Below are 71,056 nucleotides of genomic sequence, written 5' to 3'. Positions count from 1 at the left end.
CCTGGGAACCACCTGACTCAGACAGAGCTGAGAAATTTCCCGCTGGCAAAACAGATTCCTGGGTCCCAGCCAGATTTACCGAGTCAGACGCTGGGGTAGGTCCCAAGAATCTGAACTTAATCTTAACAGGCCCTCCACGTGACTCTTATGCACAGGCAAATTTGATAACCACTGCCCAAGTTTGACACACCATGTCTGCTGTGTCGAACACCCTATAGGATGTCTGTCCTCTAATGAGTCATGTCATATAACCCCCACCTTTGAGTGTGGGCAAAACTTGTGACCTGCAGCTAACCAATAGAAAATGGCAAAGGTGATGGGATAAACAGTCCCGTGATTGCGTTACATTATTTAAGACTGTCTTGAAGGACTGGAGAGGGGAATTCTCCTGCTGGTTTGAAGAAGTACGCTGCCATGTTGTGAGAGCTTGTAAGAGGGCCACAGGCCAGCAAACATGGATGAACTCTAGATGCCATGATAGCAGGCCCCAGATGACAGCCAGCAAGGAGACAGGAACCTCAGTCCTGCAATCATAGAACCTGAATTGTGCCACTGCTGCGTGGTGGGAAAGAGGAGTCAGAACTCCATTTACAAACACAGTCCTGGCGGAAACCTGGATAAGAGCCTTGTGAGTCGCGAGAAGACCAGCAAGCCTCACCCGGACTCCTGACGCACAGTAACGGTGAGATAATAAATGCACATTGCTTTAAGCTGTTAAGTTTCTGATAATTTGTTACATAGGTATAGAAAACAAATACGCCTAGCTTCTCAAAATTTCAACACCCAACTTTCTTATTATCCCATTATTTACAGAGTTAGGGAGGTAAAGGCTATAATTATCGATTTATCTTTTATCTTAAATGTATCTTTTAAAGTAAGCAATACAGCAGTACACATTCATTATAGTATTTAAAAGACCAGCAACACCAAGTATTGACAAGGATGTAGAGCAATTGGAGTTCTCCTACACTGCTGGTGGAGATGGACAATGGTCCAATTGCTTTGGAAAACTGGCATATTTTAAGTTAATATACATTTACCATATAATTTAGCTTTTCCACTCCTAAGTATATATTTACTCAAAAGAAATGGAAACATGTTTCCATTGAAAGACGCAAAGGTTAACAAGTGCATTCTACTCATAGCCCAAATTATAAACAACCCAACATTTCATCAGCAGTTGTCTGGATAAACAAAATGAGATCTAATCATCCAATATAATACTATTCAGGAAGGAGCTATTGATACCCATAACAATGTGAATGAATCTAAAAATCGTTATGAAGTGTACGGAAGCTAGGTATCAAAGAGCACATGCTGTATGGTTCCATTTCTAGAAAATGCAAACTAACCTCTAATGACAGAAGGTAGTGCAGAGGTAGTGGGGGCCAAGGTGGAGAGATGGACAGCAAAGGGAACGAGGAATTGGGGAGAGAGGATGTCAATGTTCTTTCTCAATTGTGGTGGTCTTTCCCAAGTGTATACAATTTTCAAAACTCATTGCGTTATGTATTTTAAATAAATGTGGTTTAACTTTACAGAAATTATTCCTCAACAAAGTTGATAAAAAAATAAATAGAGCCTGACCAGGCAGTGACACAGTGGATAGAGTGTCGGACTGGGATGCTGAGGACCCAGGTTGGAAACCCCCGAGGTCTCTGGCTTGAGTGTGGGCTCAGATGGCTTGAGTGTGGGCGCACTGGTATGAGCGCGGGGTTGCTGGCTTGAGCATGGGATCATAGACATGACCCCAAGGTCGCTGGCTTGAGCAAGGTGTCACTGGCTTGGCTGGAGCGCCCTGGTCAAGGCACATATGAGAAAGCAATCAATGAACAACTAAGGTGAGGCAAGTATGAGTTGATGCTTCTCATCTCTCTCCCTTCCTGTCTGTCTGTCCCTGTCTGTCTGCCCCCTCTAAAAAACAAAATAAAGAAAACAAATAGATTCATATGGTACAAAATTCAAAAGGTACAAAAGTCTCCAAGTAAGTGTGACCCACACAGAGGCAACCCCTGTTACCAGTTTCCTGTGTACCTTCTCTAGAGATATTTTTACTTAATATAAATCGAAGATCTTTACATATCAGTACATTTTTTAAAAAGCCTTCTTTTATTTTTAATAGCTGCGTAAGTGTCCCTTCAATGGCTCTATCATAATTTAATGAACCCATTTCTCATTGATGAACATTAGATTCATTCTAACTTTTCCCCAAAGAAAAGAACAATGAGCTTAAATTGCTGGACTAAAGAGTATGTGCATTTCTTTTTAATTTTTAAAGATATTGCTAAATGGCCCTCCATAGCAGTTATAATAATACATATTCCCACCAGCAATGACATTGCCTGTTTTTTACACCCTTGCTGACACCGTCTATTATCAGACTATTCAATTTGATGGGTGGAAAAGTATATATCTTTGTAATTTCATCTTGTATTTCTCTTATTATGAGTGAGAGAGAGTAAAGAGTTATTGATAGTTGCTCGCAGAGCTACTTTTTCATAAACGATTCATTCATAACTGCCTACTTTTTGAGACAGTTGTTGGCCTTTTTTTTATATGGTCTTCTAATCATTCTTCAAAAGTGGTCTTGGCTCAGATTCCCTGGGACACAGAGGCTGAGACAAAACGTCCGAGTTCAGGCTTTGCTGAGGGAGTGCAATCTCAGGACAGCAGGAGTGACAAGGGAAATGGAAGGGAGGCCACAAAGAAGGGACAGCAAATACAAACTGTGTCACACACAGCTTCAGGAGGAAACAGACATTTGCTCAGTTTTGTCAGTTTCAGGGATGGCAGACGGTGGGAATGGAGAGGAGAGGGTTTTATCTATCCATTCCTCCCACCCGCTGTCTCTCACGGGTCAATCTTTGCCCCACAGGGCATTAACTGCCTGCCCTCCTCCTGGGCTGCACCGCTCAGCATCGCTGGTGGGGAAACCAGATCCCATGTCCTGTGGTAAGGTGCTTCATCTGAGCCCAGGAGAGGGGAGAGCCATGCCTTCCAGACCTGGCACCAAAGCAACTGTGGCCCTCGCCCCGCCTTCATCCTGGTGGAGGACAAGCTAGGAAGGGTTTTTGGGGACAAAGCAACTTGGGCAGTGGCCAGGGAACTCCACTGAGCAAGGAACTGTGGTCCTGGAGGGCAGGTTGATCTGAGCAATTTTAGAGGAAAATTTTATATATAAAGTTTGGAAAGTCAGCTCTCTATAATAAGCTGTTCTGTTGCTATTATTATTACTACTGTATTTCCCTGTGTATAAGACACACCTTTTTTCAAAAAATTTGGGATCTAAAAACTGAGTGCATCTTATACAGTGGTTGTGGCATTTCAAATGCCATAGATGGAACTGAGAACGAGGCAATATATGAAGACAGTGATTCATTATCAGACACAGATGAGGACAAGCTAATGGATGGGAGCTTTGACAGTGATGAGGAGTTGTATACATTTAATGATGAATAAAATTTGAGTTCAATAACTTTATGTAATACTTTTTTTTTTTTCAAATTTCGGGCCCCAAAATTAGGGAGCGACTTATACATGAGAGTGTCTTATACGTGGGGAAATACTGTATTTACTATTATTGTTATTAGATGGTGTAGGGAAATACAGAGGAAGCTGCTAGATTTAGAGTTTAGGTAGCTTTGGGAGAGATAGTTAGGGCACATAATAGGGTGTTGTGTGTGTATGTGGCCAGGGGGACCTCCAGTAATTGCTATGGCGGTGACAACCATCAGATAGTTAACACTGATTCTGTCAGGAATTCCACACACATCATTTCATGAAATACTTACGACAAACCTTAGCATCAGTGGTATCACCCCAGCTGTCAAAAGGAGGAAACTGAACCTCGGGGCACTTGTCTGTCTCAGGGTTGGAGAATTAGTCAGTGGCTGAGCTGGGTTCAACCCAAATCCATCTGATTTCAAAGCCTGGGCTCCAGGCTTACCCCTTAACCTATCTGAATAACCCAAGATCTGGGGATAAAGCCTCGTTTCAAAACCTGTCAAGAACCTAGACAGTGAGTTAAACTGGACTAAGGTCTTGAGTAAAGTATCTCAAGGCTACATGTGCCGATTTTTCTATTGACTAGTGCTTATTGCTCTGACTCTCATTAAGAATGTCTTAGCATCTTAAACAACTGAACTCTTGCTGGACCGGATGGACAACACTGAGTGTGGGGAGCTGGTGCTTGCGGTGAAAGTGTTCCCCTCTCCCCATCCCATCAAGAACAGCATGTTACCAGTGGTTTTTGGAAAGTTGCCTGGCTTATGACATGAATGGAGAATTTCCTTGGTTTGCATTTCCCTAGCACACACCAGATGTTTGCTTTAGCATACCATACATTCTCAAAGCGTGCAAGACATGGAGACTCACCCCGGGCACCACTGTCGCAAAACTTCATCTGGCTGCAGCCTCTTTGAACCCCTTTTCCAGTGCACGCGCTCATCCTGAGCAAGGACTTCTCTTTGGCATCTCAGAACTTAGAACCAGATTCTGAGTCCCTGTGCACTGTTAGCCATTGTTGCACCAGCCTTCCCTTCACCAGCCAGATGGTCTGACATGTGCTGGGACCTCCACAGTCCCCAGTAAGTTGCAGAGCACTTGGCACTAACTCAGTAAATAGCTCCTGAGAGGTTCACTGAACAAGAGGAGTTGAGCAATAGGACGTCTGGGCGTCGTTACTATGTGGCATCGGTATTCAGGAGGGGTTGAGGGGTTTGCGGAGCTCCTTTGACGCTCCACTTGTATATATTCGTCCCCCACCGAGAGTCCTGTCAGATATAAACATAACCAGCCCCATATAGCACAGGACGGGCACGCGGCAGGGTAAGAACGGGTTTCTCTGCGGGAGCATTTCCCAAGGACATCAGTTTACTCAGCAAATATTTACTGAGCAAAGGGGGAAAGGAAGGGCATTCCAAGGGGAAAGAACAGTTTAAACAAAGCTAAAGAGGAAGGAAAATCAGAGGTATGTACCGTGGGGAAGGGGGAGTTCAGTGAGTAGTGGAATTCAGTAGATAAAATCTAGAAGGTAACAGGAAACTGATCATGAAGTCATTGAATTCTTGGCAAAGGAGTTGGGGCTTATCTCTACAGGAAAGAGGGAGTTAAAGAAAGATTTTGAGCAAGAGATTGGACAGAATCAAAATTGCTCATTAAGAAAATTAGTTTGACAGTAGTGCCTGGATGGACTGAGAGGAAGAATAGTCATGTAAAGCAGCCAGCAATGACCAGTACGTACCAAGCACCCAGCACCACGCTGAGCCCTTGAAATACAGTCTCATGTAATACAAGTAATAGTGCATTTAAGACTCAGTGTGGCTCAGCGGTAGAGCGTCGGCCTGGCGTGCGGGGGACCCGGGTTCGATTCCCGGCCAGGGCACATAGGAGAGGCACCCATTTGCTTCTCTACCCCCCTCCCTCCTTCCTCTCTGTCTCTCTCTTCCCCTCCCACAGCCAAGGCTCCATTGGAGCAAAGATGGCCCGGGCGCTGGGGATGGCTCCTTGGCCTCTGCCCCAGGCGCTAGAGTGGCTCTGGTCTTGGCAGAGCGACACCCCGGAGGGGCAGAGCATCGCCCCCTGGTGGGCAGAGCATCGCCCCTGGTGGGCGTGCCGGGTGGATCCCGGTCGGGCGCATGCGGGAGTCTGTCTGACTGTCTCTCCCCGTTTCCAGCTTCAGGAAAAAAAAAAAAAAAGACTCAGTGCCTGGCATGTGGTGTTTACCCATCCCCATAATCACCCTGTGAGTTGAGCATTATTACTACCTCAATTGTTCAATCCCTGGTCAGGGCACACCTGAGAAGTGACCACCTACTTCTCTTCCCCTTCGTCTCCCCCTTCTCTCTCTTCCACTCTCGCAGCCAGTGGTTAGACTGGTTTGAGCGTTGGCCCCAGGCGCTGAGGATGAGTCTGTTGATTTGAGCATCTGCTCCAGAGGGGGGGTTGCCGGGTGGATCCTGGTCAGGGTGCTTGCGGGAGTCTATCTCCCTATCTCCTCTCCTCTCACTTAAAAAAAAAAAAAATTAAATGCACAGGGTCACATGGTGACAAATGGCAGAGCCAGGATTTAAATTCAAGTTGGTCCGACTCCAAAGTTGACTCTTCAGGGAGGGAAATGTTGGGAAGCAATTGCAAAAGTCCTGACAATTGGTGATGAATGGAGGAGGAAGAGGAAGGAAGGAAAAGATAAAATAGATGTACAACTAATTTATGGACACCTAATAGACATGACAAGACAACAGATAGACAGACTGGGAGAGAGTGCGGTCCAAGATGGTATAAAGTTGAGAGCAGGGGTGACTAACAGAACGGTAGCATTATAATGAAAAGCAAAAATGAGATTGGGGCCCTGGCCGGTTGGCTCAGCGGTAGAGCGTCGGCCTAGCGTGCGGAGGACCCGGGTTCGATTCCCGGCCAGGGCACACAGGAGAAGCGCCCATTTGCTTCTCCACCCCTCCGCCGCGCTTTCCTCTCTGTCTCTCTCTTCCCCTCCCGCAGCCAAGGCTCCATTGGAGCAAAGATGGCCCGGACGCTGGGGATGGCTCTGTGGCCTCTGCCTCAGGCGCTAGAGTGGCTCTGGTCGCAACATGGCTACACCCAGGATGGGCAGAGCATCGCCCCCTGGTGGGCAGAGCGTCGCCCCTGGTGGGTGTGCCGGGTGGATCCCGGTCGGGCGCATGTGGGAGTCTGTCTGTCTTGTCTCTCCCTGTTTCCAGCTTCAGAAAAATGAAAAAAAAAAAAAAATGAGATTGGGGAGGATAACAATATAGGAGGCTAAGTAAGTTAAAGGGTCCAAAATGTGTTGAGTTGGATGTTTTGACGGCATTATCAAGTAGAGGTACCTTGCAAGCATTTGAAAGAATCGTCCTATCCCTTATACCCCATTCCCCATTTATAATTTTTCATTCTTTTGTTTTTAAAATTACTTTAAAATTTTTTATTGTAGTAAACTATGGATAGCATAAAATTTACCTTTTAACCATTAAAAATTTTTTAAATTTTATTTATTGATTTTAGAGAGGGGAAAGGAGAGAGAGAGAGAGAGAGAGAGAGAGAGAAAGAAACATTGATCTGTTCCTGTATGTAACCTGACCGGGGAATGAACCAGCAACCTCTGCATATTGGGACAACGTTCTAATCAACTGAGCTATCCAGCCAAGGTTTAACTATTTTTAAGGGTCTTATTTTTTAATTAGCATAAAGCTGACTTCTGGTTTCCAGTCCATCGTATGTAAGGAGCTTGGAAATCATCACTCTGTTGTTCTAACAAGTAAAAAACTGAACCAACTGAAAAAAAAAACCACCCAACAACTCTTCTTCGATTCAGCAGAGAAGTGAGGTCACAGGGCAAACCGCTGCCCTCAAAATTGGAGAATAAGAGAGGCCTATACAGAGAGTCCTGCTCATTGGAACAGAAACTCGTGAACAGAAACCACTGTGGGAACCAGCACCAGAGCAGGAAAACCTGAACTCGAATGGACAGATTGCTGGGAGCTCTGAGTCTGAGTTTCAAACTCCAGAGGGGTCAGTTCTGGGGGGAATCCCCAGGCTTCTGTGAGTTTTAACTCCAGAAGCTCTACCAGGTTCTCACAGAGAAAATGCCCTCATGCTTCCAGCAGGGGGAGGGGAAAAGCAACCATGGGAAAATCTGCCTGCGCCTTCCGTTCTTAATGAGGCCCACTTTCAGAAGGAGCGGTTTTACCAGAGCCTACCATGTGGAGGTCTGAGCAGAGCTTAATCAACTTGGGAAGTAAAACACCCGACTCCAGCCCACTCTAGCCACCTTGTCCCACCTACGAGAAGAGAAACTTGAGAAGCACTTGTGCAGTTCACAGCTCAGGAACACAGACTCATCATAGGACTTAATTATAGGACTATAGAGCTCGCCCCCTCCCCCCCCCCCACACCAGTAAAGGCCTATTCACCAGAGTTCCTTTTATCCAATATACCGTGTCTGGCTTTCAACAACAGCAGCAAACAGTTACAAGGCATACCAAAGGCAAACACTGCAGTTTGAAGAGACGGAGCAAGCCTGAGAACCAGACTCATGGATGTCAGGGAATGTTGGATTATCAGACCAGGAATTTAAAACAACTGTGATTAATATGCTAAGGGTGCTAATGGAAAAAATAGACAACATGCAAAAACAGATGGGTAATATAAACAAAGAGATGGAAAGTCTAAGAAAGAATTTTTCCTTAATGCTACATACAGGTCAAATACAAAATAACAGAATTAGGGAATGCACTTAATGGGCTCATTAGTGGACCGGACCTTGCTGAGGAAATACCTCTGCACTTGAGACTATGTGGATAGAAACATCCCAAACTTAAAATCACAGAGAAAAAAGACTGAAAAAAAAAATGAACAGAATATCCAAGGACTGTGGGACAACTATGAAAGGGTTACATTTGTATAATGTATGGAATGCCAGAAGAAGAAAAAGAAGACCAGACCAGAAGGAATATTTGAAGCAGTCATGACTGAGAACTTCCTCCAAATCAATGTCTGATGCCAAACCACAGATCTAGAAAGCTCAGAGTACACCAAGGAGGGTAAATGCCCCCATATCCACACCTGAGCATATATTCAAACTGCATAAAAATAAAAAATGCAAATAATCTTGTAAGAAGCCAGAGAAAAAAAAACCTTACCTATAGAAGATTGAATATAGGAATTAATTTGACATCTTAGAAACCATGCAAGCAAGAAGACAGAGAGTAAAATACTTGAGGGGGTGAAAGAAATAAAACCCCACCTAGAATCCTGTACCTTGTGAAATTGTTCTTCAAAAGTAAAGGAGAGAGCCTGATCAGATGGTGGCGCAGTGGATAGAACATTGGCCTGCAACGCTGAGGACCCAGGTTCAAAACCCCGATGTCACTGGCTTGAGCATGGACTCATCTGGCTTGAGCATGGGCTCACCAGCTTGGGCGCAGGGTCACCGACTTGAGTGTGGGATCATAGACATGAGCCCATGGTTGCTGGCTGAAGCCCAAAGTCGCTGGCTGGAGCAAGGGATCATTGGCTCAGCTGTACCCTCTCACCAAGGCATGTATGAGAAAGCAATCACTCTCTTCCTGTCTGTTCCTTTCTCTCTCATTCACTAAAAGAAAAAAAAAGTAAAGGAGAAATAAAGACTTTCTCAGACAAACAAAAATTGAGGGTATTTGTTGCCAGTAGATCTGACTTGCAAGAAATATTAAAAGAAGTTCTTCAGAGAGAAGGAAAATGATACAAATTAAAAGTTGAGTCTACATTTTAAAAAAGGGAAGGCATTGGAGAAGAAATAAGTAAAGGTATAATTAAAACTTTCCTTTTTCTAATTGATCGAACAGATAACAGTTTGTTCAAAAAATAATAGCGACAATGTATTTGCTTATGTGTATATATATGGAATACATAAGCCTATAACATATACATACGCATAATATATGCTTATGTGTAAGTGAAATGAATGGCAGTAAAGACACAGTTAGCAGGAGGGCGAGACTAGGAATATTTTGTTATTATAAGATACTTCCACTAGTTCTGCAGTGTATAGTGTTATTAGAAAGTGAACTTGGATTAGTTGTAAATGTATATCGCAAACTCTAGGGCAACCACTATAAAAGTTTTTAAAAAGTATAATTGAAAGGAGAAAAGTGGACTCATATAAAACACTCAGTTAAAACCACAATAGACAAAAGCCAAAATTTGGCACAAAGAATAAGGATAATGAATAGAAAACAGTAACAAATATGGTAGATATTAAATTATCTATGTCAATGATCTAACATGCCAATTAAAAGACAGATTGTCAGAGGGGCCCATGCCTGACCTGTGGTGGCACAGTGGAAAAAATGTCGACCTGGAATGCTGTGGTTGCTGGTTCAAAACTCTGGGCTTGCCTGGTCAAGGCACATATGGGAGTTGATGCTTCCTGCTCCTTCTCCCCTTCTCTCTCTCTCTCTCTCTCTCTCTCTCTCTCTGCCTCTCTCCTCACTAAAATAAATAAATAAAAATATTAAAAAAATTAAAAAAAAAACACAATGCCCTACTGTATGTATCTACAAGAAACCCACTTTAAATATAGTATGGATTATATGTAAATATAAATAGATTAAAAGTAAAGGAATGAGCAAAGATGTACCATGGTAACACCAATCAAAAGAGAGTGGGAATAACTTCATTCACCCAACATAATACCTTTGAGATTCATCAAAGTTATTTCATGTATCAATAGTTTGTTTCATTTTAATCTGTTATATGGATAAACCATAGTTTTCAAAAGTAATTTACTTACTGAAGGACATTTGAATTATTTTAATTTTTGGCAATTATAAACAGAGCTACTATGAACATGCCTGAACTGTTTTTTTGTGTGAATATAAATTTTCAGTTTTCTAAGGTAACTATTTATAAGTACAACTGCTGAGTCATATGGTCATTTCTACAGTGGTACCTTGAGATATGAACAGACCAACATACGAATTTTTTTTAAGATACGAGCTGCAACTCGGTCCGTATTTTTCTTTGAGATCCGAGCAAAATTCCGAGATACGAGTCGTGATTCGGGAAGCTGCCGCTAGTTGGTGCGTTGGTGCACGGGTCCAGTATTGGCAGTTTGATATACAAGTTGACTGACTTACGAGCTCGGTTACAGAACGAATTAAATTCATATCTGAAGGTACCACTGTATTTCATTTTATAAGGATGTGTCCAATCACTTTCCAATGTGGCTGTACCATTTGCCTTCCCACCAGAAATATATTGGAACAATGATCAAATGTATAAGAATATGACCATCAGCACTTAGTAATGTCTGTATTTTTATTTTAACCATTCTGACATATGTTGTGTTATCTCATGGAAGTTTTAACATATTTTACTAAAGGCTAATAAATGTGAAAATACTTGCATGTGCTTATTTGCTTTGTTTATCATAAGTAAAATTTTAAGTCTTTTACTCATTATTGGATTATTTGATTTCTTACTATCACATTTTGAGAGTTCTTTATATAAATCCTTTTTTGAATATATCATTTGCAAATATTTTCTCCCAGTCTGTAGCTCCTATTTTCATTCTTCTTGTTTCTTTTATAGAAAAAGCTTTTAACTTTGAGAAGTACAATGTATCCATATTTTTATTCTATGGATCATGCTTTTCTTGCCAATTCTTAAAGCTCTTTGCCTAACCCAGATCGTGAAGATTTTCTCCTCTGTTTTTCTCTAAAACTTCTGTAGTTTATGATTTAAATTCATGGTCTATTCTGAGTTAATTTTTGTATAAGGTGTGAGGTTTGTTTTTCTGCCTATGGATGTCCAACTGTTTCAACACAAATTTGTTGGGAAAAAAAACTATCCTTTCTGCAATAAATTGCCTTTGCACCTTTGAAAAATATCAGTTGGCCCTATTTGTGTGTCTATTTCTGTTTCACTGATCTATATGTCTCTCCTGTTGCCAGTACCATATTATTTTGATTACTGTAGCTTTGTAGTAAGTCTTAAAATCTGGTTAGTGTGATTTCTCCAAATTTGTTCTTCTCTTCAGTTTGTGTATATCTATAAAAAATCTGCTAAAGTTTTTATTTGAGTTGAGTTCAATTTATCAATTTGGAGAGAATCAAATCCATACTCTATTGAATCATGTAATCCATGAATATGGTATGTCTCTCATTTTATTTAGAATATTTCTTTCATCAGTGTCTTGTACTTTTCAGCATATAGATCCTGTAAATGTTTTAGGAGACATATCTAAATATTTCATCTTTAAGCTACTGTAAATGATATGTTCTTTAAATTTTGGTTCCCAATTTTTATTGCTAGTATGTAGAAATATGATTTTTTTTTGTGTTGACCTCACATTCTACCATCTTGCTAAACTCACTTATTGGTTTTAGGTAATTTTTTATGTGTAAGTGAATTATTTTGGCTCTTCTGTGAATAGGGACAGTTTTATTTCTTCCTTAACAACTCATATGCCTTTTATTTTTTTTTAATTGATAAATTTTAGAGAGACAGAAAGAGGAAGGGAGAGTGAGAGAGAGAGAAGCATTCATTTGTTTTTCCACTTAAGTGTGCATTCATTGATCACTTCCCATATGTGTCCTGATTGGGGCTCGAACCTGCAACCTTGGTGTTTCAGGAAGATGCTCTAACTGATTGAACTAACAGGCCGAGGCCTTTCATTGTTTTTTAAAATCATAAACAGATGTTGAATTTTGTAAAATGCTTTTTATGTATCAATTGCTATAATGATGTTGGTTTTTTCTTTAAATGTTATATATGGGAATGCCACTGATTGACTTTTTTTTTTTTTTTTTTTTTTTTTTTTTTTCTGATTGACTTTTAAATATTGAAGAAGTCCTATCCCTGGATAAACCCACTGGCATAGTATATTAATTTTTTAAAAAAATTTATTGATTGAGTTTTAGAGAGAGAAGGAGGGAGAGAGAGCGAAAAATCAACTTGTTATTCCACTTATTTATGCATTCATTATTTCATTCTTGTATGTGCCCTGTCTGGGGATTGAACTCAACCTTGGTAACCAACTTAGCTACCTGGCCAGGGCTGGTGTGTATATATATATATTTATATATATATTTAGTTGTTAGAGTTGATTTTCTAATATTCTGCTGACAATTTTTGTGTCTATGCTCATGAGAGACATTAGCTTATAATTTTCTTGTGATATCTTTTTCTAATTTGAGTATAATGATATCCTATTAATGAACCAATCTTTTCTTTTATAAATGGAACCAATCTTTTCTTTATAAATGATAGACCTAAGATTGGATAGAATTACATTTACGTTTTCCTTCTGAATCCAAAATACAGATGGTAGTAATGTGATAACCAACTTGTAATCTATCTTATTGCCAATTATTAAAACTGCTCTTCCCTGCTTACACATTTTCAGCAACAAATATTTACGTTTTCTTACAGCTGCATAGTCAGCTTGATCTCTTTTCTTTCCACCTAGAATGAGACGGAATCTACCAACTGGGTGAGTGAAGGCTTCTGCACAGCTCAGAACTAGGTGGATTTCCAGGGGATTGAGGGCATTTCTGCTTCCTTCTCTTCCAGAAAATGTAAAGACAGGAGTCCCCTCCCGGTCCATGGTTTCAGTTTCCTTGGTTTCAGTTACCAGCAGTCAACTGTGGTCCAAAAACGTTACATGGAAAATTCCAGAAATAAACAATTTATAAGTTCTAAATTGCATACCATTCTAAATTAGCGTGATAAAATTTCCCGCCCTCCGGCTCCCCCATCCTGCCTGACACGTGACTCATCCCTTTGCCCGGCGTTTCTGTGCTGTGTGGGCTACGGGCCATTAGTCACTTAGTAGCCAGCCGTCTCAGTTATCAGATCAACTGTTACACAGCATGGCTGTGCTTGTTTTCAAGTCACCCTTCTTTTCCTTAAAAATGGCCCCAACGCGTAAGAGTAGTGACGCTGTCTCAAAATATGCCAAATTAAAATTAGAATTGAAATATGCCAGAGAGGCCAAGAAGTGCTCCCTTTAAGTGAAAAGGAATGTGTGTAGGAAAATATATATACATAGTGCATATCGGGTTTGGTACTATCCACGTTTCAGGCATCCCGGGGGTGGGGTGGGGTGGGGGTGGGGGGGAGGGGCCTCGGAACATACTCCCTGCGGATAAGGGGAGACGGCTGTAGTTCAGAGACTAGCAGAGCGGGCTGCCCTTCTGAGGCCCAAGGTGAAGGCCAGCCCAGGGCATGAGTGTCAAAGCAGGCCAAGGGGGAAGTGTCCGCCAGGCTGCCCCCCTCCAACTGATGGGAGAAATAGATGAGAAGAAGTTAGTGACTCATTTGTTTTTCTTTGCAAAAATGAAAAGGACTTTAAAATTTCTAAGTATTCACTGATGTAGCCCTAATGTAAAATAATGTCTGTGTAGTAGAATGGGAACTTATAAATAATGGGTACATTTAAAGAGTTAAAATTCATGTATGTTTTTCATATGCCAGGAACTGCTCTAAGCGCTTTACATGCAGTATCTTAACTCACTCAATGGTGACAAACCCCCCCCCCCCCCCAAAAAAAGGCAAGTATCATCCTTATCTGGATCTTACTGGGAAACTGTCACAGGAGGGGTTGTAGACTCGAGAAAGAGGGCTTTCACTTTTGTAGCACACAGATCTGCTTGCTTAGATTCCTTTTTTATGAGGACGGATTACTTTTATCATGGACATGTCTTTTTGTCTTCAAATTCTCACCAAGAAAAGGTTCACACTCACTGGAGAATGTTTAGAATATGAAAACAAGCTCAAGTGGGTAAAGAATGACCTGTAACCTCGCCACACAGAGGACATGCACATGTGGTGTTTCCCTTTTTTTTCTTTGTCTAAATCTATAATTGGATGTTTATGAAAACACCGGTTCACGCTGTAATGCTGTTTGAAAGGCTGCTTTCTCGACTAGCAATTTTGTCACGGCCACTTTACCATGTCGTTATATTATACCATCTTCCGCCTGGGCATGGCATTTACCCTGTTTTGATTGCCTCCCGCTGAACTTTCCTCTTGCGCTTGGAAGTGGAACAGGGTGAAAATTGAACATCGAATGTAAATGTGGCAGAATTAACCTGATTGATAAATCAGCCAGCTCTGGTTTTCCTGGCTGTGAATTCTCCAGGAAAGAATGTGAAGTATTCTTCCCACATCCTCCTAGGAGGGCGGCCAGGGCTTCCAGGCCTGGAGGTCAGAGAGGATGGAGTTGGTTTTCCAGCCGGGGAGTGGGAGGATTCTCACCTGTGGGGCAGTGGCTTCCAGGACCGCAGAAGACGCAGAGGACGGCAGGACAGTGTGAGTGTCCACATGTGGCAGAAATTGAGCTCCAACTGGAATGCCTACATCCGTCCACCTCGCAGGATGCCAAAACCTGGTGAGGGGATAGCTGTGAGGAGGAGGATGGAAACAAAAACCACGAGGAGGCCAGCTGCTGGGAGAGGCCAGTGTGAGTGGGCAGCTCGGCAGCCTGCCTGGAGGAGCAGTGCCCACAGACAGGAAGGACCGGCATTCAGCACGTAGTACAAGGAGCAGCCATAACTGGGGCCATCTTCACTGATTAAGGACAAGTTGCCCCCGTCCCACCAGACCCAGCCCTTTGTTTGCTTATATGGGGATATCTGTTTTGTTCTGTCTTCTTGTTAAATTCAATGAGCCAAGGGAGGAAGCCCTAATAATGATAGGAAACTGCTCACCAGCTTACAGAAATAAAGGAAATTGGTGTTTCTTCCCCATCAAGTGTCAGGGAGCTATTCGTTCCTTCCTTATGTGCAACACCACGAGGCTAAATCTCTTGTGTTCATCCTTGATCGCTGGTTACTCACTTCAAACGTCCTCTGTGCCTTTCACGGGTGGCAAGCTCTGCTGGATCAGTCAGCCCCGTGGATTAAGGGACCTGACCTGAGCCAAGACAGATAGGGGTGGGGACCCTGGTTCTGGGCCTTAGTCACTAATTACTGAATCACTCATTTAAATCACAAATGTGTTTTATAGTTCCTAGCAGGTTTCTTCACCTCTCGGTGAAATAGGTCTTCGCCCCTTGGCAGCCCTCGGCCAATAGGAAGGACAATCTCACTGGCACATTAAATGATATATCCACAGACAATATTTTCCTGTGTGCTCCAATCAAACCAGAGTGCACGCAATGCTCCAGCAGATGCTTGGACCTCCACAGTGTCGCTCTCGCTGTGCCCCCAGAAGGCGTGCCCCTCGTTTCTGCCTGTCGACATCCTGATCATCCTGTAAGAGTCCACAGAAACCACTCTCCTCACAAGGCTGCTCCATTCCTCCTCCAGGAAGCCATCTTTGTTCTCCCACAGGCCTCAGATGCCTTTGATGGCGGCAGTGACCAGGGCACACTTTGCAAGCTCCCCAAAGGGAAGGCAGAGGCGGGGCCTCATTCATCTCTGCATCCTCCACGGGACCCAGTCCAGGATTCTGCAACCTAAGGTGCAGCCAAATGTTTGTGGAGCTAAAAGTGAGCCCTGGGCTTCAGCTGGGACGGAGTCTCAGGCTATTTCAGGCCCTGGCACGGGAGGGGTGCTGGCGGGCATGCCAGGGCCAGGAGAAGCAAGGACAAGCGGGAAGGAGGCTCCCGAGACTGGACGGCCTCTCGGCACCCCCCTCGCCGGCCCCCTCCTCCCCGCTCAGCCCCTCCAGGAGCAGGAAACACTGTGTCCTGAGGACTCTCTTCCATCAGGCTTGGGCCCCTGAGGGTCCTCGCTCCACCCACTCTGTCCCTGGGTCACTTCAAAGAGGGCAGAGGCCCAAGTGGGTCTGCAGGGTATGGTGAGTGGGGCTGTGGGGAGAGGCCAGGGTCCCGCCTCCCGGCCCCTGGCTTGGGCCCCACACTCGCTCTTGGTCTAAAGCGTGCGCTGCCCTTTGGGCGCTGTTTGGAGTGTGGAAGGGGCATGAGCTCATGCTGCAAGCTGAGGAGTCTTCCCTCCCTGCTGCAGCATGGGCCACATGATGAGGGTGGGGACGAGGGAGGTTAACTCTTGTTCTGAGGAAGAGGCCAGGCTGGCACGGGGTCAGGCAGAGCCCTCCGCCCTCACCGGGCTGCCCAGGCAGAAGGCCCGTCCCTCCTGGAGCCGAAGGGAGGTTTCCATGGTTGGGACAGATGCGTGTAGGGGACAGCCTTGGGAACCCAGGTTGGCCAAAGGGAGGACGAGGAGGCTGAAATGGTTAATGGTTTGTTGAAAAACAGGGAGAGTCCCTCCTCCAGGGGCCCAGCTGGCTGCAAAGCCAGGAACAGAGGCTCCAAGGCTGATGCAATGGGACCCGCCCTGCACAACAGAGAGGGTGCGGAAGGCGGGCTCCCACCCAGCAGCAGCCTGAGCACAACCTACGGCCTCTCCTCGGGCTCCAACAAACCCGCCGCAGGGCAGGGCCTCTGGGGCCAAGTGGGCAAGACCCGGCCTCCCGAGCTTCGGGCAGTGGCCGCTCCTTCGGCCCCACTCCACCCTGCCCCTGTGCCTTCCCGGCCGAGGGAAGCCCTTCCGCTAGCCGGCAACAGGGTGTCTAATCGGCATGGCCCACCTCTGGTCTCCACCAATCCCAGGACCATTTCCAGTCCTACAGGGCAGGGGCCAGGGGGCAGGCAGGGGCCGGAGAGGCCGTGCTGGTGAGGAGCCCAGACAGGCAATGTAGTCTCTGCTCCCGGCAAACTGGTGTCTCCACCTGACCAGCTCACACTCTGTTGTCTTGTGACAGGGCATCGGCCACAGTCACAGTATTCCAGAGACTTCTAAATGACTCAGGGCAGTTACAAGGGTGGGTGTGTTGATCCAAACTCCAGATGGACTGGTGTCTCCACCTTGGGGTCTGGCATAGTCTCAGGGGCAGGGAGAGTGTGTTATTTGTTTCTGAGAAGGACTCTGGAAGGTGGGGCCCAGGAGAGAGGAAGGAGAGCTCTTCTCTGAGAAGTTCTCGGGGAGGAGCCCGGGTTTCGTGACCAAGTCCTGCCATTGACTCTAAGCCCCATGAGGACAGGAGCTGCGTCTCTCTTGTGGACTGCAGGCTCGCTGGTGCCGAGCACAGCTCCCAGCACAAGCCTGTGCTCAGTCAATAACGGAATTGGCAGAGACCTGGCAGCGGCTGAAGTCCGAGGTCAGTTTCACAATTTCTGCAGTCTGCTTTTGTGATAAAGTCTTCAACACACACACACACACACACACACACACACACACACCAGAGAGTAGCACAAAGAATCACCAGAAGAAGATTTCCTTGACTGTTGTTCACTATTTGTGGATGCTGTCTAAGCCTTAAATTTCACTGGCTGCAGCTTTGGGATGTGAAGAAAGAGACATCAGGATTCCTGGTGCAAGCCGGAATAATGCATTTGAGGACAATTTGAGGGGCTGCTGGACACAGAGTCACCAGACCTGGGGCCAGGTTGGGCCCAGGTGGTGGCAGTTGGTCACAGCTCGATCCATCCAACCCTCCTCTTCAAGGAAGTACGGTCCCAGCGCAAACAGGCTCAACCCTGTGCGGACTTCTTCCCCTGCAGCGGGCAGAGTTCTGCTGCTTCGTGTCCTCTGGGAAGCAGGCGCAGAGAGAATTTCAAATTTGCAACAGTCACCTCCTTCCCCTCAAGGTTTTTAGCCTGGATTCACATTTTAGAAACTTACATTTGCACAATACTTGTAACTTGTTCAAAGCTCGTTTACATTGATGTTTTGTTGGAAGGAGTCATCGCAAGCCCCAGAGGGAGATCCTGTCTTGCAGGAGGAAACAGGCGCAGGAAGGTCCAGGCTTCCAGCGGCCAAGTTGGTAGCAGACTCAAGACTTGAGGCCGCACCTCCGCCTGCCCAGATGCCCGGCCCTCCTCCACAGCACGCAGTCTTCCCCTGACTCAGCTGTCACGAGTTCTGGGCACCGCACCTCCTGCCCCTTACTGTCAGTCACAAAGGGCCTTCTCCAGGCCGGGTGCACAACCAGGACAATTGGCCCCATTATTTACATTTTTGCTGCTTCTCTCTGGCAGGACCTGTGCTGTGTGTGACTCAACCCTGTCTCTTTTGCCTAGAAGCCATTCCATTCCCCTCTGAGTCCTACCCCGATGCACACACACTATTTATTTCGCACCAGGCTGCAAACAACTCCAATGTCCCACAATATAGGAAAACGGGTTCGGCAAACTCCTATGGCAATAGAGGGAACACTTGGGTCATTTCCGAAAAGTATGGAAACAATCTCAGTATGGGGCCCTGTGTTTCAAAATGCTGTGATTTGATCAAAGCAGAACACAAAATGGCACACTGATCACAGGTATAGCAAAGTGAGCACCTGAAAATGGGTAAGAACCAGAAGTAGACTCAGAGGGGTGGAAAGAGATCTTCCTCTTTATGGTGCTTTACTCCCCCCCCTAAAGAATATGCTCAGAACCATATAAACAGCAGAATAAATAATAAATATGATCGTGATAAGCAGAGGAGGAGGCAGAGAAGGAGGAGTCTCTCCTGGTTCCCAGCAGGCTGTCTACCTTGTGGAAAGGGCTGGAATTGTGGCAGGGGGGGAGGGGTGGAGGAGGGGAGGCCGGAGGTGGGGAGTCAGGCAGCTGTGGAAGGGGAGGCAGGCATGCCTCTGGGAAGTAGAGCAGGGAAAGAAGGGGGAGCCAGCACCCACAGCCTTGCCCCTGGGAGCCCCTTGGGGACAGTGGAGCAAATTAGCATCGTCAATGGTGCCTCCCAGGGTTGTACACCATGACAGTTCTGAAGATGGGATGTCATCTAAGATCTCCTGCAATCTTTCTGCACCTTTCAGTTCAGAGACCAAAGTGGGACCCAGCCTACAGGAAGTGAAGGCCTACAGAGAGAGCGCAGCCTTGCTGGGGCTGTGGGGGGCGGGGGCAGTGCCAGCCTGCAGGGAGCAGGCGGTGTGAAAGGCGCCAGCCTAGGGGCCTGGGCACCTGGGGGCCTGGGGGCGGTGCACTCCACAGGCAGATCAAACTCTCCATGGCTTACACCAGGGGTCGGGAACCTATGGCTCGTGAGCCAGATGTGGCTCTTTCGATGGCTATATCTGGCTCGCAGACAAATCTTTAATAAAAAAAATAATAATGTTAAAAATATAAAACAGGCCCTGGCCGGTTGGCTCAGTGGTAGAGCGTCGGCCTGGCGTGCAGGAGTCCCGGGTTCAATTTCCAGCCAGGGCACACAGGAGAGGCACCCATCTGCTTCTCTACCTGTCCCCCTCTCCTTCCTCTCTGTCTCTCTCTTCCCCTCCTGCAGCCAAGGCTCCATTGGAGCAAAAGTTGGCCTGGGCGCTGTGGATGGCTCCATGGCCTCTGCTTCAGACGCTAGAATGGCTCTGGTTGCAACAGAGCCACACCCCAGATGGGCAGAGCATCGCCCCCTGGAGGGCATGCTGGGTGGATCCCGGTAGGGCACATGCGGGAGTCTGACTGCCTCCCCGTTTCCAACTTCAGAAAAATCCAAAATATATATATAAAACATTCTCATGTATTACAATTAATTCATTTCCTACCACTCATGTTCATGGTTGCGGGTAGCTGGAGCCAATCACAGCTGTCCTCCGGGACAACACCAAATTTTTATTGGATAATGCGTAACGTACACGGGTCATTGTATGGCTCTCACAGAATTACATTTTAAAATATGTGGTGTTCATGGCTCTCTCAGCCAAAAAAGCTTCCCGACCCCTGGTCTACACTGACCCTTGATCTCAGCAGACCCCTGGTTTACACTGACCCTCGATCTCAGCAGACCCCTGGTCTACACTGACCCTTGATCTCAGCAGACCCCTGGTTTACACTGACCCTCGATCTCCGCTGCCCGGAGCGGCTCCAGCTCCCTCCCGCGTCCCCCACCCTGGTGGTTGACACCACCATCCTCCGGGGCCTGCCAGCTCTGCAGGACCTTGCCCTGGCTTCAGCTCTCACTCCGCCCTACTTCTCACCCTCTGCCCCACCCCTACGGAGACACAGTTCCCGTAACATGCCTAGCTGCTCTGCTGCCCTGCCTTCTCTCAGGCTGTTCCTTCATCCCAGAATCCCTTCCCGACCTCGTCCAGCCGCCTAGCTGTCAAGAGTCAGCTTAAGCAGCCCCACCCTCTATGAAGCCTTTCTGCTCACCCCTCCGTCCCCGCCCCGCCCGACCCTCTGTCCCCAGGTCCCCAGGTAGATAGCACTGCTCCATGGGTCTCTGCAGGCCAGTACCTAGCACTGCCCCTGGCACAGCTTCAGTATTTGAAACACAGTTCATGAATTAAAAAAAAAAAAAAAAAAAAGAATGAACGTGAAGGGTAACTCTGGGCTAGACTAGACCAGGCCCGCATGTGGTAACTCCAGTACCACCTTCTTTCTGGTGACATTTTCCAAGTCACGTCTACCCTCAGGCTACTACTCCTTTCCAAAGCAGGGTCCCCTCCAGTCTCAAGGTCCTTTGGAGGCCTCCGCCCACCCCACGACCCCTCACAGCAGGGGCACCAGTCCTTGGGTTCCTGCTCTTTTCAGACACTGGCCCCTGGTCTTTGATCCGAGTGAGGGTTGTGCTACTCAGGGGATTGAGCCCCCTGAGTCAGGTAGGTGGTGGGCTGGGCCAGAGACAGGTCAGTCTCACTATCCATGAGAGGTAACCCTCTTTGCTGGGCCCTGGGGGGTCATCTAGGAGGGGTGGGGACAGTGTGAATTGGTTCACACTGATGTCGGGTCATCATGCTCTCTGGCTGGCTGGATGAGTTCTTTGATCTCCGGATCACACATGGTAAGAGTGGCAGTCACCCGTGTCCTCCGTGGCAAGCTGGTTTCTGGTTTCCAGGAATGCCCTTGGCCCTGGCCTGCTGCCTCTCCCGCCTTGCAGTCGAAGTACTCCCAACGCCCTTAGGCCAGCCTCCCCAGCCTCCTGTGGGCCAGGCGCTCAGGTAAGTGGAGTCAGACCTGTTAGTCTTCTTGACTCAGACTCTGAAGGCACTGACTGCTTCCTCTTGGCCTGGCTCTATCTTAGCAACAGCCACTCTGGGAGCCTGGTGGAAGGGGAAACCTAGTATTTCAACTCAGGAGTAAAAGAGGCTGAATCTCATTGTCTGAACGCGAACCTCTCTGTCGAGAGGAATTTCAAAAATCAAATCCAAAGGACAGGCACACCTATGCTTTTATTTTTGTCAAAATAAACTAACTTAAGCCACGTGTTTTCCTCGTCAAAGGATGGGGAGTTTCACCTCTGTTCCAGCTGGCTCTGCCTCCACTCTCTGAGCAAGCGGCTCTGATCCCTGGCCTCGGAGGACAGTTCTGGCAAACCCACAGAATGAAAGCTACGTCAGGCTGTCCACCCAAAGAGTCCCGGGTGGGCAAGGACGGCTGCCGGCCCCAGCTGGGAGCTGAGGAGGAAGGTGCCAGCCAGCCAGGCACCTCTGGGTGAATCTGGTATCCTGGTCCCCCGTCTCTCTGTCCCTTCTGCTATGGGAACACCCCTGAGAGGGAAGATGAGGAGCGGGAAAGAGTGGGCAGATGAGAGCACCCTCACAGTTAAAGCCCAGCATCTGCAAAAGCACACGTCCTCCCACGAGCTTCCACAGGCCGCCTTGTGGGGCGAGGTGGTTGGAACATGGGCTTCTCTGACGAAGACCGCTGGGGCCTGAGAGACACTCTTCCCGACCTTGATTGTAAACCAGTGGGGAAAATGTCACTTCAAACCACAACTTTGTTCTTGAAAGAGTGGACCCTGTCAGAGACCTAGCGGGATTCTGGATATGAAAAGGTGGGCTTGGGGGGAGGGGGGTTAGGAAAAGAACCCTGGACAGACTTGAATTCTCAGCACAGTAGAGAGGACCGGCTTCCGAGAGTCCGTCAAGGAAGGGAGGTGGGGTGGAGGAATGGGAAAGGAGTAACGGGGAAGTTAGATAGGACACAATGGGCCAGGGAGCTTTGTGGGGTGGTGTGGCCGGTGAGAAATCCCGGGTGACCAGATAGCCAAAATAACTTTTCAGAACATTTCAAAAATATGACTTTAAATTGTTTGCTGTGTGATGTAATCTCTCCCCTGTGGCCAACAAATTTTCATTAAAAGTTCTGTTACATGTTACAGCATTATTTTTGTGGTTGTTTTGGAATAGGGGTGGGGGTGGGAAGGAACAGAGGCCATGTTCCCTATGTGAATTGACGGCAGGAACTGAAGAAACGGCCACAAGGCCAGAATACTGAATACTGAATACAACTTCCAATGAGGCAGAAAACTAGGGCCAGAGGTAACCACAAAAATCGATGTCCCCCCAGGAATTCACAGAAATCCTGGGGAGGGCATTGGACTTTCCACAGGACATGGGAGTTCAAGCCAATGTCATTTGAATCTCAAAGGACACGCTACCTCAGCTGACATTAGGTTACAAATAGGCTTGGCTTCTCCAGCTGGACTAAGCCTTACAAAACACAAAATGTGTCACCCGCCTCTTTACTACCCAGGGCCAAGCATGGGATGGCACATTGTAAGGCACAGTGAAAGTAAATGAATGGTCCATGGACGCCCCAGGTGCCACACTGAGAACTGAGAGAATTTAATGTTCTGGGGTATGGTGGGGGCTGAAGCCACTCAATCTGGAAATGTCTCCCTCAACCTACATCTTCTGACCCATTAGCTCTCTGGCCAGATAACATCAGCTCTGTGGCCTAAAGATCTGTAAACAGACCAGACCTAGTGGAGATGGTGGTGGAGTAGGTCACAAAGCATTGTGTAGAACTAAACTGCTCTGAGTCTGCCCACACTTACAGAGTCAAGGAGGTGTACATGGCCCCATGGAAAGGGACTTCTGATCCGAAGGTCCTAGGGCAGAGGCATTGAGCGAGTGAGCTGTCTCGGGCCACAGATGCTACGAGGACTGGCTGAGGAATGTGTCATGTGGGGCTCTGGTCTTTGCCCCCAAGCACTCCTCTTATGCCCTTCTGAGGCCTTGCTGGGAACCCTACAGCCCAAAGACCCCCCAGTTCTGCGGCATCCCTACAGGGACCACGCTCTGCTCATAGGGCTGATGGCGCCACCTGGCGGCACAAAGGGTCTGACTCATCCTGCGAGCCGGGAAACAGAGGGGGTGGCTTCAGCGGCCCAATCCAGCGCGATGACGTCATGACAGAGCGCCTTTTCTCCCCGCCCCTTCTCTCGCCCTGGAGCTGCCAGTACTCGACGTGGCGTCACCGCCCTCTACCCTTACTTTGCGTGCGTGTGTGCGTGCGGCGGAGGTGGCGGCGCGGGCCGGTCGGAGCTCGCGGCTGCTGCTTCTAGCTTTCCTGTCGCCGCTGTCGCTGTCCGGCTGTCTCGGACGGCGGAGCGGACCAGGCTCCCTCCCCGGCACCTCGGCCGCCGACGCCGCTCGGCGTGGGGCCCGGCGGGAGGGTGGGCGAGCGCGAGTCCGCGGGCGCCGCGCGGGCAGGCGGGCGGGCGCTCGAGAGGGAGAGAGGCGGGGGCGGCGGGTCAGCGGCGGGCCCGGCCGGCCGGGGAATGTCGATGCCTGACGCGATGCCGCTGCCCGGGGTCGGGGAGGAGCTGAAGCAGGCCAAGGAGATTGAGGACGCCGAGAAGTACTCCTTCATGGCCACCGTCACCAAGGCGCCCAAGAAGGTGCGGGGGCTCGGGGTGGCGGCGGGGCCGGGGCCGGGGCCTCTTGGAAGGGCGCGAGCGGGCGCCGCGCTCCAGCGAGTGCGCGGCTTCGGGGGCGAGGTTGGAGGGTCTCGGGGACCTCTGAGATGGGGGACGGGGTGGCGGGTGAGCCTCCCCGGGCCTATCCCGAGCTGGAGAGGCCGCCCCTGACCTCACTTTCCTTTGTCCTTAGGCCCTAGTCCTCTGGGATCTTTCGGAAACCCGGCAGGGCCGGGCCTTCAGTTTGCCCCTGGCTGTTCCTGGATGAAGGGCCTGGAAGACGGGAATGGGAGGGGGAAACCCACTCATTTGACCCCTGTGCCCGGCCCGTGGGGATGAGGGTGTACAGAACATCTCCGCCCGGGGGAGTGGGTCGGTCTGGTAGAGTTTCTTTGGGAGCAGTGGCAGGTTTCTCTAACAACTGCGTGCTCGTGTGGAGGCAAAGAGACATGCGTGGGACTAGCTCTTAGACGCAGGTGAAAGCCGGGAGGGCAGCGCGAGACTGAAAAGAGGACTAGGATTTCCACCATCTGTGGCCGTCCAGTTCTTCCACACATGTCCGAAATGAACACTTGGAGGTTGGTGACAGCAGACCCTGTCATGGATACAAGTGAATCGTGTAGTCATGTGGGTAGACCACTCACGCGTCCCTTGAGAAGGGAGCTGGGGTGGGTTGGACCGGTGGGCGAGAAGGCACGATGGCTCATTCTTGACTGCAGTTAGGGAGGCAGAATGAGTTTCATCTATTGTGGGTTGAGCCCAAAGGACGTCCTTCTAATTCTCTCGTGGTGGAAGATTAAATGGCAGCCTTTGGAGCGTTCTGTCTAACTCGCTCTGGGATGGTGGAATCGGGATCCCCAGGGCTTTCTGAGCACTTGCTGCCAGCCACATCTTGACTTGCCACATACGGGGCACCCAGATCGCAGGAGAGCGGAGGACCTCTGCAGACCAGCGAGAACTTGGGTGACTGTTTCCCACCCGCCTCTCTGCCTGAAGTGTTCTGTGGGGGCAGCACTTGTATAAGCTGAACAGAGCCGGGTTTGCAGGAATAGTTACAGCCCTTGAGGCTCCTATACCTGAACCGGTTAAGCTGTCATAAGTGGGAGAACTGACTTTTTTTTTTTTTTAAGGAAATGAACACCCCAGAAATCAAAGCAGGATTGAAAAGACAGGCCACTCTTGTGTGCCTTAGCTCCATTTACCTATGAAATTAAGATTTTACCAATAGGATCCTTTAAAAAGTGTTGTGAAAGATCCCTTGATTCTAAGGAGCCTGTTTAACCTTTGTTTTAGTGCTCTGAGTTCAGCTGACTGTGTATTGGAGCAGTAACCCTTTGTAATCTGCACTATGTAGAGACTGTCACAGCCTTCATAAGCAGAATACTTACGGGTAGTACCTATGCTGAGTTAGAAGAAAGACTGGGAAAGCCCTCTCCCTCTCCCTGTTAGCTATCTGTTGTCTTATTTCTTCAGGAATAGTCGCCTTTGTTTGCACTTGCCTTTATCTTACCAAGTTCTTATTCTTGCAAGTGCCACTATTAATAAAGACAAAGTTTGTATTATAGAAGGTAAACTCCATAAAGTCAGGGACTCTTGTGCACCATTGTATGCGTCCTGCATGGCTCTGTACATGCCACATAGTAGCTACTCAAATATTAATTGCCCACCTGGCTACTTAGTAATCCAGATGTCACTATGGCTGCCTACCAGGAATAAATATCCCTTTTCCTCTTTTCTTCCCTGGACGAATATTGCTAATGTGTATTATTGTCAGGCCAAGTGCTAATGATCTTACAGACTCATTCCATTTGCTGACAGAAGCAGCCTGGGCTAGGAATGGGGGAAGACCCTGTGTTAGTTTCCTTTGCTGGTAATTGAATCCCTGTGTTTCTTACTAATTTCTCTCTCTCCGAGCTTTATTATGTAGCATTTACTACAGCACTGTATTAAAGTGGTTTATGATAACTAATTACCCTTTCCCTGGTGATGATAAAGGGCGTTAATTTAGTTAATGAGTTGGTTGAGGACTAGTCAAGGTCACATAGTAGCAAGTTCGAAGTGATCCATTTTTTTAGAACTTCAGTTGAGTTGGATATTGTGACCGAAGGCCCTTTTGTACCTGTGCCATGTGTTGATACTGTGAAAATGCATGAGAAAAATAAGAGGAAAAACGTAGCTTAGTGTGTACCGAATGGTGTGAGAAAAAGGCCTCTTCAAAGGGTGCCTTCCTTTACCTGTGCAGATTCCGATGTGGCTCTGGACCAAGTCATTCTTAGATTATTACAAGCCCTTCGGCCTTTGGGAAATGAGGACGTTTCTGATGCCAGTCAGAGGCGGTAGGTTACTTCAGGGTGACCTTGATGGTCCTCAGATCAGATCCACTGTTAACTGGTGAAGTTTTATTCACTTTTTGGGAGGGGAGAGTAGATGTCCATCAAGTAAAAGCATAGATACTGAGATTTCTTCAGATAATCATGACTTTCCCAGTTTCATATGCCTTGAGTCTGCCACAGTGCTGTGTAGCTAATAGGACTTGTTGGTTTGATTCTGGGCTTGACCTGGGTGTCAACAAGCCAGCTAGCTACCACCTGAAGCAAGTGAGTTTCTGTGCCTCAGTTTCATCATCTGCCAAATAAATGCTTTTTGTTTGCCGCAAATGGAAATAGGAACAGGTTGGGAAGCAAGGTATAGCAAAACTGGTTTTTAAAAAGAAGTCTGTTAGTATATTACACTCCTTTTCAGTGAGCATTTGAGCTGCTTATAACGCAGGACTTACGCAATATAGATAGGAAGTCAAAACTCTAGAAGTAAAAAATATTGTTAACTGAGGGCTGAGACAGTTAATGAGACTGATCATCACATGTAACTAAGCTTCCTAGGGGCCCAAGGATAGAGAGAATTTCAGAGTTATAGTCTTATTAGCAGAGTTAATAATGCACGCCAATTCCATAGGAAGACAACTTTGTGCTGACACTTAAGTTCTAAAGGAAATTTTTGTGGAACCAATTTTAATTTCTATAGTATGATTCACATGGTAAGACTTGTTCACAGTGGTCACTGGTGATTTCAGATGGTATTACCAGGAAATTTGGGTTAGAAAGGAGTCCTTTAGTTGTACATTGTACCACAATTTAGCAGGGTCCTTGCTTAATGTTGGTGCTTATCAGTCAAACCAGCTAGTTTCCCATAATCATTGGGTAAATCCCTCTGTTTCTGCTACTTTGTGTTACAAAGGTAACAGCAGTCCTTGGGCCTTTAGAAATTGACATTGTTTCAAGGTGATTTTTTTATTGATAGAGTAAACCCAAATCTCCAGCTTTTTGATGAAAATTACCAAAATGGGCATGTTTCTCTGGAAGGCTTGTCAGCACGATTGCTCTTCTCTGTACTTCTGCACATTTGGAGGAGCTCCCTGGAGCGATACCTTAGGCATTTGCCCTAGGATTTGTGTAGTCAGACTTTTACCACCAACACAAGAGGGGCAAGGAGAGAAAGAACACAAAAGAAGTTACTCTTACCTGACCAGGCGGTGGTGCAGTGGATAGAGCATTGGACTGGGACACAGAGGACCCAGGTTCGAAACTCTGAGGTCGCCAGCTTGAGTGCAGGCTCACCTGGTTTGAGCAAGGCTCACCAGCTTGAGCCCAAGGTCGCTGGCTTGAGCAAGGGGTCACTTGCACTGCTATAGCCCCCTGGTCAAGGCACATATGAGAAAGCAGCCACTGAACAACTGAGGTGATGCTTCTCATCTCTCTGCCTGTCTGTCCCTACTGTCCCTATCTCTCCCTCTCTCTGTCTCTGTTACAAAGAAAAACAAAGTTACTTTTGCTTGCAGGATATACTTTATTTGAATAAAGCATATATGTCAAGGGGTCAGCTAAACTCAGGAGGCTACCAGGTAGAGCCCCAGCGAGTGCTGCATCGGTGTGAACCCCTTCAGTGAATCCGGGTGCACCTCTTCCCTTCAGGTTATGTTGTGGCTAATTCTTGGTGCAGTTAGTTGTGCAGCATTTACACCAGTACTTAGAGTCACTGAGAAGAGATTTAATAGGGTGACATTTGCTATCTTCCCACATCATTAGTATCTCTTGATTCTCTTAAGAGTGCTACTGTATTCATGGCAGTCTTTGAACAGGAGTCAGACATGTAAGAAGATCCTATCTTTCTTAGATTTCTCCGTATTTGATTCTGTTTAGTTAATTCGACACTAGTTTCCATGTCACGTTGTTCTAAGCCAGGGGTAGTCAACCTTTTTATACCTACCGCCCACTTTTGTATCTCTGTTAGGAGTAAAATTTTCTAACCACTCACCGGTTCCACAGTAATGGTGATTTATAAAGTAGGGAAGTAACTTTACTTTATAAAATTTATATAGCAGGCCCTGGCTGGTTGGCTCAGCGGTAGAGCGTCGGCCTAGCGTGCGGAGGACCCGGGTTCGATTCCCGGCCAGGGCACACAGGAGAGGCGCCCATTTGCTTCTCCACCCCTCCGCCGCGCTTTCCTCTCTGTCTCTTCCCCTCCCGCAGCCGAGGCTCCATTGGAGCAGAGATGGCCCGGGCACTGGGGATGGCTCTGTGGCCTCTGCCTCAGGCGCTAGAGTGGCTCTGGTCGCAATATGGCGACGCCCAGGATGGGCAGGGCATCGCCCCCTGGTGGGCAGAGCGTCGCCCCTGGTGGGCGTGCCGGGTGGATCCCGGTCGGGCGCATGCGGGAGTCTGTCTGACTGTCTCTCCCTGTTTCCAGCTTCAGAAAAATGGAAAAAAAAAAAAAAAATTTATAAAGCAGAGTTACAGCAAGTTGAAGCATATAATAATCATTACTTACCAAGTACTTTATGTCGGATTTTCGCTAAATTTGGCAGAATAAATCTTTATAAAACAACTTACTATAGTTAAATCTATCTTTTTATTTCTACTTTGGTTGCTCCACTACCACCCACCATGAAAGCTGGAACGCCCCCTAGTGGGCAGTAGGGACCAGGTTGACTACCACTGTTCTAAGCTCATTAGACTTTTAGCTTGTGACAGAGCAATCTGTTCATTGTCTAGGTCCTTTGCTGACAAGATTACAAATGTGGACCATTTGTTTTATCAGGAGGTTATGGTTTGGATCGATTATGTTACCCAATGTAATATTCTTGTAAATTGGTTTATCAAGTTTTTAATGTCATTTGGTACATACAACCCAGAGCTTTAGTTAACTGTGACTTCTAATCAGTTTACTTTGCCACCTCATGTAGTTAAGAGCTATAAACAAGCATTTTAATGCTCTCTTAGGGCTGTTATTTAAAGGAATTGGCCAGTAAAGGAAACTCATTTATACCTGCTTGTTTCTCAAGTTTGGGAATCTGAACATTAGAAGGGCCACCCTTATTATTCTGGGTGTAATAATTCAGAACACATCATAGTGAGGTGAGTGAGAAGTATCCCCATATATGGAGAACAACACATTGCACTGACCAGGGAAATCTGAGAATCCAAAATACTACAGGTTTTCCTTCCAACTTTTGTCAACACTGTCAGTGCCTTGCATATCGTAAGCAGTTAAAAAGTCATACATAATTGTGGCCACCTTTTCTCTTCTGATTCTATATTTCCCATTGACTCATTTAGGGAGTCCCAGTGTTGCTTGTCTGTTCCATGACACGTCTTTAACTTTTCCTTTTTGTTCCTAAAACTGAGGAGTAGTACAGTGTAAGTCAAGTAGTTGATTTTTGGAGTCAGGTTTGCCTTCAATCTCTACCATCTAATGGACTTGTGATTTTGGACAAGTGACTTAACCTGTCTGAGTCTCGTTTTCTTCCTCTCTCCCTCTCTCTCTCTCTCTGTCTCTTTCTTTATTTCTGTCTTTTTTATCTGTATGTGACTTTATTTCAGTCTCATTCTTGAGAGATAGTTTTGCGGGGTCTACAATTTTAGGTTGACTTGTTATTTTTCTCCACATTTCAAAGGTACGTTTCCCTCCTGGCCTTAGTTATCATGAAATAAAAATCAGCTGCCTTTATATTTATTTGTATATCTATCCTTTTTTTTTTCTAGCTACTTTTTAAGTTGTTTATGACTTTGTATCACTCTGGTCAAGGACATGGACTTTGAGCCTCCATTTTCTTATCTGTTAAATGAAGAATAGTAATAGCACTACAGGATTATCAGGGTAACAGCATTTAGTAAATACTACTTAGTGTATTTGCTCCTTTATACCTAGGGTGACCATACATCCTGGTTAGCCTGGTACAGTTCTAGTGTATCCTTCTTATCCCAGTATGTTTGTTGTTCAATTAGTGCCGCCTTACACTCTGAAAAGTACCTTGATTTATTTGAGATATTCTTAAAAGAGTTCAAACAAAGATGTTTTTATTGGAACAGCTTTTCAACAGCTGACAAAAGTGTTATTTTGTGTACAACTTACCACCTGTTGCACACTAAAGGAGATGCTGGTTTCTAAGAAGTACACAGACTATGGGAGAACTTACTTAGAGCTTGTGATGAGGTTGGATCCTCTCTACCCGGCCGACCACTCTTCACCCCACCCCCCATTCCACACAAGGCATAGAATGTGAGTGTCTAGCTGAGTCCAGGAGCTTATTTCTTCAATCTGCAGTAGTTTGGGAGTCTTCCCAAACTAGAATCCTGGAATTACATGAAACCAGTAAAGATTCCTCTGAGCTGTGACTATACTTTCATGTAGTCACCTTCAGATGGCCTCTCGGTGTTCTGCAAGGCCCTCCCCCAGGCACTCTCTTTCTGCTCCAAACAGTCTGCTCCTCATTACGGGTAACGTTCCCCTGAACAATCGTGTGGCCTTTGCTCCACAGCTATTACAGAACTCGGATGAACACCCAGGCCTTTGTTGACACTCAGACTGGTTTCATTTTTGTTCTTATCTCTGTTCATTTTTTTCTAGATGATTCTAAATCTCAGAATGTATATATTGAAGGTACACTTAGCAATATACAGTGGGGCATAATCATTTACTGCCCTAACAGGACACAAAGTAAAAAAGCTTGATGTACTACTGGCAGAAAGTAGTACTAGAAGTGCTGAGATAGAGAGTGGAAAGGACTTTGACAGAACCATAAACCTAGGACTCTCCAAGCGCGTTGCTGCTTTCTTTTATTTATTTTTTTAATTAAGTATAGTAGACATACAACATTATATTAGTTTTAGGCGTACCATGTAGGATTGTACATTTGTATACCTTACAAACTGATTACCACGGTAAGTCTAGTAACCATCTGTCGTACAGAGTTACTATGATATTATGGACTATTTTCTTTATGCTATACATGACATCCCCGTAACTTTTTATTTTCTAACTGGGAATTTGTACCTCTCAATGCCCTCTTCACGTTTTTTGCCCATCTCTCCCCCGCCCCCTGACTACCATCAGTGTGTTCTCTATGAGTCTGTTTCTGGTTTTTGTTTTTGTTTTTCAGATTCCATATGTAAGGGAAGTCATACACCATTTGTTTTGCTCCTGCTTTCTTGCCACGAATGCCCTAATGCCTCAGCTAATGTGCCTCTGTATGCAGCCTGCAGGGCTGTATGTCTCCTTTACCAGCCCAAACCAGTTTACTGCTTTCAAAATGGACACTCTGTACTCAGCTGTGTGCTAGAACAAGGCTTAAACAGGAGGGGTGGGGACTGCTCACTTCTGTGCTGTTCATCTTGGACCTGTCGCAGGCGTAGTTCTTTACAATCTGAAGAAATGCCCAGCCAGAGCAAGTCCTGTTGTTGATAGACTCTTCTTCTGAACCTGTGTGTGTGGGCATCAGCGGAATCCCACTGAGCCTGGCACTCAGGGTGCCGAGGCAAGGCGCATGTGCTGGTCTGCACGGTGCACAGCTCTGAGCCGGATGATGAACTGGTGAGTGGCAGAGTGAAGGGGTCACATGCCTGGAGGCGATGAGTGCACCGGGTTTCATTCGTGTGGGACTGAATGAAGCTGTTCATAGCGCTGTGCTGTGAGTACTGTCAGGATTTGGAGAGTTCTGTTTTTAATAAATGGCTCCAACTTTCTAGTACTCGAATTACTTGTATTAAAGTGGAACTTTGGGGCAGAGGTTTCCATGAGCATAATGGGAAGTACTTTATCACTTTCCTGTAGGACTGGCTTGACCTCAAGTCAAAGTTATTGGGCTGTGACCTGTTCTCCTGACTGGTCTTAGAATTCTGAAATCAAAAAAGGGACCTATCAAGGAAGTTACTAGGACAGAGATTCTGCTCTGTCCTCTTTGATCACCTCCACCCCATATCCTTCCTCAAAGGCTTTAAAGAAAACCTATTTGGGCTCTCATGACAGTTAGCTTTATTTTGAAGTTGTAGAAAGGAGCTCTTGCCTTGAATTTTCAAAGTGTGCACCCTGATTCTGTTTCTAATTTCAGAAGAGAGGTCAGTAAGTAGGCAGATCTCGGTGGAAGGGGAAGAACGTACATAGGCTTCTCTTCGGCCAGTCTGAGATGTTCGCTGGACCACAGACTCCATAACAATGACTTAATCTTTGAGTCACAGATCCCTTTAAGAATCATTAAAATCATGGGTCTCTCCTAAAGAAAATTCACGAACACAAAAACTTGTACATACTTTTAGAAGATTTATGTTACTCCCTGAAACTCATCCATGGATCCTGGGTTAAAATCCTCTGATTTAGAAGGGCAGACCTAAGCCATTGTACCCCTTTCCTTCACGGATCCAGAAACTGCTGAGATTAGGTTTCCAGCCTTTAGTTCGTTCTCGGGACAAAGCTGAGGTTGCTGTGATCTTTGTCACCCTTCTCTGGGATGCTCCCCAGCTTCCCAAGAGACTCATTATCAGTGCCTTGAGGGCTCATTTCAGGAACTCGGGCCCACTGAAACCAGCAACTTTGGGGGGTTTGTGCTGAAATGATTTTCAGTACTGACTGATATTTAAATCTTTTTCTTCATTTGATTTCTCTAGACCAAGCATATTGAGGTCAAGGGCTATATACCTCACACATATGTGTACTATGTATGCCTCTCAGTACTTGTTTATTGAGTTAAATATTGTGAGATGATTGTCCCTAGGAGAAAGTGAGTTTGGCTCACTTTACCCTTCAGGTTGGCCTGGGGTATTTTTCTAACTTAGACTTCTCCCACATGGGTGGTAATGGAGAACCATGAACTGCAGATGAGAAAGTATGAGAATTTCTAACATCTTAGTAGATCCCTGTATCTGCCAGAAATCGCTATGGTATGAGACTTGAGAATACGTGACCACCAGCTTCTTAGCTCAGTAGCATGAGAACCACAGGGCAGGAGTCTGGAAGCTTAGGGATATCCTTAGACATACTCCAGAGCTAACTTGAATTTCCCATCAAGTTTTTTGTTTTTGTTTTTTGTTTTTTTACAGAGACAGAGAGAGGGATAGACAGGGACAGACAGACAGGAATGGAGAGATGAGAAGCATCAATCATTAGTTTTTCGTTGCACGTTGCGACACCTTAGTTGTTCATTGATTGCCTTCTCATATGTGCCTTGACCACAGGCCTTCAGCAAACCGAGTAACCCCTTGCTCGAGCCAGTGACCTGGGGTCCAATGATGAGCTTCTGCTCAAACCAGATAAGCCCATGCTCAAGCCGGCGACCTCGGGGTCTCGAACCTGGGTCCTTTCGCATCCCAGTCCAACGCTCTATCCACTGTGCCACCGCCTAGTCAGGCTCCCATCAAGTTTTAAACTCAGCATTAGGGACACTGGCCATAGTTGTAACTGGTAGTCTGATTTTCACATGCTCTTCATTTAAAGAATAGAGGCTTACTCTTAGGGTGTTTGAGTTTGGAGACCAGTGATGAGTTGAACAGTTTCATTTCAGAATGTCTGTTGGGGTCCTGGTAACAACAGCTCAGCCCAACAGCACCTTCTCAGTCTGCACCCTTGGCTGCCCTTCCGGACCAAAGGCTGAGTGGGGTGTTCAAAAGCTGTGTATGTCCTTGTCTTTGAAATACACCTTCTGTAGAGCTGAAGTCTTCTGGGAACTGGGCCCCTGCTTGTCCTAACCAGGCACTAAGACTAGTTGGCACTGAGGATTTTGTGTGTGACGTTTCCCTAAAGTAGGTGACCTCGGCAGGACTCGGGAAAGGGAGACCTGCAGAATTTTGCCGCTTTGGAAATAGAAATAGGTGCTTCCTATATGGCAGATGCGTTCATTTCTGGTAACTAGTTCAGTTTCTGTGGGTGGCCGGTGGTCTCCAGCTTCTCATTCAGGGCTTGAGTTTTTGGTGCCCAGCTTCAGAGCACCAGACTTCTTAGCAAGCAGGACATGAAGATTCCCAATGTTTGGTTTTTATGGAGAGCAGCCCAGCTGGCTTGTTGTGCTGGATTAGATGACTTGTGAATGTTAATTATACTGATCAATACAGTGGCCTTGGTAACAGACTTGTAGCTGCTGTAGAATCTGTTTACTTCACGTTTATAACAGAAAAGAGACCAAGCTGGTTGGGAACATGGTGTTCTGAGTGTAATAAACTGTATTGTGCATCCAAGGAAAATTGTGTGCCGGGGTACTGACCCTGTTGTACCCCTTCCCCAGGATTTCCCAGCGGGAAGCATTACTCTGGGGGTGGTTCTGTTACTTTTTGTCAGTTGAGAGTGAATTGAGGTTGGCAAAGACTTGGCTTTTCATGAGATGGGGTAAAGGCAGTTTCTAAATCATAAAGGTTAGAAAGGGGAGCATCCATTCTGGGAGACACCTGAGTTTTCTACCTAGTTTATAATTAGGAGTGGAGAGTTAATGAGATTAGTTTCAACCCTTGCATTCAGGAGAAGGAGCCCCTTCTATCTGGGGAGTAGAAGGTCCGGAATCCTGCTTCTTCTTTTCGGACTCTGCAGGGAAGGGATTAGCTGAGCGCTGGGCATGTGTGGAGTGAGAGCACCTTGCCAGTTTTTACTGAATTTGGACCAAGTCATTGTGAAAATACAGTTTCTTCCTCAGACAAGCCCTTGGTCATGTTCTCCGGAACCCTCCCTGGTGGATCCGTCTGATGGACGTGACAGGTGGAGGTGTTTGTAAAGGCAGGGTCTCTACTTCCTTTGTCTGACCTGTTTTGTCTCTGAACAAGATGGAGCTAACCCCTTTGTTCCCTGTGCTCCTTGAGTCGCTCAAGAGCCTGGTAAACTGGTGTGCCTCGGTTTCTTTTTCCGATCCTGCTGAGGTCGCCCCAGACCCGTACTTCTCATGGAGTGGGAAGGAGTGGAAGTTACCAGTCATGTAGGGAGCTTTTTCAAAGTATATGCTACCAGAGCCCTAACCCGACCTACTCACTCAGAATAGGGCGGGGTAGAGGTAAGGGGCACGCCGAGGCTGGGGCGGTGTGGCGAGGCTGGGATGGGGCGGCGTTACGGAGCAGCTTGAAAGAGCCCAGCGTGAGAACCATTCTTTCAGAGCATTGAGCAAGGCTGGCCACGCTTGTTAGGAAATTTGGGGTGGTGATGCAGCTGCCACCTATCTTGGGTGACTTCGGCATTGAGGAAAAATCCCGTGTCCTGTGTGAGAGACCCTGAAAACGACCTCTACTTACCCTTCTTTTCCAAGGTGTACAGAGTAAGCTCTGACCAGAAACCCTGCAGCCCTGTCAGCCCAGGGCCGAGCTCTACCTGTGCCCCGGGCCTGTGATGGGCACTTAGAATGCATCGGTGAGCAAGACAGTGATTCATATCCTGTGGTGTTGATGTTCTCGGAGGTTATTATTTGGGTCATGTAAGTCTAGTGTGGCAGTTGTTAATCATTTGGGGTTTGAAGCTCTAGCAGAGCTGTGTTCATCTTCCAGAAGTACATACATATATATAACAGTTTGCGTGTATGGGGAGTTGGCAGCCTGAAGCCCATCTGTGGGCCCAAACTAAAAACCTAGCGTGCTTGCCTAGAATTGAGAGTGTGGGGATTGGGTTAGAGGCAGGCCATGAGTCGGGTGTTTGGGACTGTTATGTCCTAGCTAGACTGGGTGGTAGTTCTTTATCTGCACAGCCAAGGCAGTCTGCAGAGAACTGGCGGGTGTCTCTGGGTACAGTATGTATGAGGAATGGCTAGGCCTCCACTAAACCAATGGCATTTCTTAAGTCTGTGCCTTCTTTAAAATCCTGAGAATGATTGTGACTCTCCTCGTTCCCACTGAGCTTTTTGGACTTCATGGATTAAAACTCAGGTCAGAATATGAGGGTTTCATTAACATGATAATTTATATTATGAATTCCTGGACTAATAGTGATAGTAAAATTATAAAGATCACGAGAGGGCATTTTAGTGAAATTCTGGCTTCAAAACACAGAAAGTTGATTGAAGGGCTGAGGAAATAGCCAAAGAGTGAACTTGGAGGAGGAGGATAGGATAAAAGGAAGGCAGAGCGCAGAAAGACTGCCGACTGAGCAGGTGGGCCAGGGAGCCAGGAGAGCAGCTTCTTTCTTAAGCTGTGTGAGGGGATTTGAGACCCAGACAAAAAAATTCCTTTCTAGTCTGGAAGAGGTCTGTTACTGTTGTTTGATTATCAAATAGAACTCGGGATAAAAGGGAGAGGACTTTCTATATTAATGTCTCTCTTCCTGGAAAAGTTGGTGTTTGACTTGCCTGAATGACCAAACCCTGCCTCGGGGTTAGGAAAATGTGTAGCATTCTAGTACTACAGAAACATGAATGAAGTTCAGTGTGAGGCACTGTGAGAAAGAATTACGTAGAAAAAAGACGGCCAGATTGAGAGACTGGGCGCAGCAGGCCTGCGGAGTCCTGCAGCAGTTCTTCCTCTCCCTCCTGGGATCCCAGGAACCGGTCTTTACTGTAACCGCAGGCCAGGACCTGTTCGGGGCTTTGCAGGGATGTTCTTTTCTCTGCCTGAGGTCGAAGGGGAGCTTTCCGTACCCACACTCAGAGGTTACTGAGGAAGTGCTGTAGTCAAGGCCTTTGGGCTGGACTTCTTTAAGTTCAGAGCCCTTCAGAGAGCAGAGCTCACAGGCCTTCCCAGAGGAGCCAGGAGGCTCTAGATTAGGCGTGGCCAACAGTTTTTACCCCCGGGCCAGATTAGAAAGAAAACTTTTTCATAGGCGGTTGAAATATTAAAATTAAAAAATGTTAAATACAAAAACAATTTAAGTAAACAAAATTTTATTATGTAATTTGTTTATGAATAAATATAAGTGAGTGAAAAAAATTTTAATATACAATATTATTTTAATAAAAATATTTTTTAATAAAAAATAATTACATACCGTATAAATATCCAAACTACCGCAATCAATAGAAACAATATTTAATTAATAGAATGAGCTTGAAGGGGTTATATCGCAAATAAAACAATTATTTCATTTTACAAACAGCCCTGACACATTTTCAGTTATCAACTGCAGCTATTGTCTACAATGCCACTTGATTCAGCACACTTGACCACAAAAATGACAAATTGTTTGACCTTGGGTGCACACTGGCAAATTCCGCCTAAAAGAATGTGGGTTTCACATCACTGCTAAACGTCAAACAGTTCATATCGAGTACAGATGAGTGCAAAAGTTGTAAATCTTTATAATGGAATATTTTAAAAAATAAAATATTGCGAAGCCATTCAGTCAATTATTGGAATTCTTTTCCGCATATCACTATCTTCTTACATATCTTGATTTCCAATAATCAAAGATGCTTCCACTTCTGAGTAGCTGAGATTTTAAAGTAGCGGAGAATATTAAAAATTTAATTGCGGGCCGCATAAACTGATTACACAGGCAGATCTGGCCCGCGGGCCGTATGTTGGCCATGCCTGCTCTAGATGGTTCCAGTGGTAACTGCTCTCCTTCATACAGAAAAACTTTGCCATGAAACCTTCCAGCCTGTTACTGTAGGACATCTCATCATTTGCTCAATGGTGCCTTAAAGCCAAAGCTACCTAACCCAGGTGGACATAATCACAGCCAGTTTTCTTTATTTTCTGTTTTTAAAGAAGCCCTTTAAAATGTCAAAGGAATTTCAGACCTCACTTCCTGGGTGTGTTTAAAGGTTCTATTTGGCTTGTGGAGCTGTAAAGTTAAAACCTGATACTCAGTTTTTAGAATAATTCTATTAAAAGCCATATAACCAGAATTTTTGTCTTCATTTATCAAATGAGTACTTTAGATAAATGTCTACCATGGATATGAAACCAAGAGTCAATCATCACATTTGTTACTTCAACCCAAAATATGTCAATAAAATTAACAACCTTACAAGAAATGTTTTTTAGTTGTAGTAGAGTCAGAAAGGTGGTACCAGAAAGTGAGAAACGAAATGTGTCTTTTGAAAAAAGTTTTACTTGCTGTCCCCAATTTAATATAACTTGTTTTGTGTTGGGAAAATCCGGCTTTGCTAGATCTTTCGGACATGTAAGGTGCACGGTGACTTGGAGTGGGTACTGTTTGGCACACTACAGATGAGAGGGGGACCCTCGTGGACTGTCCTCATTTTAAGGGCATGTAGTCTGATTGTACTGATATTAGTGTGAAAGAAAAGTTCCCCATCACCGTTCTTCATAAGATGAAGTACCTTAGAAAGCACATTTAGGAGTAGATTCTCTGTTGCCTGTTGTAAAAGGTGGTCATTTCTTATGAAAATAGCCAGCAGGTTTCTCAGATGACAAGATACCATACCAAATTGAAAACCTTATATAAATAAATCCAGGTGGTATTGCTAAATTGCTTTTGATGTGAGTAGGAAATTCTGGGCCATTCCTTTCGCCCTAGTAAAATGGTCAGGATTAGACAGCCCGGGTATTCTCCTCTCCCCTCCATCCCCAGAGACAGGAAGCTCATGCCAGAATGAGTCTGGGCTCTGCTATCTCTCCTCACTCCTTCCCAGTCTAAGAAGCATCACCTCTTAATGGTGATTCCTTGGCAACTTTAAAATACTACATTTCTTTGCATTGTTTCACTTCTTCCCTACATCGGCTAGATTTTGGAGCTGAATTCTTTTCCTTCCCCACCCTGACAGATGTTCATCTGGTGTTATAAACCCAGAAGGCTTCAGTGCAGCAGTACGCTGTTGTAGACTGACCCCTTGGAAATAAAGGGAAAAGCTGCTGTTTCCTCCGGCCTATTCCAGCTATTCCAGAAGAACGATAGTAGTGCTTATGGGGTTTGTAGAGGTTTGGGATGGTGTGTAGAGGTAGTGTGTTTATGTTTTGCTTTTTTATTTTTATTTCGTTGTTGGTGAGCCAATCACTTAACCCCCACCCTTGTTGAGTTCTGTCATCTGTGAAGGGATAGCTCCAGCATTCAATGGATTCCAAAAGGTTTTGAAAAATACAAGTCCTCTCTACTACAGTATAAGGACATCATAGGTAAGTCACTAATGTTAGGTAGGCTGCTTAAGCTAGGAAGTCAGAGAAATCTAGGCATGTGGGCCTTGGTTTTCACAATGCTAGTGAGTAGGTATATTTCCAGCTTCTAATCAGCTTTAAGTAAAAGTCCTAATTTACTGGTTTTATGTCAAGCTTTGAAAATACAGATCAGTGATGTTCTAGCAATGTTTTTGTTTTGTTTTGTTTTGATTTTTTTTGACAGAGTCAGAGAGAAGGATAGATAGGGACAGACAGACAGGAAGGGAGAGAGATAAGAATCATCAATTTTTCATTGTGGCACTTTAGTTGTTCATTGATTGCTTTCTCATATGTGTCTTGACCGTGGAGCTACAGCAGACCAAGTAACCCCTTGCTCTAGCCAGCAACCTTGGGTCCAAGCTGGTGAGCTTTGCTCAAACCAGATGAACCCGCTCTCAAGCTGGCGACCTCGGGGTCTTGAACCTGGGTCCTCCGTGTCCCAGTCCAACGCTCTATCCACTGCACCACGCCTGGTCAGGCTCTAGCAATGTTATTTATTGATAAAATTTGCTGACTAACTTTTCCTGTGTAAAATTTGATCTTGACTTTTGGTTTGCCATATAGCTTAAAGCAAGGGATTTTTATCTTTGTGTGTCTGTCCGCTTTACTCATTAGAAAATGGCTGTTCAGAAAGTCCCAAGTCAAGACAACCCAGACTTATATATTCTGGTGTGTGTGTTGGCGGGTGGAGCACTTGTACTGTATTCATTTGGAGCAAAAGGTAGCTCTTCCTTTTAAATAGCCCAGCTTGTTCCTTATAGGTGGCTTTATAGCAAGACTTTTACCTAAAACTAAGCATATACATCTCAAGTTAGAAAGTCCAGAAGGATGGCAAATATTGCCTCTCTAGAATGAAATATACAGCTGTGGTTTTTTTTGACATGACTGACTATCTTTCATAGATCTTTGTCCATGTGTTGTGTCTGTCGTCTCTCCTTCTAGAGGCTCTTTTGTGTTTTGTTTTTAAGAGCTGGGAAACTAAAGCCAACTACAGCTAGCTGATCTTTAAAGTAATTTCACCTTGCCCTTTGGACTTGAAAATATTGTCTCACTACAGAATGGGTCTGAAAGGTCCATTCCACTCACAATACCTGTTACTACATAGTTACTATTTAACATCGTCTTTAAAGTCAGATTATTTTACTTAGTGTTGAGTTTTGATCACTTTTTCCATCCTTGAGCCTCTACTTTATGGTAAGCAGTGGAGGCTACTGGAAACAGATATAGTTTCCATCTCATTAACTTTACTGGGTGTTAGTCTAGGGTTCAGAAAGCTGACCTGCGTGGGCTTGGCGGCCACTTACTGGGAGCTGCTTGTAGTTCTGTATATGCTATTTGGCAAGTACTTGCATGTCATTCACCTCTAGCTAGCTATGGCCTTCCCAAATGCTAAGCTGACTTACAAGCGATATCACTCAAGCAAATATGTGAAGTGGGTTTGAATTTGTAAGATGTAATTGGCTCTCAGCTTAAGCTAGACTTCCAAGTCAAGGGAAAAAGAATTATTCTTACACGTCTGTGCTCTTGTTTCTTGGTAGGGTAAGACATTATACATATGGCATTTACTCAGTCCATGTGGGCACCTTCCAAATGCCAGAGAGATACCATCTTCTTCCTGGAGCTGTCCACTAACTGCTAATGTTCAGAATTAACTTTTTTTTCCTCATAAAAAATTCATTTGAAGAATACAGATTTACCTGTTTGTAAACAATTGACAGTTTTTCATCTTAAAGAACATACCATCATACGTTTCCAGTTTAACTTCTCTATTAGAGAGCAAGACTGTCAATATTTTAAAAGAGATACAGATAGGAAAATTAAAAGTTTAAAAAATGCTCATGTTAAATATGAAATGGAAATATCAATGTGAACGCATGAGTAAACAAAAGGATTGATTCTCTCTCTACCGAAAGAACCTGGAAGCGCTGACACCCCTGATAGCAGTCAGCACACCTTCTACCCAGGTGTCAGTTTCAGAAAACGTCCTGGAGAACTGGCTGGCTCCAGGTCTGAAGCAGAGAAAGACCAAGGTGCTCCTGCTATGTCTCCTATGTCAGGGAGGAGGTGTTCAAATGGGATCAGATCAAACGGGCAGAAGAGTCAGTTGAAGGAGGCTCCCACAGGTCCAAGTTGGGACAGTTGCATTCATGTAATTGAGTGTAACATTGAATGAATAAAACTATGAATGACAAGTAAAAGAGAAAAAGGAAGAAAAGCTTTTTTAGAATGCCAACTAATTTGTTTGGAAAGAATGATAGAAAAAAGTCATGGTTCTATGAGCCTGTTCCCTCCCTGATATAACTGGTTCCAACTAGGATTATGAACAGATGGTAAAATCAGTAGGAAACAGGGTATTCACAGGCTGACAAGTATCAGTCCACAGATTAACCTTTACATGCAAAAAAGAAAGAGTACCTTCCAAACAGTGACAGCCCCAATTTAGCCAACAGTTCAGTTTAGGTGGAGCAGCCTGATGCTGTGTGTGGCACCTGATCTGACACAGAAAGTATACAACATCCTCTGTGAAACAGTCTTGCTGAAGTTTTAACTTCTTCCTAATAAAACCTCAGAACTGAACTTCCAGTGTACAGGAAGGAAACAGTATGAAAAATTCATGATATGGAAGATTCTGTAAGGCAACTGGCCTGGACTCCTCAAGAAGAGGCAGCATCACAGGGACGTGGCAGGGGCGGAAAGGCAGAGGTCTGTTCTAGATTAGCAGAAACTGAAGGAACCTACCAGCCAAGTGCATTTGGTGAACCTTGATTCCATCTGGAGATAGAAGAATTGGGGAGGCTGTTGAGTCTACAACTATGAAGGCCATTCTTGAGATACAGGAGAAGTTTGAATGTAGGCTGGATATTTGATGATAAAAGATTATTGTTTTGTTGTTGTTCCACTTACTTATGCATTCATTGATTGACTCTTGTATGTGCCCTGACCTGGGATGGAAACCTGCAGCCTTGGCGTATCAGGATGATACTCTAACCAACTGAGGAACCCATCCAGGGTAGATTATTGTTAGTATTCTTAAGTATAATGTTATTGTGGTTCTGTAGGAGAATATCTTTGTTCTGATAAGATGCATTCTGAAGAATTTGTTGGTGAATCTTCATGTTTGCCACCGGTTTTTGTTTTGGTTTGTTTTTTTGCAGAACCATTTGAAAGTGTGCATTTGTACATCTGTATAACATAGAGAAAGCAACCTAATATGGAAAATGGAAATCTTAGGGCATATACGTTTCATTATACTATTTTTTTTAAATCTCATATGTTGAAAAGGATCATAATAAATTTAGAAGAATAAACAAAGTGCAACAGTGGTGTGTGTGGGGGGGTGAGGTTGAGGGGACTGTTGGTGAATCATAAAAGTCATGGGTATGTTTCAGGAACCTAGATTTCTTCAGTCGCCTGAACAAATAATTTTTGTAACATGGACTTGATAATTCAATGTCAGGCACAAAGAATGACTGGCATGCTTTCATATAATTGGTGGTGGCTGAGGATAGCAAAGTGTGGACAGGTCGATGCTGAATAGACATCGAAACATAGTGCGGATATGTGTTCTGCTCTGTTGTAAATTGTGGTTTTCAGAAGAGTAGGAAGCCCTTCTCTGCCCCACTGACAGCCATTTTTAACCTCCTCATTTTACCTCTAGTTGGCAGTTGGAAGCCCAGCTCACTGGTTTTTACTAGATCACTTCAGGAGATAACAGAAGCCAGTGAAGAGCGTGTTCTCGTGTGAAGAGAGCGGAGTAGCTAAGGGTAGACCTGCTCTTTGGCAGAGTTTTTCAAGCTTTCTGTTCCTTCCTTACCATTAAGTGACTCAGCAGTGTGGGCCCTGCCTGGTGTTGCCTCTCCCCTTCCTTCTCCCAGCGCTGATGAAACATCAAGTTGAAACCCATTTTGAAAGGAGTGTTTCTTCTGACTGGAATTGGATGCTAGCAGTGAGTGATATATCCTGTTACTGTTGAGACAAGGAGACGGGTGGAGTTAGGAGAGTCGTGTGTGCTGTGATTAGCTTGCCCATTGCTGCCCCCCAGAAACTCAGGCTCCATCTGGGAAAATTGAGAACTTAAGAAACTTGAGCCCTGGCTAGTGGCACAGTGGATAGAGCATTGTCCTAGAGCACCAAAGTTTCTGGATTGATCCTGAGGTCACCAGCTCAACCCTGAGGTTGCCAGTTCGAGCCCTGGTCAAGGCACATATGGGAAATATGAGAAGCAGTCAACAGGTTCCTAATTAAGTGGGACAAGAAGTTGATGCTTCTTCCTTTCTCCCCCACTTTCCTCTCTCTCAAAAGAAAAACAAATTTATAAAAAAAAAAAAAAAAGAAGAAGAAGAAACTTGAGACCAGGAGGTAGGACCTGGTTTCTTGGAAGACTGGTTTCTGCTCTGGGAATGGAAGAGGTGACTGAAAGGGCTGTAGATTGGACTCTGTGGAGATGAACTGTTTCCTGGTGGTGTGACTGAAGGCAGCATGATGGGAAGGGGATGTTCCTCCTCTTCTTGGGCTATTCCCTTTACCTAACTGAAAGTCTGGAAGACGTTTGGACTTACATGGTTCTTGTACCAAGAGGTTCTTGTTTGTTGCTAACTGTTTCTCTGGCTTCATCTGAAATGGAATTAGACTGATCAGTGGTAAGTATCAAGAAAAAATCTTACTGTTCAGGCCGACAGCCATTTCCTCTTCTTTTCCTCTGAAAAAAGAGCCAGTCAGAGAAGAACCTGTGGAATCTATAGAGAAAGAGGACGATGGCCAGAAGAAGAGGGAAAGAGCTGACAGAGATGGGGGAATCCTGAGAGGTTTATAGCACACTGCTTAGTAATTGACCTTGTTAAAATTTCTAGCTTCTGACCCTGGCTGCTTGACTCAGTGGATAGAGCATCGGCCCGGCATGCAGACATCCCGGGTTCGATCCCCAGCAGGGCACACAGGAGAAATGACCATCTGCTTCTCTTTCCCTCCCCAGCAGAGGATAGCTCGGTTGATTCAAGCTTCAGCCCCAGATGACGGTTGCTGGGTGGATCCCGGTTGGGCCGTATGTAAGGGTCTATCTACCCACCTCTCACTAAAAAAAAAATTCTACCTTACAATAGTCGCTTTTTTGCTCGGTTGCTAAGTGTTAGCTAAGATATATGCTGACCATAATTTTAAAACAGAAAAATCTGCACACACAGTATGGTGGAGGAGAATGTGAGACAGATTATATAAATTTGGGACTGTCTCAGAAAGTCAGTGTGCCTGAAGAGGGATGCTGGCCCTTTCAAATAGTCCTTAGCAGCAAGAAAGACCGATCCCTGCCCTGGCTGGATAGCTCGGTTGGTTTGAGCATCGTTCCGAAGCACAGAGGTTGCCGGTGCAGTCCTTGGTCAGGGCACACACAGGAACAGATTGATGCTCCTGTCTGTCCCTTACACTCTCTAAAACGTCAGTAAAAGGTAAAAAAAAAAAAAGATCCTTTTATTCACTTCTAAGCTATACTTTCTTGATGATTTGTTTTTCTAATAATTGCTCTTTACCTTGAGTCTGGTTCTTCACCCTTAGGAGGAAGCCTTTCTGAGGAAATTCAAAGCTGTTAGATTGGCATGTGAAATAACAGGTCTAATAACAAGTGTGGCCTATCTCTGATTTTTGGAGGCCTGAGTTACCAAAAATCAAGATAAGGTTGTGAAGCCTATAGTATTTAGCATGTTCCTAAAGATACAGTAACATTCTATGACAAAACCGTATATGTTATCATTAATTACACTGTGGGTCAGAACACATCTACAGATTGGAAGGGGCCATATTTCCTTCCACAGATCTTTCCTGGAATGGCAGTAGTACTTAGTTGGTACCTACCAAATGTGTTAACTAAAATAATATAGTGAGTATTATCCTGATCACCATCCCTTGGCCAATTTGTCATAGTGGAATGCTATTGGGTTTTTTTTTTTGTGTGTGTGTGTGTGTGTGTGTTTTTCATTTTTTCCGAAGCTTGAAACGGGGAGGCAGTCAGACAGATTCCCGCATGCGCCCGACCGGGATCCACCCGGCATGCCCACCAGGGGGCGATGTTCTACCCCTCTGAGGCGTCGCTCTGTTGCATCCAGAGCCACTCTAGCGCCTGAGGCAGAGGCCACAGAGCCATCCCCAGCGCCCGGGCCATCTTTGCTCCAATGGAGCCTCGGCTGCGGGAGGGGAAGAGAGAGACAGAGAGGAAGGAGAGGGGGAGGGATGGAGAAGCAGATGGGCGCTTCTCCTGTGTGCCCTGGCCGGGAATCGAACCCAGGACTCCTGTACGCCAGGCCGATGCTCTACCGCTGAGCCAGCCAGCCAGGGCCGGAATGCTATTGGTTTTTAATTCTCTCTGATTTAGGAGCTAGAAGGCAAAATTGGGTGGGACCTGGGAAGTTAGTATAGCTAAGCTATTTAACATCTGAGTAGACAGACCCTGTGTTTGTAAAAGTAAACTCAGCTTCTAATGGTGAAAAATACCAATTAGCCGAACAAGTGGTCCACAACCATTTTTCTTCTTCGGAGGCTTACAGAGAAGAGGTTGTCTGCAGTCCCTTTTTCTTGGTGAATCTGAACGATGATTCTTTTAGCTCACTCGGTCACTGGACTTACCTCTAGGTGGCAGATGTGCCATACCCCAAGTTGTTTCTTTTGTGGAGCTTTTCTTCGCCATTCTCAGTAACACATGGAAGAGGGTCAACCATGGTGCCCACTGAGCTATTTGAAGAGGTGCTCTAAAATAGCACGTTAAATTGGCCTGGCGGTTAATTGGGTTTTTAAGGCACAGCTAGTAGACCTCTGTGTTTGGATGTGCCGTATGGAAAATGGGTCAGTCTGACCTTCTAGCCTGTCTTAGATGTGGTAGAAGTTCAAGAATGGAATACTAGTGTGGGTGTTGTGGGGAAGGCTGTTTTATGGGGTGGTGAGTATCCAAACACAAAACAGCTCTTTAACAGGACTTTCTGACTTTCAAATACTTTTTGGACTTCAACTACCTATCTCCTTTTCCCACCCCTCCTCCCCATCCTACATCATACTTAGTCCTAGCATTTCCCTCAGAGCTAGCTTTGAAGAAACCCTAAAGGACACCAGTTAAGACTCAATAACGATTGGAAGAAGTCATGATAATAGGAAGTAATAATGTAAACAGGACAACTTTGCATTCATCATTGGATTTTGCTTTCACCTAACTGATCATATTTGGCTTAAATGCAGGGAGGCCAGCCCAGCTGGAAGGCTGCTATTGAGATCTGGTTTCATGAGAGAGAGAGAGCCTCTGATGTCCAGATGTTGCTTTTGGCAACAGTATTTTTATTTACAACGTGAAGGTGAACAGCACTCCAGGAGGTACTTGGTTGGCCATGGGGAAGGCAGCCCGTAGCTGGGCAACCGTGGCTGTGATGGAGGTTGGGGGAAGGAGAGGAGACGAGGCCATCGAGCATCTTTGTGTAGCTGGACTGCCTCATCTATACACAGTGAAAATAGCAGAGAGCTACAAGACTAGATGGCCACCCATCCATGTCGTGGCTTGAGTTAACATTCTGCCCTCTTCAAGTATGGACCATATTTATCATTTCAGAGATGAGGCTCTGCACTGACTCCTAAGCTGCTTGCAGTGCAGTCTAATATTTTTAGATGCGAGAGATTTGCTAAGCTCTAGGCGAGTGATGAGCTGTGTTAATACAAGGTGGATTATGACTAGTCAGTTCTCAGGGTGCTGAAGAAACACACTTCTATCTTGCCACAGCTGCCCCTCTGGTTTTTGTTTTAAAAACTGCAAAAGTTACTGCAGTTCCCTCTCCCACCCCTGGTAGGTGGTGTCTGGGAATATACCCAGAACCTTTTGAAAAGAGACTAACGGGAGGGAGTGTTACCTAATAGCCAGGAAAAGGGAGCAGTTTCCTGATAGGCTGCCACGCGCGGAGCAAGGCGGCAGGGGGGGCGGGGGCTGCCCCCGGAGTGGGTTCAAAGGCATCGATGGTCTCCTATTTTTTTCTGCCACCAAAATAACTGCGTATTGGGTGAAAGTCGTTGCGTTGGTCCTGGATTAGTCTCAGTAAAACTGCTTTGCTGACTCAGAAGTCTTGTGAGCATGCAGGGGGAAATCCTGGCTAGGAGGGCAGATGCTGAGCCGTGGCAGCTTCAATGAGTGGGGGTTTTTGGTTTTATTTTTTCTTTTTTTTGAAAGGCAGTTGTGCTTTTGACATTTAAGCTATTTAAAGTTTTTGCATCTAAAATGAAAAAGATAACTTCAGAAAATCTGGTGCAGTATATGTTGTTTAGCTTGAGTATTTATTTATTTTTGCAATTTTATTGATTTGCTCTTACAGGAGAAAGACATGTGCAAGCTTCCCTTGTCCTATAGATAATTATGAACACTTCCCCTGTGCAAGGCTCTGGGCTACAGGCCCTGATATTCCAGGCCTGTGGGATCTGTCCTGAGACAGTAAAACTGACTGTGGACTCTGCCCTACCCCCCCCCCCCCCAATTTCACAGAATAACCTAAAGAAGAAAACTGCCCCGTGGCACTTTGAGCCAAGGTGGGAAGTCCACGCAGGCCTTTCTCTCAGGCCTGCTGCCCCAAAGTAGCGTCTGTGGCTGTGACTGCATGGTGGGTCTCTGCTTTCGTTCTTGGTGTTCCCTTGACTACGGCTTCATTACGTGTGGAGCTTCATTAGGGCTTCATTACCTGCTCATTCATTAACCGATTTGTTCATATTAGCTGCCTCTGCCCAGGCTGCACATTTAGTCTGAGTGCTACACTGCCCCTGATGCTGCCCTGGCTGGAGGGTGCATGTGACAAAGGAGGGGGACTTTTGGGAGCTGTAACTAATGGGTAATTGACTGTTGCTGGCTTCAAAGTAGTTATAACCATTTTTGCTAGAATCACAGGGGGAAGATTTTAACTTGTAATAGTTTATGTTTCCAGAGATGTTTGCTGAAGACTTAGCTTAATGGATTCTCCATGGGAACATTGTCAGATTGTGGGGAAAATCTCCATTCAGATTCTCAACCGATTCTGTTTTCCAGGAGCTCAAGTTTAAAGAAAGAGGTTATCAGGGTTTAAGTAGGAATTCAGGAGGAGGGTTTAAACCAGTAATAGAAGAATGTGTTTTCATACACTTGAGAAACATCCATTAATTTGCTTATAAATCTGAGCTATTTGCTGTTTATTAAAGCCAGTTTTCCAAGTATCTTTCAATTACGGAGTTCTGGTTTATTTCTTTTAAGGTAAATTTGGGTGTTTTTTTAAAGATTTTATTTAGTGATTTTACAGAGAGAGGAGAAAGAGATGGGAGAATGAGAAGTATCAATTCATAGTTGCTTTACTTCAGTTGTTCACTGATTGCTTGTCATATGTGCCTTGACTAGGCAAGCACAAGGTTTCGAACCAGCGACTTCAGTGTTCTCGGTGATGCTCTATCCACTGTGCCACCCCAGGTCAGGCTAAAGAAGTTTTTTTTTTCATTTTTCTGAAGCTGGAAACAGGGAGAGACAGTCAGACAGACTCCCGCATGCGCCCGACCGGATCCACCCGGCACGCCCACCAGGGGCGACGCTCTGCCCACCAGGGGGCGATGCTCTGCCCATCCTGAGTGTAGCCATGTTGCGACCAGAGCCACTCTAGCGCCTGAGGCAGAGGCCACAGAGCCAACCCCAGCGCCCGGGCCATCTTTGCTCCAATGGAGCCTTGGCTGCGGGAGGGGAAGAGAGAGACAGAGAGGAAAGCGCGGCGGAGGGGTGGAGAAGCAAATGGGCGCTTCTCCTGTGTGCCCTGGCCGGGAATCGAACCCGGGTCCTCCGCACGCTAGGCCGACGCTCTACCGCTGAGCCAACCGGCCAGGGCTCCAAAGAAGTTTTTAATGCACAGTTTACCAAGTCATTATTTTCTTCTTCCTTAAAATTAGTCCTGATTAGTCAGAATTTATTGTGGTGTGTATGTGTTTTTTTATTTGTCTTTCATTAGTGTATGGTATTTTAGTGGATATGGAAGCTTCTGGCATACCACGTGGGCTCTGTGAAGTACGTGGTAGGCCTGTGACTATTGGCACCCCAGTGTTCGTCACCATTTCAAGGCATCTTTTCATAATTCTTTCCAAAAAGAAGACCATTGCTCACTTCAGGATAAGAATGTGCTACAAGAGAATATTCTGGAAAAAAGAAAAAAGCAGAAGCACAATGAGATTATGCCTGGTTTTTGAATGAGTTGGGAAGAATGGTAAAGGACTTAATGTATCAAGGTTATAAAAGGAAAGAAAACTTGGAATAGGGGAAGGAAAATTTGTCAAATTGGACAGATGCTAAAAGAAGTTGGGTTTTAAGTCCCTCGCCCCCTGCCAAAAAATTTTTTCTGCTGAAACAATTGGGCAGAGACAGTGGTTGACATTTTGGAAAGAGTCAGAAGGTAGCCTCTGCTTCTCCTCATTTCTGGTGGGAGAGTTGCTGGCTTAGCAGTAGGAGCTACATGGTAACAGCTTTTCGGGAAGACAACCTTATGGCCTGAAAAAGTAGAACATTTCATAGAATCCTTGTAAGCTTTCACTGTTTTTCTTTTCCTCTTATAGCAAATCCAGTTTGCTGATGACATGCAGGAGTTCACCAAATTCCCCACCAAGACAGGCCGCCGATCTCTGTCCCGGTCCATCTCTCAGTCCTCCACTGACAGCTACAGTTCAGGTAGGTGTGAGCTTCAGCTGTCCACGACCTCTCTTCCCTGTTCTGGATCCTGAAGCAAGCTCTGTCCCCAGAGCTTTTATGTAGAATCTGAAATACCTCATGTCAGGACTGCCCATCTTTGTGCCGAGAGCTGATAATTAGTGGTTGGGCAATGAGAATTTTCCCAGCCAGCCTTGTGGCTGGGGACGCATTTGTCATCTTGAGGCTGTCTTCCCCTGACTGTCTCTGTGTGTGGTCTGTGGCCAGCGCCTGGTTGGTAGTTCTGGGCCGGTTCCCACGTTCATTGTTTACCAGCCCAAATGCCAAAGGAGAGATCAATGGTGTTGGCTGACGGCACGGGACTGGAAAGGAGGTGTACTTTGAAAGCAAAGTTCCTCATTTCTTTATGTAAGATAGACCCTTTTTCTTTGTATCAAAGATTGCTTGAATTTTAACAGTAAAACTTAGTGTTTTGGCCCCTTTTGTTTGCTAGATTATCTTTTCTGTTGAAGTGCCCTTCCCTGGTCACCCTGTGCGGTGGGGGAGATTCATACTTCTTTCATGTGGCTCCCGCTCTGTTCCTTTTTAGTCCTCTCCTGTCTAAACCCTGTGTAGGTCGTCTTTTGTGCCCTTCTCACCTTTAGAGTGGGTCCTAGAAGGTTAACCTGGCAGGGATATGGAGCCTGAGAGGTGGTGGGCTAGAGGGGCACATCGCTGAGAGGGGCCCTCACCCAGCCCGTGTTCAACGGAGGAAGCAGCGCTCAAGGATGAAGAGGCTGCCTGACCAGGCGGAGGCACAGAGGGCCACGAAAGACCCAGGTTTGAAACCCCGAGGTCACTAGCTTGAGCGCAGGCTCATCTGGCTTGAGTATGGGATCCTAGACATGACCCCGGGGTCACTGGCTTGAGCTCAAAGGTTGCTGGTGTGAGCAGGGGGCACTCACTCTGCTGTAGCCCCCTGGTCAAGGCACATACGAGAAAGCAGTCAATGAACAACTAAGGAGTGCAACGAAGAATCGATGCTTCTCATCTCTCTCCCTTCCTGTCTGTACCTGTCTCTATCCGTCCCTCTTTCTGACTCTCTGTCAAAAAAAAAAAAAAAAGGATGAAGTGGCTTGCCCACAGTCAGACATTGCCATTAATGTCAACACAGAGATTTGTACCAACACCATTTATCTTTTGCCAAAATATCATTTGCACTGTCTTACTAACATTAAGGACTGGGCTTTTGAGGTACAGGGAATGTAAAGAAACAAACAAGTTTTTAAAAACTTATTCTCCACCCTGTGCCACTCATAACCCAATGTAGACAGGGTGGGCAGAGAAGGCGAGTGGTGGCATGCAAGGTGAGTACCGAAATGAATGTACAGATTCACTGTGGGCCTGTGTGCGAGAGAGGACCCAGATACAATGGCCGTCATAAATGAAAAGGTGGTCTTGGGATGTCTTGGAGTGACAGAGATAGTGAATGACAAGCAGGCCACTCATAGCTAAGAAAGAATTAACTGTGAAGGATTGAGTTATGAGAGGAAGAAAGATGGAATGAGTAAGAAAGCTTTAACAAAGTCTTCAAAGATCTTGATGGCCGTGTGTTTTGGGAACCTCCTAGAGCAGTTTTAGCAGCTCAGTGATGCAGCCCACTTGTTCTAGTGGGGCAGATACCATTCTTTTTTTTCTTTTCTTTTTTTGAGATAGAGGGAGAGAGATGAGAAACATCAACTAGCAGTTGCATCACTTTTTAGTTGTTCATTGATTGCTTCTAATACATGCTTTGACTGGGGGCCTTAAACCAAGCCAGTGACCCCTTGCTCAAGCCAGCAACCTTTGGGCTTAAGCCAGCAATCATGCTTATGATCCCATGCTCAAGCCAGCAACCTCAGGGTCTTGAACCTGGGACCTCACCATCCTAGGTCAATGCTCTATCCCCTGTACCATCACCAGTCAGGCAGTAGACACCTTTTGTAGTGTCTGTTAGCTAGACAGAAGTATTATGTTAGCTGGGAGTACAGAGAAGTCAGCCAGAGAGACTTGGAGCACTGGCAGAGACAGTGGTCAGGGAACTATTTGGTTTACACAAAGGACTTGAGAAGTAAGGAGTGACTATAGTGTATCCTCCTGCACCTCTCTTTGAAAGAGCATTTAAATTTTTATATGAAGCTGCTTTTTAGAACCAGAGCTGCTCACTTGTTGTGTCATTTCTTTCCATTGCTATATTCCTTGAGCACAACCTAGTGTAAAAGCCTTTATAAGATTGATTACCTTACCACTTTCGTCTTTATGTATGGTTCTGAAAATATGGTCCTCTAAACAGCAGCATCAACAATACCTGGGTGCTTGTTGGAAACGCCAGTTCTTGGGTCCCACCAGAGACCTTCCAAAGGGTTTCTGGTGGTGGGGCCTAGCCAACTGTGGTTTAGCAAACCTTCCACATGATTCTGGTAGAGGTATCGGTGCTGAAATCTGAGACCAGTGATCTATAGAAATAGCATTCTTTAGTGTCCTAAATTATTCTTCCATTTTGCCATGGCGGTTCCAGTTCAGGTGGGGACCTGATTACCTGGGATTCACTATCACTGGTACCAGATTGGGACCATAGCGCCTATCACAGGCGCTGATGGCAAAGTATCACCGATCTGGATGAAAGGGCCACAATCCTGAAAGGTACATAGCAGTTTCATTCCTGCCGCTATGAGACCTCGGAGGAGCAGAACTGAGAGAGATGTGAAGGTGCCTGCAATGCAGAGTTGGTTTAATTTAAATGAGAGTCCCTTGGGGGCCATACTCTGTGGAGTTGGGGCCATTGAGGCTTTTGTGTCCTTGTTTCTCTTTTCTGTCTCCAGCTGCATCCTACACAGATAGCTCTGATGATGAAGTGTCCCCCCGAGAGAAGCAGCAAACCAACTCCAAGGGCAGCAGCAATTTCTGTGTGAAGAACATCAAGCAGGCGGAATTTGGACGCCGGGAGATTGAGATTGCAGAGCAAGGTAAAGGAAGGGGGTCAGTCGGGGCCAGAAGCCACCACTTGCTGGTCATCAGGATCCACAAACAACCGGAGGCTTGAAAGCTAACTTGAGAGTCTGCTGGGGAAACTCAGTGTCCTGGACTCTTGTGCAACCAGATCTCTGTATGGAGCTTGAGCCTCAGGATTCTTGTTCTTGTCCTCCCTGCTTCCTGGTCTCAGCATGTGGTAATACCCAGAGTAGTTTTGTTACCGCCTCCCCCACCCTGGCACCATATCCAGAGGTCTAGTGCGGAGTCAGCAAGTCTGGGATCGCTGCTACCCTGTGGTTAGTTCTGCGGGATTCCGCCATAGCTGCCAACCTCCGAGGCCCAGATTTCCCAGAAGCCCGGATGTGTTGTGGGAGGGTTTTCAGCAGGACGAGGTGACCTAGGGTCTCCATGGGTCTTCAGTCCTGAGCACCCTCTGCTGGAGCAAGAGTAAAAGTGACTGGTGGTTTCTCCATCTCACACCTGATGAGTTCTCCTTCCTCAGTGATGCTTTTCCATTGAAAGCGTGTTCTGTTCTGTTCTGGGAGGGAGTATGGAAACCAGAGAGACTGGGAGAACAGGGTTGGACAGCCTAGAGAAACAGAAACAAGTGGCTTCTGCTGCGGGGAAGCTTCCTTCCTGGTGTGCTGGGCATACACAGGAGTCCATCGGCCAGTGCCATCACCACCTCCTTCCCCGCAGTGAATGGTGAGACTCGCCCTCCGTTTGATCAATTCTGAACGTTTACTTCACTCTGTATTCAATCTTCCACGCAGGAGGCTGAACCCAAAGAGGAAGAGAAATTCCATGTGATTACCTGACAGCCCTCCACGGTTTTCTGTCGAAGCTGCCAGTTATCACAGAAATATGCTTGGAGTTTCTCTAACCTATCTCACCACATCTCACAGCTCCAGACCTGCCCGCGCTTGCTGGGCGGGGACTGACGCCGCTGCTAGTGCAGACCTAGCTCAAATCCTCTGTTCTTTCACAGACATGTCTGCTCTGATTTCACTCAGGAAACGTGCTCAGGGGGAGAAGCCCTTGGCTGGTGCTAAAATAGTGGGCTGTACACACATCACAGCCCAGACTGCGGTGAGTTTGTGGGGAGAAAACAGGGACATCTGATGGGGGGGGCAGCTTTTTTTTACTTGCTTTTCCTTCCCTGTCTGTCCAACCTCCAATAAGGATCTCCCTGTTACACAATAATGGGACTTTCTAGTTTGTTTGTATGGGTGTAACCTACTTTGAAGAAACCTGACTTAGATGTAGACATTGCAAAAATAGGATTGTTATAAAAATGTTACTAAGACGTTTAGGTACATACCTTTTGGGTAACGCAAGATGTCAGCATGCCCCCTCGCTGGAGTCGACCTGCTGTAACTTCCCAGCGGCACACCTGCTGCTCAGAGTGGCTGGGTCTGGCTGGGTCCCGTGCCGCTCCTGTCTGCCTCCTCCTCACCCTGCCTTCCTGTGCATCTACTCAGGTGTTGATTGAGACACTGTGTGCCCTGGGGGCTCAGTGCCGCTGGTCCGCTTGCAACATCTACTCCACTCAGAACGAAGTGGCTGCAGCACTGGCGGAGGCTGGTAAGGCCTTTCTTCTCTCGTTGCTGTTCCCAGCTTTGCCTCGGGATAATTATCCAGACGTCGTTTTATGTATCACAATTGTCTTTACAGTGTTATGTCTGCTAGGGGCTGTTAAGTTAAAGGAAAAAGGAAGTATCAACAGGAAGAAAATGGATAATAAAATTAAGGTTCATATCCATGATGGAATATTATACAGTCATCAACAGTGACCTTTGAAAAGAATCAAATTACATGGAGAAATGTCCAATTACTAGTGTTAAGTGAAATGTCCAATTACTAATGTTAAGTGAACAAGGAAGAATGTTAAAGTATACGAGCTATATATAAGCATGAGCTCCATGGGTCTCCTTTGGCCAAAAGTCTCATCACTTTTGAGAGAATACAGGAAGTGCCTTTTTTGTTGACTGTATACTGTCAGCATAGTTGATAGTTAATAATTTGGTATTCAATGTTACTTTGAAAATATATGGTCCACTTGTGAGTTCAATTAAAAAATTTTTTAGTTTATTGATTTTAGAGAGAGGAAGAGAGAGAGAAACACCAGTTTGTTATTCCACTTATTTAGACATTCATTGGTCGACTCTTGTATGTGCCCTGACTGAGGATCGAACCAGCAACTTTGGGGTGTGGGGATGACAGTCTAACCTCTGAGCTACCTGGCCAGGGCACCATCGGACGATTTTTACTGTTAAATGTTCAGAAGAAAATCACCATGAGGTTTCTTTAAGGGTCTCGCTTCTCCCTGGGATCCTCAGCAGCTAAAGAACTCTTGTTTTTCTTACTCTCTTCTGGTGTTTATTGCAAAAAAATTCAGGCTGTTCTAAAACAAAGCACCTTAATTCTGCTACACAGAGATAATATTTGACCATTTTTTTCGTTTTTCTATTCACTTTTTACAGAGATACAATTTTATAAACCAAATACAACATTATCAGTAGTAGTTTCCCACGTCACTGAAAACTTGGCAGGCAGCATCACTTGTCATTTGTCGTGTCAGTCATCTGGACGTGTGGTCTGACTTCACTAGGCGCTATTTTGACTTTTTGCACATTCTAAGTTGTTTCCTTTGCAGCGTAGTTTCTGTAGCCTTTTCTCTTTGCATGGGTCTCAGAAAGGGATATCGGTGTAGGAAACCCCGGGGTCAGCTGATCTGTGTCTGTCTGTACAGGAGTCGCGGTGTTCGCGTGGAAGGGCGAGTCGGAAGATGACTTCTGGTGGTGTATCGACCGCTGTGTGAACATGGATGGGTGGCAAGCCAACATGGTAATCATGCATACTCATCCTACACTTTGATAAGAGATTTGTTGCCTTTTTTCCCTCAAAGCATGGTTCCCTGAATATGTTTTGGATGGTTGGTCTGACTCACTTACTTTGTTGCCAAAGTGTTTGGCTTGCTACCTGCTCAGAAGGGGTCTGAGGACTGAATGTACAGGTGGGGAGAGGGTGAGGCTGACTGAATACCTGTGGCTCAGACACAGCAGAGTGAACTAGCAGGAGAAGAGGTGGTGCCTCTGCCTCTACGGAGTGGGATTCTCGGTGCTTCCTTCCTGCCCCGGCTCTCCATTTGCATCAGAGAGGCTATTTATTCCAAAGTCTCGGCTGAAAATAAGTGTGTGATTAGCCTAATACTCTTCACTAGAGCCTAGAACAAACTTAGGAATCCTTTTAACCATTTTTTCACCAACAAAATTTGTTTACACTGTCCAAACCTGCTCTCAGGAGCCCTGAGGAGTGCTCTTCCAAAACATACAGGGCTCTTTTCCTAGCGCAGACAGTGGGTTCAAAGGTCCCCCCCAGCTCTAGCAGCCTGAATGCCCATAGAAGTCTTCTGGCTGTTCTGTAGATCCTGGATGATGGGGGAGACTTAACCCACTGGGTTTATAAGAAGTACCCAAACGTGTTTAAGAAGATCCGAGGCATTGTGGAAGAGAGCGTGACTGGTGTTCACAGGTAACAGATCTGGAGTAGCTGCCCCTCGTGTCCCTGCCTCCGCAGTTCTTCTGGTCTCTCCCAGGCGGTAGGGCCGTGTGCAGGCTTGTAGGGACGCAGTGTGAGTGTTCCGTTAGATAACACTGTTTGAGTTTTTACTTTCAAAAAATCAAGGAAACCCTGAAAGGAAGCTGAGGTTCTAGTTTACATATTTTTCTCTCCCACTTATTCCCCTGTGATGCTCAACCAGTGTTGGGAGGTAGGGAGTATGTCTTAACTATATTCAATATTGTATCATAACTTTATATTTGAAAGAGGAAAAAAATTCTGTTGTAAAGCTGTACGCAGAACATGCTACAAAAAGTAAAACTGGACAAAACCTTCTTGGCTTGTCAGAGTACCTAAAAGATACCTGAGAGGGCGTTTCTGGGGGGCACGGTGCATGTGCTCTCCCACACGGAGGGAGCCGGCTCAGAGGCGTTGATGGTCTTTGTGTATCAGAAGTAGGCCTGGGCTTTTTAAAGATTGCAAAAATGCTGATCTAAGGAAATACATCCCCTTTTATGGAAGAGAAGTCAATTTCTTCAACTGAGAAGAATTTTTTCCTTCCGAAAAAAGGGGGGATGGAGAAAATGAAGTGAGGAAGGATGACGAGGAAATTTCTTGTTTACTAATGTCCTTGGGCATGAGTACGGCTGGGGAGGCAGCATGGAGCTTGAAGAGAATTAGGCAGAGTTTGCCGCGTACTGTGTTTCAGCAGCTGACTTTGTGTGTGTTTTTGTGGCTTCTCCCTTTAGGCTGTATCAGCTCTCCAAAGCTGGGAAGCTCTGTGTTCCAGCCATGAACGTTAATGATTCGGTTACCAAACAGAAGTTTGATAACTTGTACTGCTGCCGAGAATCCATTTTGGATGGGTAGGTAGATGCGTATAGGGACGCAAGCTTACAAGCGGTGGGTGTGGGTTGGGTTGCAGGGTTAGTCCGCATCTCTCCAGTCTTGTCCTCTGTTCTCCTTTGGCGCCTGGGGGTCCCCTCATGCCCAGCCCAGCCAGCTTCTGGCTGGAGTTCTTGTGGGGCATGCCCCACACTTCTAATTTTGTACAGAGGGACTGTGTTTGAGCTAATAATGTTCGAGTTGAGCTCTTGTCTGTTCCCACAGCCTGAAGAGGACCACAGATGTGATGTTTGGTGGGAAACAAGTGGTGGTTTGTGGCTACGGCGAGGTAAATACCCGGGCCTCTGTGCTGCCTTTTCGTAGACTTACCAGAAAGGCTGGGGGAAGCCTTGTGCTGTCTGGGTGGAGTCACCAATGCAGGTTTAAAATGCCCCTTCAGCTAACGTATCTCAGGGATAGCAGGTGTCCTTTATTCAGGTTTATGAACACAGACATACAGAATGAAGTGAGTTTTCAGAGTTCACCTCTTTGTCTTGTGGAATGCAAAGTTGGCATCATTTCCCCTATTTATAACAACCACCTTTTTTGAGGCTTAATTCAAGTGAGTATGTAGCACTTCAGCCCCGCAGGTGGTTGGCAGTGGAGTGAAGGTAGAATCGTAAGTGGCACATAGCTGACTGTCTCTACACTGGAGTAGGTGGAGCCTTCCTGTCATCAGCGAGGACTCGCAGAGGTTCTGGGCTGCCGGGCTGCCGTTGAGTTCAGTGCGTCTCAAATGAGAGTTACTGGTCTTGCTGGACTAGGAAACTAGAGATTATAGTTGTTCTTCCTTGGCCTTGTTTCCCTAATGGTAGCACTTTGATTTCCTTGTTCTCTTTTACTGTCCCCAGCCCCGGCCCTTGCTATGAGTGTGACGTCTGACTAAGGGTCACAGCATAGTCTGGATCTGTTTGTGCTGTGCCCGGGTGGAGCCCCACTGCAAGGGCTCACGCGATGATGGCTGATTGCAGGGAGCTTACTTCCTGCCTCCCGAAGAGCCTCCCTGCCCCGGGACCCAGGCCTGGGCGGAACTGACAGCCCGGCTTCCTTCTGCCACTGCAGGTGGGGAAGGGCTGCTGTGCTGCTCTCAAGGCCCTCGGAGCGATTGTCTACATCACGGAAATCGACCCCATCTGTGCTCTGCAGGCCTGGTAAGGACAGAGGATTCGGTTTACTCCCGGGACTGTTCCTGAGGGCTCCTGGTCGGTCATGTTACCTGTTCCTGCAGAGACCTCTCAGGAGAAGGCTCGGATCGCTCTCCGCCCACTGTAATCGCAGGGCGCTCCCAGAGCTCCCTGGCTTCCTCCCCTCCTTGATGGAGTCTCGGGGACTCTGAAGAGGCTAGAGTGTAGTTTAGCACCGCCTGTCCCTTGCCATCCCTGGGGGTTGGCAGTGGATCTGACCTTAGGAATTGACTGTTTCATTTGTGACCGGCTTCCGGCCCCGTGCCCCCTGGCTTTGCTCACTGCGTCTTCCTTTTCTTCCAGCATGGACGGGTTCAGGGTGGTGAAGCTAAATGAAGTCATTCGACAAGTGGATGTGGTGATAACGTGCACAGGTGAGCGTCAGGGATGTGCCCGGTGGGGTGTCAGCTCTGGGGCTGAGTCTTCAGAGCGGTCGGACGTCCTGTCCTGGAGAAGAAGACCTGTGCTCACTCCGTGGAGGAGTCTGAGCCAGAGGAAGCTGTCAGGATCGGAACGTGTTTTCCAGAACAAAGAGCCTTTTTCCCTGATGGCTTATTGTGCTGCTCAGTCTTCAGCCAGACAGCGTGGCCTGCGAGCTGTCACGCGGCGCACCCTTGTGTTCTCACAGCGCGTGCGTGCTCCTCGGTGCCAGCAGACTCCTGTCCGTGTTCCCCTGAGCACCTCGCCCTGTGGTCCCCGTGGCAGCCTTCAGCCACTCTGCTTTGCTTCCAGGAAATAAGAATGTAGTGACACGGGAGCATCTGGACCGCATGAAAAACAGCTGCATCGTGTGCAACATGGGCCACTCCAACACGGAAATTGATGTGGTGAGCTTCTCGTGCACCTCCTGCCAGGCCTTTCCCTCCGCCTGCCGCGAGGGGCGCCGTCGGTGACCCTGCTCTCTGCCTTTCAGACCAGCCTTCGCACGCCCGAGCTGACGTGGGAGCGCGTCCGTTCCCAGGTGGACCACGTCATCTGGCCGGATGGCAAGCGCGTCGTCCTCCTGGCCGAGGTGTGCACAGCTGGGCACCGCCGGAACAGCACAGCCGTGGAGCTGGATCCCTGGGGGGCGGAGGCAGGGGACAGTGCTAGGCCTTTGTTCCCCTGACCTCTGTCTTTGGCAGTGATATAGTTCTCAAATGGTTTGGTCCCCAAATAGAATCACTCAAAAAAATACCTACTGTGCTCACTCAACAGCACACATACTAAACTTGGAATGATACGGAGATTAGCATGGCCCCTGCGCAAGGATGATGCGCAAACTTCTGAACCGTTCCATATTTATAGAAAGAAAAAGACAAAAGACCCCACTTTTTAGTAAGTAACATACTGTTTCCTGACCGCAGCTGAGTCTTCAGCTTGTCACACTCAGTGGACTTGCAGAAAATAAGCTAAAGCCTGATCTGGAACTCGTCCCTGCCAGCCGAGCCCAGAGGGGCATAGGGGCTTCTCCTGGTTTGCTTGTCTGGTGTGACGTTGGAACGGGAGCCAGATGGAAAGCACAGCTCAGCCCAGGCTCCTCTTGCCTTTGCAGGGTCGTCTGCTCAATCTGAGCTGCTCCACCGTCCCCACCTTCGTTCTGTCCATCACGGCTACCACGCAGGTACGTGACGTCGTGCTTGCCGTTCTGCTCCGAGTGGAACTGGGCCTCGATCAGGGTTTGCATTATCTACACGTCCCTAGACCCAGTGGGGGCCGGCAGGCCCTGGCATGTTGCTGTCTAAGAAATGCTTTTGTGTTTTCTGACCCTCTTCTCCCACTGTAGGCTTTGGCGCTGATAGAGCTCTATAATGCACCTGAGGGACGCTACAAACAAGACGTGTACTTGCTTCCTAAGAAAATGGGTGAGTGAAAAGCAGTAGAAACCCTATGGACCCCAGACTGTTACATGGTTTGGTAAAATGAAAAGCATGGGATTTAGAGTCAGAGTTCTAATCCCTGCTCTAGCATGGAGGTTTTGGACCTCAGGACAAATTCTAATCCCCATGAGCCTCAGTTTTCTTATCAGTAAAGTGAGACTGATGCTCTTCCATTGCAGAATTGTAGTAAGAATTACCATTAGTGAAAGTGCTCTGCACGGTGGGTATGGGTAGATGCTCCTCTTCTGTGAAGTCTGATGGTCAGTAAACTTTCCACTCTACCACTGAGCACAGCTTGGGGCCAAAAGAAGAAATAAATGGCCTTGGCCTTGTCATTCCTCTTCTGTGTGGATATGCAAACAAGCTCTTGTCATTCCAGGGACAGCTGTGCTGTGTTCGTGTGACGTGATACGTCATCTCTGGTTCTTTACCTTCCTGAGTTGTGTCCACCGCCCATCTATAATTTATGGCCCAAAGCCCTGTCCGTCCTCTTAAAGCTAAAAAGCTTCTTGTTCTCATCACCTCCAGTAGCTTACCTCAGATTGTTTTTTTTAAGGTCATATCCATAAAGGTAACTCCCAAGAAGATTATCCATGTAAAATTAGTAAACTTGTGCCAGCCACCTTAGAAATCCCTGGATTCTAAGATTAGAGTCCTTCAGGGATCTTACCTTAAATTAATGTTAATGACACAAGGCCTTTTGAGCTTCCTGGTGTTTACTTTGATTCCTGACTTGACTGTAATCCAGTGAAGGAGGTTGCTGCAGGAAGGAAAGAGTAGTTGATAATATGTTGACCACTGAGGTGTAGCCAAAAGCTTTGCCAGAGAAAGATTAGGAGATACAAGTTCATGCCATTTTTGTCACCCAGGCATGTGGCTTTCTGTGTGCACTCTGGATCTACTGAGAGAAGTATGCTGCTTAGAAAGGCAGTGTCGAGGGTCTTCTTAAGTAAGCACATTTTTGAGATGTAGATTCTTCCAAAGTTACTCCATCCCTGTTCACTCTCAGAGAGCTTCAGATGGAAGCAGGGAGAGGTCATACCCCGAGAGGCATGTTTGAAATGGAGTCTGCTCCCTTCGCTTTGTTCTCCCTAGATGAGTACGTTGCCAGCTTGCACCTGCCATCATTCGATGCCCACCTGACAGAGCTGACGGATGACCAAGCAAAATATCTGGGACTCAACAAAAATGGGCCATTCAAACCCAATTATTACAGGTAACTTGGGCAAAGCAAGTGAGAAGCTCTTCCCAATATTAAACCAAGCCGCCTAGCCCACTTTCTTGAACGAAGCTGACGTCATACCTCATTTGGAAGAGTCCAAGGACTCTGCCCCAAACTCACAGGGCAGGCAGAGAAATCGTGTCTCTTTTACTAGATGTAAAGGAGTGAAGATTTTCTGAAATTCTGGCGGGAGCTTGGGCCTCACCCCTAGTAATTCTGATGCGATTGGCCTGGGATGGGTCCAGGCTTATTTTGTAAAAGCTCCCCAGATGGACCCGAATGTGTAGTCATAGTGAAAACCATGGACGCACATTATCAGGGAGCAGGAGATGAAACGGGAGGTGGCATTGTCAGAACCCTGTGGAGGCCAAGGGAGGAGTGATCCCTGCGGGGTGACAGCAGGGACCCCAGCCCGGGCCGGGGAGGGACCCTGGACAGGGTGTCTGTTTCTGATTCTGCTCTTGGAATTCTCCCGTGTAGGCCGCAGTCCTAAGCAGCCCTCTCTCTTCACAGATACTGATGGACCATATTACCAAGGACCAGCCCACACGAACCACACAAGTCGAAAAGAAATCTTTTTTAAGATAACTTGCATTTTCTTCTTATTCCTTTCCTCTTGATTTATTATTATTTTTTTTCAAATAATTTCATTCTTATTTTTCATCTCATCCAAGTTCTGCAGACTACACAGGAACTTGCTTCATGGCTCTTTAGATTGAAATTGAGGTTCAAGGGTTCTCACCCTAGTCACTAAAGAAGGATTTTACTTTCCCTGCCCAGAAAGGTGATTCTTCCTTTTGCCATTTCTGGGGACTTTTGTCTTAACTGGGTACCTTATTAACAGGAAATGTAAGGTACCTTCCAAGTGGAACAATCTGCAATGTCTAAATTGCCTTAAAAGCGCCCATTTTTTAGCTGCTGAAATTAGTGCTCTTTGACTTCTTCAGAGTAGCAGGGTGGCACCTGCGAGCCAGGTAGGTTAGCTGTAGGTGGTGCATGTTAACCCCTAGATGCTCTCAGCCCTGTTTTCTGTGGAAGGGGGTGTGTCTGGTTCAGAGGGTGCGCTAGTGAGTGTTGCTTGTTAAGACCCAGTAGGCACAATGGGTTTAGTACGGCCCTTCCTCTACTCCCACCAGACCTCCTTAGTTTTCAGGTTTTTAACCAGATTACACTCTGTTAAGTTGAATTTTTACCCCGGCATTTATTTCTGTTATGCAAAAAACAAACGAAACATAAGACACATCTTTAGTGTTAATGCTGAGAAACTGCTTCGGTGGCTAGTTGGTATCAGTTTCTCTAAAAAGCTTTGGAGCTAAGAGGGCAGAGTTGAGTCTAAGAAATGTTGGTCTCAAACTCTGATAAATCCCTGTATCTAGCCCACAGTTATAGCTTCTGTGAACTGGGGCCACAGCTATGCTATCAGCTCTGCCCCTTTACAGCTTATGCTGAAGGCGATTTCTTGAGCCATTACTCAGTCAGTATAGAGCACTGAGCTCTATCTTTAGGATTTATCCCTCGAGCCAATTTCTGGTCAGCTCTGCTTCTGCAACCTAGAATATTTAAAGGGAGGTAGATGTGGGGGTTGGGGGGAAGGCTGCATTGGGCGGTGGTGAGGGAAACTAGCTCCGGATGACGTGCTGGGACACTGGGCCCCTCTAACGTTAGTTCTGCAAGAGTACCACTTCTGATTGGCACGTGTCACAAAGAATTTCTGAACTAAGATCAAAGGGCAGTATGCAGAGAGGTGGTGATCAGGACGTCTGGGCTCATGCTCTGAAGCAGTTTCCCTGAGAGGAGACGCTCTCAGTGATCAGAGGCGTATGCCTGTGCCGTGCATCTGCAAATCAGCACTTCCGCATGGGCACGTGAGCTTATGCTCGTGAGCTTTAAGTCTATAATTATCCAGGATCCTAAATCCCTAACTTGTTCTAGCTTGTGATCCTTCAAAGTTGGGTCAGGCATTAGTGCTAGGTACTGTAGGAATTTTCATTTCTCTATTGCCATTGATCAGAGCGACCTTCAAACAGGAATATGAGAAAGGAAAGCTTTCACTCTGCCACTTCCTAGCAGGGGACAGTGGACTTGCCAAACTTTCTTCCATTTCCTCTCCTGTTTCTCCCCACTCAGCCCCTTCCCACTCCTTGCCAATGTGACCATGCTTGCTTCTCTGTAGATGCTAATGGTTCAAGCCCTTTTCCCCAGGGCGTGTAACCAGCCAATCAGAGCACCACACCCTTCAGGGGAAGTAACCTGGCCAGCAGGGAGGGGTATCCATCCTGTCATCTCTGCTGGAGGGAAGGGGCCCTTCCTGCTGCCCTCTGGCCTGCCCCTGCTCCGTATCTATTACTCTGCCCATAGGAATAATAGGTAAGGGCTCCATCTCTGCCAAGCCATGTAGCAGGGGCACCGTGGAAGAATGTGACATCAGAGGGAGCGTGTGCAGAGCAGCTGGGGAGGAACAAGTTTATTTTGTATTGAATGATTTTTAATGAATGCAATATTAATCCTTGCAGATGAGCAATAATCATTAAAGTCAATTAAAATGATGACCTTACTGGAAGTCTGTCGTTTTTGGTTGAACAGCATAACTTCATTAGAACCTGTTTTCTAGGCTGGGACAAGCCATGGTGAGTCAGCAGCATCTAATCGAGATTTGTTGAGGACCCGATATGCAGAGAACAGGCAGGAATCCGAGCGCCTCGGTAATACCTTACGTTTTGTTTGCCTGCTCTGCCAGGGACTTCTGCTCACTTCCTCCAGGAAGCAGGCCTGCTGCTTAGGGCTCCTCGCTTGCCGAGAAGACCCTGTATCGAGCTCTTGTCCTTAAAGAGTGTCTCCAGTGTTCTGTAAGCTGACTCTCGCCCATTTCTGAGGTTGTTGCCTGTCTTTTGAGGTGACCATGTATCTGTTAATACTGTTGGAGAGCAGTGCCGTTTCTGTTTTGTTACACTGGTCCAAAACAATATTGATTATTTCTGCACAGGCTGGTAAAATGTGTGTTTTTTATTCTGTGAGACTTTAGCCATGCGCATAAAACCAAGTGCAAATCTCAGAAGTTTTAAACCAAGCCTTATGCATTCATTATGTATATAATGCCTGGGGCTGCTTTCACACCACAGTGGCAGAGTTGAGTGGTTGCACCCACGTGGCCCACAAAGTCCAACATCCTTTCTCCCTGGCCCTTTGCAGGAAAAGCTCGCTAACCCGGCATGATGGCCGTGTTAGGTGTAAGGGGAAAGGTGGTCGGGAGGCATTGGGTTTGCCTCCTGGTGGGAATGAAGCAGGAGTCTGCGAGAGCAGAAACGGAGGGAAGTGTGAGAAAGTCCAGGATGTTGACAGTGCTAGTCTGGGGAGCAGAAGTGGAATCCACCCGCACCTGCCACGAGTCCCTGCGGTCGACATCTCAGCCGCCCTGGGAACTAACTGGTAAAGCGAACTTCAAGGTGACTTGGGAAGGAATTAATGATTCCAATTTAGACTGAATATTTGAGTACAAATTTAGACAAGTTGCATCAATTATATACACACATACATGTATGTACTCTTGGAAACTACATTAGTGGAATTTTTAATAGTATTTCTTTTGTTTGCATTTGATTTGGGGTTGAAGTGCTCAAAAAAGGAAATCAAATATATTAAATGTATAAATGCATTTGGAAATGTTTAAAGGAGTTTAAGTTTGCCTGACCTGCGGTGGTGCAGTGAATAGAGCGTCTACTTGAAATGCTGAGGTCCCCGGTTCAAAACCCTGGACTTTCCTGATAAAGGCGCATATGACAAGCAACCAATGAACAACTAAAGTCAGGCAACTGTGAGTTAATATTTCTCCTTCTCCCCTCTCCCTCTTCTCTCTCCGAAAAATATTTAAAAAAAAACAAAAAAATTAAGGAGTTTAAGTTTATAAATTGGATGTTCAAAGTCCCCTTAAAAGTGATTAACATTTGCTAGATTTATAACTACATTAAGATCTATAAGCTGAACTTTAAAAAGTATAACGTTTTCAATTTGTTGCTTTAATCAGTTGAATGTTATTTTTTTTAACTGAAATAATGTCTTCTCTGCCTGCACAGCAGCACTTAAAGACATTTAAAAATGTCCTCTAAAAAGAATTGTTCTGGATTGTGGGCCAGAGAGCGGATACTTGTCTGTGATCCTGGTGTCCTGTAGCTATGGTTCTCTACTTCAACCACTAGATGGCGCATTTTCCTCACATCTGGTTGTCACACAGGGTCTCTGGCCAACAAAGGATGATCAAGTATAAGCCTACAAATCCTTTTTCTGAACCCCCTGTGTTTTGAAATTGAGAATATCAGATTTTTAGGAAATACTCAAAAATGCAGTATATTAGGTAATACCTATTGGGGGGGGTGCAGAGTAGCATCCCATATCAAATGTATTAATATTTCTTCAATTAGGTTTATTAATATTCACAGATAAGGGATAAATGCTATTAATAGCCTCCCATCAGTTCAGATCAGGTTTTTCTGCCAAATTAATTTTTGCCAAACTGCAGGAAAAGTTTGGTTTGTAGAAATTTTTAAAATTTTGGAGTTGTGAATAAACGCTTGTAGCTCTAACACACTTAGGTGGTGTGTAACTGGCCTCCATTCTATATGCTTTGCACAATTAGCATACTTGATTCTCACAATCATCCCATGAGATAGGTAGTACTGTTACCCCATCTTCCAGATGGGAAAATTGAGACAATGGGCTGAAGTAACTTGCCTAAGAGTACACAACTCCTAAGGTGGTGGAGCTGGAATTAACCCAGACAGTCATGCTCCAGGATCCACCATGCTTAGCACTTGGCAATAGCACTTCTAAGAAACGGCCCCAAACCAGGGTTCTGGTATCGGAGTCGCATGCGGGGCTGGTTAAAAATACAGAATCCTGGGTCCTGTCCCAGATCTAGGAAACAAACTCCCAGAGCCATAGGGAAGTTCTGTATCCCCCCAGAATCACCATGCGGTTCATAGGGAAAGCTAGGGCTTGACCTTGAACTTTCCGGCTTCTTACAGCCCTTCCAGGTCAACTCGAGGCTCTCCAAGGGTACTTTCAGGCAGTTTCTCCATGGATGGCATTGCTCAGCAAAGATTCTTTTAACGGAAGTGTCGGCGTGGACATGAAGACCCAAACTGAAGACTTCCCTCTTGCTTCCTGAATGCAGGTCCTGACAGCCCAGGGATCCCGCTGCCTCCCAGTGCGCGGAGCTCACCTGACGCCAGCGCCAGTTTCCACTCCCGGAGCCAAGACTCACTGATGAGTCCTTGCACTCTGGGTTTGGCTGGTTTTAAATCACAAAAGTTCTCACGCACTTTCATCACTGATTCCACTATCTCGGTGCATAAACACCAAACAAAAGGTCCATTTTCTTCAATGATTCTCTCGCCTTTGTATTTCTGTCTAGGAATATTACTTCCTAAGGGTCACTTATCTAGTGGGGAAGTAGTAAGGGGCTTGAACTGGAGAAATACGAGCAAACTGCCCTGCTGAAGGTCAGCAGCACAGCCTTCCCTGAGGGGCACTGGCTCTTCCTGCTCGCTTTCAGGGGAATTTGTCAAAAAGGGTGGGTTTGTGTAAATTTCTTTTACGCAAAGACTTAAGTCTAGGGTTAAGATACGGTAAGGAGGGAACTGTCTTTCTGTGTCACGTACAGTGGGGAGCAAACCAGGACTGTGGCTCTTTCCTGTGTGTGGGCTTGCTAATGCAGGGGTCCCCAAACTACGGCCCGTGGGCCACATGCGGCCCCCTGAGGCCATTTATCCGGCCCCCGCTGCACTTCCGGAAGGGGCACCTCTTTCACTGGTGGTCAGTGAGAGGAGCATAGTTCCCACTGAAATACTGGTCAGTTTGTTGATTTAAATTTACTTGTTTTTTATTTTAAATATTGTATTTGTTCCCGTTTTGTTTTTTTACTTTAAAATAAGATATGTGCAGTGTGCATAGGGATTTGTTCATAGTTTTTTTTATAGTCCGGCCCTCCAACGGTCAGGGACAGTGAACTGGCCCCCTGTGTAAAAAGTTTGGGGACCCCTGTGCTAATGCCTAGTCAACGAGGTCCTTACTCTTTTCTGATTCTCTTCAAGATCAAATGTCGAGTAAAAATATAACCAAGTAATATGAAGGTGCTCCACCCCCTCCCATTTTTTCCCAGAAATGTTTATGTTCAATTGACTTTTTTAATTTAAAAAAAAATGGGGGAAAAGACATAACATAAAATTTGCCATTTTAAGCATTGCTAAGTGTATGGTTCGGTGATATTGATACATTCACAGTTTAGTGCAACCATCACCATCATCTGTTCTCAACCCTTTTGATCTTGCAAAGTTGAAACTCTGCCTGTTTAACAACTCCCCATTCCCCTCTCTCCCCGTGCCCTGGCACTCCCCACCCCATCCTATTTTCTAAGAATCTGACTACCTCATATAAGTGGAATCACATGTATTTGTCTTTCTGTGAGAGCTTATTTCACTCGACGTAGTGTCCTCTGTGTGCATCCATGTTATAGCACATTGCAGCATTCCCTTTTCAGGGCTGAATAATATTCCATTGTACGAATTTACCACATTTTACTTATCCATTCGTCTGTCCGTGGACAGCTGGGTTCCTTTTTAGCTACTGTGAAGAATTCTGCTAAGTACATAGGTGTACAAATAACTCTTCAAGACCCTGCTTTCAATTCTCTTGGGTGTGTGCCCAGAAGTGGAATTGCCCCATCATAGTTATTTTATTCTTAATTTTTTGGCATAACTGTCATACTGTTTTCCATAGCAGCTGCCCCATTTTACATTTTACACCCCCACCTGTAGTGCACGAGGGTAAATTTCTCCACATCTCGTCAGACATCCCCACTGAATATGAAGTGGCATCTTGTAATTGTGATTCGAATTTCCCTAATGATAGTGATGTTGAGCATCTTCATGTGCTTGTCGGCATTTGTCTATCTTCTTTGGATACATGTTTATTCCAGTCCTTTGGCCACTTTTTAATATAGTTGTTTGGGTTTTTGTTGAGCTTTTGGGGTTTTCTATATACTCTGGATATTAATCCCTTATCAAATATGTGATGTGGAAATATTTTCTCCCATTGTGTGGTTTTCCCTTTTATTTTGTGGATAGTGTCTTTTTGATGCACAAATTTTAAAAATTTTATAAAGTCTAATTTGTCTCTTTCATTGATCCCAACTTTACACTATTGAAAATAATTCACAACCCTGGCCGGTTGGCTCAGTGGTAGAGCGTCGGCCTGGCATGCAGAAGTCCCGGGTTTGATTCCCGGCCAGGGCACACAGGAGAAGCGCCCACCTGCTTCTCCACCCCTCCCCCCCTTCCTCTCTGTCTCTCTCTTCCCCTCCCGCAGCCAAGGCTCCATTGGAGCAAAGATAGCCTGGGCTCTGAGGATGGCTCTGTGGCCTCTGCCTCAGGCGCTAGAATGGCTCTGGATGCAACAGAGCATTGCCCCCTGGTGGGCATGCCAGGTGGATCCTGGTCGGGCGCATGCGGGAGTCTGACTCCCTCCGTGTTTCCAGCTTTGGAAAAATGCAAATAATAATAATTCACTGCCTGGAACATCAGCAAACATATATGTTTATTTAAATCTTTATTTCCTCAGGATCTATTACTAGAAGTGGAATTACTGAGCCAAAATCTTCCCTATTCTGAAGATAGCCAAAACAGTGTAGGCCCTCAGGGGTCCCCAAGCTTTTTACACAGGGGGCCAATTCACTGTCCCTCAGACCATTGGAGGGCTGCCACATAAATGCTCCTCTCACTGACCACCAATGAAGAGGTGCCCTTCCGGAAGTGCGGCGGGGGGCGGGATAAATGGTCTGAGAGGGCCATATGCGGCCCGTGGGCTGTAGTTTGGGGACACCTGGTGTAGGGTCTTTAAAGTCCAATTTCTCCCCCAAGTAATGGAGCTTGTGGTAGGTCAGTCTTAGAACTCGACGAAACTTCAGTCATCAAAACTAGATGTCAGTTGTGTGAGGGTTGTGTGGGATGTGCTGGCTTTATCTAAGAGGCCGCTCAGCATTGGTTCTTTTCCTGCAAATTCCGGAGCTTTTTCAAAACTATCAACTTGGTCTAGTCTAGCTTGGATGACATGCTCATTTACATTAAAGAACTCACTAGCAGGGGTCCCCAAACTTTTTACACAGGGGGCCAGTTCACTGTCCCTCAGACTGTTGGGGGGCCGCCACATACAGTGCTCCTCTCACTGACCACCAGTGAAAGAGGTGCCCTTCCGGAAGTGCGGCGGGAGCTGTATAAATGGTTTCAGGTGGCCACATGCGGCCCACGGGCCATAGTTTGGGGATGCCTGCACTAGGGCCTGACCAGGCGGTGGCGCAGTGGATAGAGAGTTGGACTGTGATGTGGAGAACTCAGGTTCAAGACCCTGAGCTCGTCAGCTTGAGCGCGGGCTTATCTGGCTTGAGCAAAAAACTCACCAGCTTGGACCCAAGGTCACTGGCTCGAGCAAGGGGTTACTCGGTCTGCTGAAGGCCCACGGTCAAGGCACATATGAGAAAGCAATCAATAACTAAGGTGTCTCAATGAAAAACTAATAATTGATGCTTCTCATCTCTCTCCGTTCCCATCTGTCTGTCCCTATCTATCCCTCTCTCTGACTCTCTGTCTCTGTTAAAATAAAAAAGATTAAAATCAATTAAAAACATTTAAAAAAAATAAGAACCCACTAGGAGGGACTCTGGCAGAAATTATGCAAAAGTTGCATCACAGGGACTTCCTGAGAATTGAGCTGAGGGTGTGGAGCAGCCAAGCAAGCTGTAGTTTTGGAGGGAGCAAGATGGATACAATGCCTTGAAGGATTTCACAGCACAGTAGCATAACTATTACACATCACGTCTAAGATCTCAAACCTGACATGTCCAAAACAGAAATCTTGATCTTCCCTGTAAGTCAGTTTTTCTTTCCCCTGAGATATTCCTATTTTTATAAGCAATACAAACACACACCCAGTTTCTCAAGCCAACAACCTAGGGCTCATTATTCTTTTTTTATTTTTCTGAAGTTAGAAGCGGGGAGGCAGACAGATTCCCGCATACACCCCACCATGATCCACCCGGCATGCCCACTAGGGCGTGATGCTCTGCCCATCTGGGACGTTGCTCCATTGCAACCGAAGCCATTCTAGCACCTGAGGTGGAGGCCATGGAGCCTTCCTCAGTGCCCGGGCTAACTTTGTTCCAATGGAGCCTTGGGTGTGGGAGGGGAAGAGAGAGATAGAGAGGAA

General features: G+C 46.1%; 1 protein-coding gene and 1 non-coding gene across 3 annotated transcripts; both read left to right on the top strand.

Moving 5' to 3' along the window:
- The first annotated feature begins 23,673 nt into the window (after positions 1 to 23,673).
- AHCYL1 (adenosylhomocysteinase like 1) lies at positions 23,674 to 64,358 on the top strand. Of its 2 annotated transcripts, XM_066352168.1 has the most exons (17): positions 23,675 to 24,083; positions 50,012 to 50,123; positions 52,943 to 53,086; positions 54,082 to 54,182; positions 54,575 to 54,677; positions 55,846 to 55,940; positions 56,521 to 56,627; positions 57,404 to 57,520; positions 57,765 to 57,828; positions 58,602 to 58,690; positions 59,027 to 59,097; positions 59,456 to 59,550; positions 59,637 to 59,735; positions 60,258 to 60,326; positions 60,489 to 60,567; positions 61,678 to 61,798; positions 62,318 to 64,358. In XM_066352168.1, exons 1-17 carry the CDS (start codon positions 23,964 to 23,966, stop codon positions 62,322 to 62,324), a joined length of 1,593 nt encoding a protein of 530 aa, XP_066208265.1. In that variant the 5' UTR covers positions 23,675 to 23,963; the 3' UTR covers positions 62,325 to 64,358. The 2 variants fall into 2 exon arrangements, with proteins under 2 accessions (XP_066208267.1, XP_066208265.1); XM_066352170.1 differs by lacking the exon at positions 62,318 to 64,358 and having other exon boundaries at positions 23,674 to 24,083; positions 61,678 to 61,802.
- LOC136383623 (U6 spliceosomal RNA) lies at positions 59,906 to 60,008 on the top strand. The gene has a single exon (XR_010747446.1). It is a non-coding gene; the product is annotated as a U6 spliceosomal RNA (small nuclear RNA).
- Positions 64,359 to 71,056: the final 6,698 nt, after the last annotated feature.

The sequence above is a fragment of the Saccopteryx leptura genome, chromosome 11 (genome assembly GCF_036850995.1).
Source record: "Saccopteryx leptura isolate mSacLep1 chromosome 11, mSacLep1_pri_phased_curated, whole genome shotgun sequence".
In the NCBI taxonomy this organism is placed as follows: domain Eukaryota; kingdom Metazoa; phylum Chordata; class Mammalia; order Chiroptera; family Emballonuridae; genus Saccopteryx; species Saccopteryx leptura.
This window is presented reverse-complemented; position numbering and strand designations above follow the sequence as displayed.

Bases quoted from the DNA above. Each gene is read 5' to 3' on its own strand.
- AHCYL1 (XM_066352168.1), top strand. From the start codon at position 23,964: ATGTCGATGCCTGACGCGATGCCGCTGCCCGGGGTCGGGGAGGAGCTG. The intron at 50,124-52,942 runs GTAGGTGTGAGC...TTCTGTCTCCAG, and splicing joins CACTGACAGCTACAGTTCAG to CTGCATCCTACACAGATAGC. The intron at 54,183-54,574 runs GTGAGTTTGTGG...GCATCTACTCAG, and splicing joins ACATCACAGCCCAGACTGCG to GTGTTGATTGAGACACTGTG.